Source organism: Brassica napus, chromosome C4, assembly GCF_020379485.1.
Source record: "Brassica napus cultivar Da-Ae chromosome C4, Da-Ae, whole genome shotgun sequence".
Lineage (NCBI taxonomy): Eukaryota > Viridiplantae > Streptophyta > Magnoliopsida > Brassicales > Brassicaceae > Brassica > Brassica napus.
Window position 1 is genome coordinate 16,155,115 of NC_063447.1, and position 71,224 is coordinate 16,226,338.

A 71,224-nucleotide genomic window follows, 5' to 3' on the forward strand; every position below is an offset into this window, starting at 1 on the left:
GTTTATGAACGATCCTCGAAGAGCGTCGTGGCTGTGGTTGATCGTCTCTGGACATTCCACCATCATTCTCTTTTTCTTCTTCGTTTTCATTCTCGATCTGTGTCTGAGTAATGTCTTCGGACGTTCCACCATCATTCTCTACTGTTTCTTGACTATCATCTTCTTCTCCGAGTTCTCTCAACGCACCAATAATGGAGAAAGGACTTTCTCCTGATCCTATTGCTCTGCTCTAAGCCCATTCTCTGTTTTCTTCAAAGACGACATCGCGACTAACAATAATTCTTTTGGTTGAAGGATCGTATAAACGATAAGCTTTGGAACCTGGTTCGGTTCCTAAATGCACTAGAATTCTAGACCGATCGTCAAGCTTTCTTCTTCCAGCTGTGTTTGTCTTGGCATGACATACACACCCGAATACTCGGAGATGATCGAGGGTCGGCTTCTTATCGAGGGTCGGCTTCTTATCTCGTAGTGCCTCATATGGTGTCATGTCTTGAAGTGTTCTTGTCACCATCCAGTTTATCAAGTAGGTGGCATGTCTTACTGCTTCTCCCCAAAAGACATTAGGTACATTCATATGTTTAAGAATGCTTCTTGTCATCTCGAGAAGAGTTCGACTTCATCTTTCCACAACCCCATTCTGTTGAGGAGAGTAAGGTGTTGTCAAGTGCCTTTGGATACCATTCTTGTTGCAATAGTCTTGAAACTCTTGGCTCATAAATTCACCAACACGATCCGTTCGAAACGTCTTTAGTACTTCTCTTGTTTCCTGCTCAGTTACCACTTTAAAGTGCTTGAATTTATCAAAAGTCTCGCTCTTTTCTTGTATCAATATGGTCCACATGTACCGTGAGTGATCATCGATAAGGACGAACACATATCTCTTCTGCGAAGGCGTTGACGGTGTGATAGGCCCGCACAGCTCCCCGTGAACTAACTCGAGAGGGCAAGAGGCTCGGAATGTTGTTGCTTGTGGAAAACTCTTTCGAGTTTGTTTGCCAAGCAAGCAGCTCCTACACGTCTCTTTCTCTATGTCAATGCTAGGTAAACCTGTGACAAGTTTATTCTTGATCATTGTCTTCATTGTCTCCGTAAACATGCCCTAATCGTGCATGCCACTTAGACGATTCACTTGACTCGATCTGTAGACACTTGGGGTTCTCATGGACTTGTAAGCATACTTTTTATAATCTGTTCTTTGATCTGGTTGTCTTCACCATTAGTCCACCGAGACGATCGAAAAGCATCAGCATATCTCCTTTCATTCGTACTTCACATCCAGCTTTAGTAGCTTGCCCTAAGCTAATGATGTTACTCTTTAATCCTGGTATATAGTAAACAATGTGCATAATCTTCTTCTCGCCTCCTCCGAAGATAAACTGAATGGATCCTTTTCCTCTTATGTTGATACGGGAATAATCTCCAAACCTTACTTTTCGCAAGATTGTTTCATAAATTTTTATGAAGAACATACGGTTTCCACTCATATGGTTGCTTGCTCCATTATCGAGATACGAAATGTTTTTCATATCAAGGTCTGAATCAAAGAAGGTTGGATTCACTTTCTTTTCATTCAAATACACAACTTCATGCATCATTAGTTCATCTACTTCCTGTGTATCGTCAGCCTTCTTCTCAGCGGTTTCTTGTAGTTTAAGTAACTTATCGGGACAATCTGTCGCATAGTGTCCGAGTTTGTCACAGCTAAAACACGTGATATGAGATATATCTCTTTCTTGCCCGTTGTTCTGCTTCCAAGCTTCTCGATGTTGTTGAAAGTTTCCACGACCGCGACCTCTTCCTCGCCAACCACCACGTCCTCCACGTCTTCTGTTTGATCTGTTACCGTTGTAGCGACTTTGAGTTGTTTCAGAGTTAGCGTACATTAGTTTCCCCTGATCTTCTTGTCGATCCTCTTCGTCTTCACAGATTCTTTCTTCATATGCCTTTAAACGTCCAACAATATCCTCGAAGCTTGTTGTATTTAAGTCAAGAATTTTCTCAAGAGAAGCGACTATGTGAATGTACTTCCTTCTTGGTAAGCTCTTTAGAAACGTCTTTACAATCTTTGCTTCTTCTATGATCTCTCCTAGAGATGCAAATTTAGAGAAAATTTCATATAGTTTCCCAACAAAAGCATCAACCGTGTCTTCGTCCTTCATCTTCAATCGATCAAACTCAGCCATTAGTGTTTGAAGTTTCGCTTCTCTCACCCTTTCGGCTCCTATATGTCTTGCCTTAATTGCATCCCACACTGCCTTAGCTGTGCCCAGGTCTCCAACTTGTAGCGTTAAAGCTTCAGGAATGGATTGAAACAACAAGGCGATAGCCATGTTGTTTTTCTCTTAGGCTTTGCTCCCTGGATCGATAGCTTCCCATACCTTATGTACCTTGAGGGTAACTTTCATCCCCATGGCCCAGACAACATAGTTTGTAGAGTTTAACATCGGAAACTGAATACAGGATGGTCCGAGCTCCTTCATGTTCAACGCGGGTTCATCTTGTTTGAGGATTGATATCGTTTCTATGCTAATCTCGAATATGTGTGGCTCTGATACCAACTATAGAATCACACCAGCTTTAATAATAAGTTCTTCTCTTATTAATCACTCAAAAGATCACAAATCACAACTCGCAATTTTCTCTCACAATTCACAAGTGATGCAACACAATATGCATCTCAATATATAGGAATATATATCTCCTAAACCTAATAGTAATAATACGTTCCATATTTCCTAATCGTTTAGATAAACACAAAACGTATTAGGATTAGGATAGTTTATTTCTCAAGCTATTGGCAAGCTTAATCCAACATATTTAACATATTAGTTTTTCATACAATTTTGTGTTTTTTTTGTTTGTTCGACTGTATACTTAATCCAGCTACTAGAAAAATGGTTTTATATATTAAATTCGGGAGTGCCATAAATAACAAAAAAAAAAAGAAATATACATTCATACGAGAAATTACCAACGTACACTAGTTCACTTTTATTCTTCTATAGGGTATGAATCCAAAACGAGCAATTAGCGATACATCACTTGTTTAGTTATTTGTTGCAATCATTATTACACATGCATAGAAATGGTATCTCGTAAAACGAAGAAGCAAAATTGAAAATGAATTTATTTTTGTCAAAAAAGAAATAGAATATGAACATAGACCTAAAACGCAATATACCAAATTACATGGAGAACTAATTAACCCAACTCTTTTCATCAGGCTGTTATTTTCACGCTCCTAGTTGTTTTTTTGTGCAATCTAATTACATACGCTACGCGACTGACGGGAAAAAGAAAATGCACGTAGGTTTTTCCGGCATCGTTAATCAGTTTGAAATACAAGAGTCTCAGAAAATGACGAAAAACAAAAAAAAAAACAATAGGCTGGGAGAAGAAAATCAATTTATCTTATACCGTCAGATGAAAAAATTCTCACGACGACTCTCCGGTTTATCATGTGAGTCGGTTACTAGGACCGGCTTACTTGTTTGTCAGGTTCTTGACGTCGCTGTTTAACCGGCTTTTACCCGACGATATTTGTATGATTTTTTTCCAATTTATTTATTTGTTTTTCGATATTTTTGATACATATCATCGCGTCTGCCTATATAAAGGTCATCGTCTCCTTTCTCTCTCTCCGCGTTCCACTTCATAAAAGTGAAGCGTCTTCCTCGTGCTCCTCCTCCGCTTCACCTTTTTCCCGAGAAAATTTGGAATGGGGGTGAGAGTAGCACCATACGCTTCTCCCTTCCTTCAATGGGCGTCTCATCCTTCTTCTTCTTCTTCTTCCCCTTCTCAATCCCTAGCTTCCGGTGCCATATCATCACGCCGACACGACGGACGTTTCGTCCCTCAGAGACTGAACCGTTCGTCTCTCTTCGGAACGCCACTCCATCGCTCCAAGTCCTGCGAGCTACGTGAATCACCATCATCTAAACCGACCAAAACGCAGTCGTTTCGAAGAGTTTATAGCGCAAGCTTCTCCGACGAGGAGTTTTCTAAAAAGTTCCAAGAGCTAACTCTCAGATTCAACGACGAGAGAGATGCGAACGAGATGGTCCACTTGTCCAGCATCCAAATGAAAGCAAACAGCGTCCATCTCCCTCTCTCCCTTCGTATCATAAAGAAGAAGCGACAATGGGACGAAGGAGTCAAACAAGCCGCGTGCGACTCAATGAGCAAAGCCTTCTCGTCGATGGTGTTCATGATTCAAGAGCTCCAAAGCTTCGCTTTACAGATGAGAGAGACTCTTTTCTACGAAGACTTGCAAGGGATCTTGGTGCGGGTTAGAGAAGAGATGCACGCATCGTTCGTCTGGTTGTTCCGACAAGTTTTCTCCGCGACGCCTACGTTGATGGTTTACGTCATGTTACTCCTCGCCAACTTCACGGTTTATTCACTCGGTGCCAACTCTGCTTTAGCGGCCGCCGCTCCAACGACCACCACCTTGACAGAGGTAGCAACCGTCAGTGAAACAAACGAGAAGTTCGATTCCTCGGTGGTTAAATCGTTTTTTATACCATCTCCCACGGTCGACGGTAGCAACAACGGCGGCGGTGGAAACATCAGGCCGGTGTTAAGCGGGACAGATGGTGATGGATTCGATGTACCAGAAGGACCTTCGCGGTTGTCATCTTCGACATTTGGGTCAACGATTAGTGCAGACACATCAGTGTCGGGACAAGATGAAGTTAGGCTGTGGAACTCGATTGTGGAGGAAGCAGAGGAAATGCAGTATTCGAAGATAGACAATGTGTTGGATCACGAGACGAGGAAGCGGTTCGTGTCTCCTTTGGATGCTCGAGTGGAATCGGAGAAGGACATTGATTACTTCAGAACAGAGCTTCTCTACCAAACAGGACTGTCTCAAGAGCCTGATAATCCTCTGCTTCTTGCTAACTACGCTCAGTTCCTCTACATCGTCTCCTATGATTATGACAGGTAAATAAACATTTTTTACTTTCACATTTTGTTCATCTTAGATTTTTTTTTTAGCTTCAGTAAACTCGAGCTAGGGTCGAATCTTCCTTTAAGATTCTTTTGTGAGCCTGCAAGTTGATGCTAACAGTCAAAAGCAGGAGCAGTACTCGATGATATTTCTTTTCACTAGTGGGGGCATTTTTGTGGAAATTGAATTTATTATTTTAAAGCTTTAAATTGTCATAATAATTGATATATAACCGACCAATAGAGCTGAACCATTTATTTTCCTCTTCGAGTAAAGAAGTCAGAACATAAAAATATCTATTGGAATAAATAAAGGAATAAGTTTAGTTCTAGGCTTCGTTGAGTCTTTGAGGATCGATGACAGTGGAGTTTACGGTGGAGTTTTGAAGACTCTCAACCAAATTCCAATAAGAAAAAGGTTGATCTGTCCAAAAGTCTCTACCTCAGAATCTGTCCTCTAGATCTATTTCCCACCCACTCGAATTAACCCATGTGTTTTTTGTCATTTTTGGCTTTAATTCATACCTAAATTATTACTTTTTTCCGTTTCACAAAAAAATTTTTTTACACAAATTTAAAAATAATTAAAATAGATTTATTTTTTTTGTTAATTATCCATAATTAACTAACAGTATTTAAAACAAATATATTTATTTACAAATTAATGTATTTTCGAATAAATATTAAAATTAAATTAAGTATAATTTATATTAAAATTTAAAAATGACATTTTGTATAACAACAAAGTGTCAAAATTACACCTTTTGTAAAACAGAGATATTTGTAATTTAGGTGATTGGTGTGGTATTTTATTAGACTATCTCCCAATATTCTTTTATTTGAAGAAAATATCAAAATATGAGAAAAAAATCTTCTATTTGTATCATTTTGAAGTAAAAATAGATCTATGTATAATAAAGGGCATTTTTCAAATAGACATTTTTAAGTTTTTGTCACAAAAATAGACCTCAAAAACTAAAATGACCAAACTATCCCCAAAACTCAACTCCTCAATTCTAAAACTTAAACCCTAAACCTTAAACCCTAAACCCTAAATCCTAAACTTTAAACCTTAAACCCTCCTCCCTTAACTCTAAACCCTAATGTCTAGATTAATTAATCTTAGAGGTGTAAGTGTATATTTACTTCTTTTGACAAAAACTTTTTTAGTTCTATCCTAGGGAATTTCTCTATAAGAAATCTTCAAATCTATCTATATATATAAAGTTGGTTTTTTCCATTCTTATGACATGTGGAATGGGGGTTTGTAAACATGTGTTCTCATATTTTTTTTTGTATTTTAAATCATTTTTCTTTTAGATTATTGCAATTTGTTCCATCAATTTATAATTATGTACTATCTAATCATTCTCACACTTATTAGTCCCTAAAATTCAAGAAATAAATAAAATAATAAAAAAAATATTTTAAATATTTAATTTATTTACAATTAAAAATAACATAAATTTTCACCATTTTATTATTTTTACTAATTTTTATTATTTTATTTACAAATTATATATTTATTTCACTATTAATATCATAAAATAATCAAACTAAGAATAAGAAACTAGAGCACCAACACAAATAACCAAGAAAGCGGGTCAGAAGGAGAATAATAATCGAAAGGCCAAAGCCACCAAGAAGCAGAACATATATGCCTAAAGCACCGGAATCACAATCAGTAGCTAAAAGATAAAAAACACCTCACAAACTAAACAAGAATATACAACACGGCCATGCAAGTGAAAAACCACAAAGCTCTGGATAGAATGAACCAAAGCTCTAAGAGACTAACTCCGCACACGTATACAAAAGAAACATGGAAAGAAAAGAAACAACTTGAGGGAGAGAGAATGGAAGACAACCACCGAGAAATCAGAGACTAAACTTGAAACCCGAAATAACTCCAAGCCCATATAACATGCACGAACGAAAACATTATCCAAACCTCGAGTGGCAAACATGGTGAAAGGGAGAGCCACCAAATATGCGATGAAAGCTGCAAAGAGATGCGAGAATAGAGAGGGAAAGGGAGACGAAACGAAATCAGCAAACTATGAAGCCGTCCTCGAGCTATGAAAGAGAGCATAGAAGTAAGAACACCAAAAATTAGATTTTGAAAACAAAGACGAGCAGAGACTATTGACGGTAAACCAACGTTGAGGAATACAACATCAAAAACGACTAAACTCTGATCTAACCAAGAAGATGCAGTTCCTAACATCAGCTGAAATTTAAGGAAGAATAGGAGCAGTCAATATTTGACTGGAACAACCTACAATGCCGTGAGAATCAACCGAAAAACTGAAAACTCATAAACCCGATCTACAACAAATACCATATAATCTCACAGGTGAAGAAGACAAAGAAGAACAAGAGAAAGATGTAAGTCTTTTTCCGGCAGAAAGGTAACGAAATACATAGACGGGGATGACTCAAGGTCAAAATATAGGGAGATGGAAAAAAACATCTTAAAAGTTATAATTTTCAAAAATATGAAAAAAATATAATACAATTTTGACGATGAACCCGTTAATCTTAGAATCAACAAAGTTATTGAAATTCAATATTCTTTTACATTAGATGCTCATTTCACTACTAACAAGTATTATACATACAACAACACATTATTCGAAAAACAAACACAAAATATATTAACATATCATCTATTACTACGTAACATACTAAAAACACCATATAATGATCTTAACAAATAAAAACGACAACATAATTACATTATCCAAAAAATCATGTTCTTAGCAATAATAAAAACAATATTCTGCGCAGACACCCCCCTAGTTTGATATATAACACCATTCACAACATCATTTTACTTTCAGAATTTTTATTTACAAATTAATTCTTAAATTTTTATATAGTTTAGGTTTATATGTAAAATATTAATATTTGTGTTTATGTTTTAGTGAAATTATCAAGACATTCATCAAACATTTATAACTTCATATAAATCATTGTATATTTAATTAAAACTAAATTTATTTATATAATAAAAATCAATTGGGTAATTTAAAAAATAAAATAGAATAAAAAGATTACTAAAATTAAAGTAAGTATCAATAATATTTGATATATTATTTTTGAAAAAATGAAAAAAAAATTTGGAGAAAAATTTAAACTTATTTTGAGGGAAATCATTGGAAATTTTATTAATTTAGTTTTAAGTATTTTGGTATAGAGATGTATGAACAGTATATGTATTTATGAATTTGTTTTTGGGTTTTAGTTTTTTTTTTAGATTCTCTGTTGGGATAATACTATTGGAAATTTTCTAATATCTGACACATTTGGATTCATTTTGAATAAAGTTCAGGTTTTCGGATAATTTTAGCTAATTTAAATACAAATTTCAAAATTAATGTGATTTGGGTAAATAATAATGATAAAAAGTAATTTTGTATATCTCAAATAAAAAATATTTGGTTACTTTGAATAGTTTAGTTTTTGGGTAATTTTTAATAAAATATTAGTTTACTAAGAAAAAAAAAAGATATTTAGTCATTTAGTTTATTGACATTATTCAGAAATTTTACTCGATTGGTTGGTTCATGTAATATTCCCAAGCCTTGACAATAAATATTGCCAAAATGTAGCATTTCTCTTCCAATTGGGTTAACCACTCTTCTAACCAATCATTTTTGTTATCATGACTAATATTGGCTAGATAATTATGTCACATTCTATCACCATTACGCTATTAACAATCATCATATGATTCTTTGGGCTTGTATTCATCTCATCTTTATACGTTCCACATGTCGTACTTATCTCTTGTGAATTAGTGTCTCACGTGATTCCATATGATAACAGAGCAGAGGAATACTTCAAGAGAGCAGTAGGAGTGGAACCCAAAGACGCGGAGGCGCTGAGTAAATACGCCACGTTCTTATGGAGAGCACGGGACGATCTTTGGGCGGCCGAGGAGAATTTCTTGGAAGCAATCGATGCCGATCCCACCAACTCTTTCTACGCCGCTAATTACGCTAATTTCTTATGGAACACCGGCGGTGATGAGACGTGTTTCCCTCTCGACGAGTCTCACGAAGACAACATCTAGTCAGAACTGTCCAACATCAAGTCTAAACGTTCCATACCAACTAATGAATATATATACATAAATATGTGCATATAAGTGATGTATCTGCGTGTTTGCCATGGGCTATGTCCCAAACTAACCGTGATGAAAAGAGTTTTAATCATTTTTGGTTGTGCTTTAGCCTTCCACCGCTTCGGCTTTATGGGGATTCTCTTGCGCCTATGTCGTGGTACTATGAGGGTACATTCAATACATTTCGTTTATTTGGTTGGCAAATAGGATTTTGTCACATTACCAAAATGGTAACGCAGATTCAGCACGTTCGGTTCTACCTCATTTCTTTGCTATGTATTTGGTATGGCTATATCCTCTAAACCATTTGAACATTCCTAGTGTTATTAATTCTACCTTTTCGAGGTTTATGTGCAACATGTAAAAGCTTGTATTCGACCTATCGATAAAATTAACAGTCAAAACAACTCGTTAAATTCATGTGTTGGGCGTAACAGGAAAATATATGATAGCAGTTAGTCTTGGGTACTAGTCTGGTTGCGATATGGTAAACTCCAATGCCGTAGACAGCGTAATATATAGAATTAGGGAGGAGACCAGGATACATCATACTTGCTTGCCTTGAGACAGAATGTCTCACTTTTACCAAAGAAAATGCAGAGATCCCCAAGCAATCTTGCCTAAATACCATGAATCTTTTGGTCCTGTCGATGGAGATCAGGAAAAGAGTGACGGCTTTAGGAGTGATGGAGATTGGGACGAGAGTTTTTGAACACAAACCTGAGTAAAGGCCGTGACTGGACCACTCGAGCTTGGTTTACTAGCTCCTCCCTTCCTGCTTCCTAGGAGCCGTTGCAACTTGCAACTTCATTCGACTTTCCAAATCTATCAGAAAATGAAATCGTATGATTTACACTCTTTCAATTCTCTAAAGCGACAGTAATTCCAAGAGATATTTCTTTCAACGTCAACTTTCTAACTAAAGCACTAAATATAATCTTAAAGTGTGGCTATATCATTACAATATTAACTTTTTCACATTCGCAGTTGTCTACCATATTCTTTCTTTAAACACAGGAAAATAAAAGAAGGATCAACTAGTGGTTAACTTGACCCCTCCCTCTATATGATTTGGTCTCGTGCTTATGTTTTTCAGTCAACAGCTATTAGATTCGGATTGTGACAGAGATACAATCTACTACTATACATCAGAAACTACTAAACTTCAAATGTTGCATTTGGACGAAAAAATTTAAATATCCATGATTCATTTGTCACATAACCTCTCAAAAGATGCTTGGATCATATTGAAATCCACCACAAACATTGTTTTCATCTAAACCGTTCACACTTCACAATTACTTCTGAACCAAACCTCACGCACAAGTTTGTAACACAATATAAACATACACACGATCATACGCTTACACAGTATAGACTATCACAAAACAAGGAAGCACAGCCCTTGGATTAAACACCAGAAGCTCCTCATCGTCGATCCTCAACAGGGCCCCACTCTTGCTCCCACTCCCTTGCCCAACCAGAGAATCATACCCACCACCACTCTTGTCCACGTCATCATCCGCAATCAAATCACACCCGACCCGACCCGCTACAACCCGACAAACCAGCATCGCCCGTTTCACGTTCATAAACCCAAACTCCTCCTCCACCTCCTCAGGAACCGCCACGTGTCCTCTCCACCCCGTCGCGAACGTCGCGATCCCGTCGAGCTTCGGCGAGAATCCGGATCCGATGATCCCGCAGATGCTGCAGTACTGATGACCGCAGAGACCGGAGCTACCGTTCTGCCCTAGGCTACACATGAACGTCGAGCAGTAGAATCTGAGGAGCTCGTTCCCGTCGACGACGCACCGCTCGTCGTCCCACCGTCCGTTCCCGCTGCCGCGAGCGGCTTTCGCCTTGACGAACTCGCGATACTCCTCGAACCTCGCGAGAATCTTCGGGCTGTTGTGGATTTTCAGGATCCGATGGATCTCCGGGATTTTCTTGTTGTCGCCTTGCTCCGGCCAGCCTGATTTGAATATGATCTTCACGATATTGGTGCTCGACTCGCCGTCGACGAGCTCCGAGACGGCGTGTTTGATCGCGATGTGGTGCTCGAGGAGGGTTGTTTTGGGGAATATCTCTCCGCACGTCGTGCAAGGGAATATCTCGTTGCGGAGAGGGAGAAACGGGGGAGAATCCGACGAGGAGATATCCGAGAAACCGTTTTCTGTACGGGTTTCCGGGTCGGGTTGTACGAGAGTGACGAGGGAGTTCTGAGACGATCTAGCGGAGGTCAGAGTCGTTAATGGGCCGTTAGGGTGTGTTTGGTTGCGGGATTTGGATATCCTCGTCGTGGATAAGAAAACCCGTTTTAAGTACGTCCAAGAAGAGGATAAACCGGAACCGGAAGTGACCGTTCTAAGCTTCTTCTTCCTCCTCTTCTGTCTCAAGTCACATCCTTTGGAGAAGAAGAAACAGCCGACGAAGAGAAAGAAGAGAGAGAAGAAATGCTGTCGTAACAACGACCCTAGTTTTCGCGCCGCCATTCACGAGGGTTGTTACTGAGCTTTTAAGACTTTGGAACTGGTCTGAAGAGAGAGAGAGAGAAGAAGAGGACGTTTTAGTGTTTTGCAGTTTTACGCCATTGGAGAGAAGTCAGAGTTGTAAAGAAGAAGAAATGATGGAGAAAAGAGTGTAAAGGTGTATGAAGACAGGAGAGATACTAAAGGTGTTGAAGAAGAGTAGGTGCGACGCTATTTTTATGTCTTTTTTTACTTTTTTATTTTTTTCTATTAGTATTTGCCAGAATATTTGTCTCCCCACTTAGATTTAATCTTTTTTGTATGTTTATACGAATCTTACGATGCATTGATTACTGTGTGTGTGTGCATATGAGTGAGTGCGCATTGTTTTTTTCCTTCACTGGATTTATAGAATATGCCATGATCTCTCATGATCATCTTAGTTTTGTATTAACATAACATGGCTGTGTCCATCGAATACTCTCGCAATTTTAGATGAAAGTTTTCATTTGTTTCCTTTTTAAATAGTTAAACCTAGATACACAGATCAAACATCCGGGTGGTAGGTGAGTCCACAGATGGATATTTTTCGGGTATTTAAATGGGCTCGTAAACAATGGATTCATATCCGCCTGGACATATATGGAATTAATATTTTCATACTAGAGCGAAATCGGTCTCTGGCATGAACCAGCATGACAACTTCTTCTTTAATGGAAACCACTAGACCACCACGATGTGGTTAAGTTTTTGTTTGTTCAATAAAACGTTAGCTAATTTTGTTTTCATATATTATGTACCACCAATTTAGTTAACCTTTTTTCTTAATCTAAGATCATCATTATACACATAAAAAAGATTAATGAACTTTGGTTAATGTTCCATTAAGAAATAACAATTTCAAATGAGGTCTGGGGTATTCATTATGGATATTTTACTTGACTTCACATATATTTACACAGAGAACTGATAAGTAAATGTTTTATTTTTTTTTGTTTTTTGATAAACTATGTCTCAGTCGGTTTCGGGATAAACGCATTTAGTACGATAGAGTGGATTGATTACCACACTGCCTGACCCGAGTTTAGAATACCTTCCGACTAATGTCATGGGGTGAACCGATCATCTGTTACGATCCACCATTTATACCACTTTGACCGAAGCTCAAGCCCAAACTGGGCAAGTGATAATAATTTATTTTAATTTTTAATTACTTTATACTTTATTTTTTTTGTAGTTTAATTACTATATACTTTATAATCATTTTATTCTTTCTATTGATCATAATCTATTTTCCATTTGTTCTCAATTTTATAGTACGATGTTATCTACTACTCCCTCCGTTTTATATTGTAAGTAGTTTTAGGGAAATGTTTTTATTTCAAAATGAAAGTAGTTTTCGTATTTCTAGGTAATTTTTATATTTATTTAATACAGTGTGACCAATCAAATTAAATAGACTTATTTTTTATTGGTTAAATTATATCTAACATATTTATTATAAAATACTTTTTAAAAACATAATAATTTTCTTAATCTTCGTGATTTTAGCCAAAACTACTTATATTATGAAACAGATGGAATATTAATTATTGTATTTGTATAGAGTTGATGTATTTACAGAAGTTAAACTCGAAATTTTGGATGAGGAATCCAAGGCTACCGAATTATTTTATGAATATTAATATCTGGTTTCACAAATTTTTTTGCTTAGGATATAGACGTAGACAGAGGAACACGTGCACATGTCTCAGTTATAATCTAAGCTCATCAATGCATGCATATGTTTTCTTAGATCCATGCACATATCTACTAATCCATATGGTCGATCATAACTAATTAGTAAAGAAAATACAGGCTACTATATTACTGATAAATGTTTAAATTCAGGTTAGTATAGGCTTTTGTGATTATACAGAACATGACAAAAATATAGGTTAAGGTTTCGCTTTCAGGGGAAAAAACGAAATAACCAAGTGGCGCCACTTAAGGGTGCTACGTAATATCAAATGGTTTTATTCTTTTAGTAGTATATAATAGCCGAAACATGTAGAATGTAAATGTCATCACCTTCTTGTTTTATCTTAATCAATCGTGATTAGATGATGGTCGTTCCAAGCGAATACCACATTTGTACAAACGAAGAACGTATGTCTTTGCTTTCAATACAACTAATTAAAAGTTTTTGGTTATATATATGTCTTCTAGCTAATAAATATGGAAATAAAGAAAAACGGTAAGAAAGTTCGTGACGAATGATTGAAATGGTGAATGATAATTGAAGAAGTGGGCCACGTGAGGAAGTATGTACTTTTAAAGCGGGGCATTACGAAGCCCTTCCTGTCTCCATCCACATGGAAACGTTTGTTTCTTACGGTCTTGCCTTCTACTTTGGTGGTACGGTCCTGATAAGTAACATGCGACTGTAATTATTGTATTGTCTTGTGGGTTTGATTGGTAAACTTGTATCGTAGCATGGCTGCGCGCGGTTTATTGTGACTAATCGATCAAATTAATGGTAACCCAAAGTCGGAGGAGAACAAAGTGGTACGAAACCCTTACCGTTTTAATGTTTTATACCATCTATGGAATTAGATTTGAACGTTTTTTACTGAAATACTAAAACTTAGCAAGGTTTTCGCTTACTTATTTATTACTCCCGTTGATCTACGTCTAGAATTGTCCGCGGACCATATTGCTCCGTTCCGCATGCAACACTTTCGTCATAAGTAGGTTATTTTAGTTTCATGATATAAAATACATTGGTGAAAACATAGATAGTTTATGTTTTTACTATGAAGAGTTATGTATTATACTGATATCAGAAATTTTACTTCGAGTTTAGATTTGAGAAGACCTCGTTACAACAAAAAATTTTATGTTACCTATGGAATTTGTATCAAAGGCAGTCAGTATTATTAACTTCGTTTAAATGGATAACGCATGCAGAAAGGAATTATTGGACGATAGACAATAATAATGATTACTTACATAAACATAAAATAAGCAAAAGTGATAGTCATAAAGCCTAAGCTACGGAGCACTTGAGGTTAGACAAGAAGGGACACCTTTGATGAGTAAATCTCTGCCCACAATCTTGCATCATTCTCATCCCTTGCTCTTGGACAATACAATTAATACAATAAAACCTAAAACGTTTTTTTTTTCCTAATTTTGGTCTTGCTACATCTTTAGTTCTTTTTTTTTTCCCATATATAAATCATTCAATTATTGTTTTTGTACATTCACTAAATTACAAAACTTTAGGTAAGTGGTCATAGATGTTGGAGACGGCTTTATTAGAAGTATATGGTTTTGGGTTTGCGCATAGTACAACAGAATGTAGTTTATCATCTGACAGTTGGTTAATATGGGAAGAGATGGGCTAAACACAATATTTAAGATGGGCAGTAGATTATGGAGATATAATCATGTTCATGTAGTACAATTGGCTTTCACAAGCTTATATATTTACGACCATGCTATACCCATTAATTATTGCGACGAAGTACATTGTCAACTTCGGCTTAAAATACATGTGTGTGTTTTTTCCAATGTTTTAAAAACCGGACCGGACACTGACTCGGCGTATTCATTGGTTGATTGGTCGAACCGGTTTAACCGGGTTTTTATTTATTATATATTTTAATATAAATAAATATTATATAATTAATCATATATAAAAACGTCTGATGAATAATATCTAAAATAGCATCATAAAATAGATAAATAATATCCGTCGGAGAATGATAGAATATCTTAATTAAACTTATTCAGCTGTATCATCTTGAGAGAATGTCACTTCATCTTCGGTACCTTCTAAAACAAGAAAAAAAAATATGAAAAATGCATGTGTTAAATAATAGACATCATAGCCAAAAAAAACATGTCGTTTAAAAGAAGATGCATCTACCGTTCAAGTTCAAGGTTTCAGAACTTGCATCTTCTCCATCTTTTGGGTTTTCTTCGGTAAGTGCATTCTCAAGTTCATCATAATCTAGTTCAGCTTCTCCACTTTCTTCTACTACCCAGAACTCAGTTTTATTAATGGACTCATAATCAATCGGATCATAACCTCTTTCTTTTTGAGAACCTGAACATATGAACATTTAATAGTTATATTCTATAATTTCATAGCTCTGTATTTGAACTTAAACTCACCTATCTTGCAGGCGCAAATTGTAATGAACGTAGACAAGATCATTGAGTCTTTGATGTTCCAATCTATTCCTCCTTTTTGTGTGAATTCTTTCAAACACAGACCAATTACGCTCACAACCCGATGATGATGCAGTTTGGCTAAGAATTCGAATTGCTAGCTTCTGCAAAACAGGAACATCATATCCAAAGAACTTCCACCACTCATCTGCAATTGAAAATTCTGCTTGAGAAATAATATTTCAAAGTACTAAGTAAATAACAAAGAGAAAAGTATATGCAAAGACATACCAGGACGAGTGGTTTTCGAACAACTTAAAGCTGATGAATGTGAGAAGCTTTTCTCACGTTCTCTATACATTGTCATCCCCTCAAAGATCTTTGTTATGTCAGACCCTTTTTGTTTTTCCATCAAATTTAACATCGCTTTCAATATCTCAGGCTTTTTTGAAAAGTTCTTTTGATCATACATGAAAGCTGGATTGAAGAAGTATGCTGCAGCATGAAGATCATGGCGCAACATTCTATCCCACCTGTTCTTTATGATCCTTGTATAAGGCTAATACAATTCCTTCTTTTTTCCAAATATCTTCTTGATGCCTAAACGTGCTCGATACATTCCTTCATAGACATATGGTAATGATGGCTTCTCATCAGTATCACAAACACGCAACAAGCGTATCATTGGAGCCATAATCCTTACGATCAACAAACAATGCTCCCACATGTTTTCATCCAAAACAACAGCCTTGACATATCTTGCTTTCTCTGTTTTCAGAAACTGCCTGAACTCTTGATCTACTACCAAAGCTTGTAAGTCGTCTTTATGTGCATATGCACTCTGAAGGGCTATAAAAGTGGTAGCAAAGCGGGTTTCTCCTGGACGAATGATTTCCCTCCAACCTTGCCTCTTCCACAAAAAAATTAAAGTTGACTTATGATTGTAGACAAAGATAGTTACCTTTGAGACAGCAGAAACTAACTCTTTAACATTACGCATGTTTCCCACATCCTCCAATATTAAGTTCATGCAATGAGCTGCACATGGAGACCAAGAAATATTTGGGTATCTCTCCGCAAGTAATCTACCTGAACCCTTGTAGTTAGGTGCATTATCAGTCACTAAATGAACCACATTTTCAGAGCCAACCATTTCCATCATCTCAGCAAATAAATTACACAAATTCTCTGCATTTGTGTATACATCAGATGCATCAACCGACTTGATGAACGTAACTCCTTTTGGACAGTACACTAAAAAATTGATCAGTGGTCTTTTTCTAGTGTCTTTCCATCCATCTCCCATCAAGGTACAACCGGTGCTAGCCCAAGTGCTTCTAAATGATTCAACGATCAAAGATACATGTTTTTTTGCATCTCTTAATAACCCAACCCTCAAAGCATGATACGAAGGACCAGTATATCCATGTCCTAAATTAGCAGCTTTGCTTAACATAACTGGAAAGAATGGAGAGTTCACAGCGTTCATGGGAATGCAGACATCATAAAACCATAAAGCAACAGCCATATCAGCATCATGCACCTTTTCCTTGCTTTGTATAGATGCCTTTATACTTGGTTGAGTAGGATCACTCAGGCCTGTTTTAAAAAACCCATGTAAATCTTCACCTCTGTTTCTCTTTTTGGTTTGAGTAACAGATGGCTGAGAATGAATGCCTTGTCCACCAGCATTCAGGATCAGCAACAATGTTTATATCATCAAGTTATTATGTAGGATTAGCCTGATATAAAACCCTAATTACAATTTAAAATGTGTTAAAATAACAAACCGGGTTTTAACGTCAACCTGGGTCACCGGTTCCACCGGTTTTGAACCGAGTTGCCCGAGTTTAATGAAATCCGGGTTTTGAATCGAACCGGACTCGCCTTACTAAACGAGTCGCGGTCGAACCGGTTCGACCGGTCGGTCCGGTACGGTTTTCAAAACCTTGGTTTTTTCACAAACATGTACTAATATCCTGAGTGGCATGTTCTATTTATATGAATGACATTATATACTTTTAAAAGCATCTCTAACAAACCATAAAACCCTCAAATTTATGGTTGTTGACTCTCTAAAAACCTTTAAATCCTTAAATTTTGAGGATCTAAATAGTGAAACCTCAAAATACTACTTCCTCTGTTTTTTAAAGATGGATGTTCTAGAGAAATATTTTGTTTCCAAAAGATGTATTTTTCATGTTTTCAAAGCATATTTTGTCAACTAATAATGAAAAATTGTGTGTTTCAAAAATATTAATTACATTTCTTTTAATCCTATTGGTTTAAAAATATAAGAAATATAAAGTTATAAAAAATTATGCATTAATAACTAAGTTTTAATATGGTTTCTTAATAAGTGTGAAAATCCTAGAACATTCATCTTTAAAAAACAGAGGGAGTATTTACTATTACAATAAGTAAGAACTAACAAGTAGAATTATTTACCAAAAAGGCATTTCTCACTCATACAAAGTTAACCAAATATAAGTAGTATAGTGATAGTAAATAGTATCACTATTAATGTTTTGTCAACTACTCTGATATTTGTTTTGTCAACAAACCGACAACCAAATATGGCTATTAATGTTTTGGACGGTTAGTTTTTACGTAAAAATATATACCCGCAATAGATTTTAATTAAATTAATTTCCGGATTAAATATTCTTTGGCATCTTTGTTAACGCAATTAGTGGTGTATAGTTTTACCTTTGGATCCTGCCTTTATCCCCACATAAAAGTCGGTCATTGTTCATATCTTTAAATATTATATGACGTACGGATAATAAATATTTGTAGGCACTACTGAATTATTTGCATTTCTATTGTTTTGATAGGCCTACTTCAAAGTTCATAAGGTTTGCCTTTCCTTTGACTTTTTTTTTTTCACTGATGTTTATAAACAAGGTGACAAAATTTAAGAGGGATGGTTACAACATAAACCCAAAAAAGCCTCAAACAGGTGAGGAAACGGAAAGGATAAAACAACGATTAAGACAAACTTATCAAACCGGTAGAAGATCATTAACTAAAGTGTTCTTAAGCCAAAAAAGGTAACCCCTAGCCACATAAGAATGTAACCGGGCTCCATAAGAAGCACTTTCACCAATGTGCGATGCACCAAGATTGGTTTTACGAAGTTCAGATTGAAGCTTCCAACATGGAATGGATGATAGCGCCAGATTTATCTCTAAAACTTGAAATGCAAAAGATGGGCATGCTTTAGGTCCTGTAACAGCTCCAATCAAATCTTTTGCTTCAGTACCAAAGATAACATTAGAGAACTTTAAACTAGACATACTATCAATAGCCCAAAGTAAGCATTGAAGCTTTGCATCATCAAGACTATCAATCTGAGCAAAAGCATGGCGGCTATGAAGTAGAACCTTTCTTTCATAGTTTCTTAGTATCCAAGAAACTCCAACAATCTTAGCTTTCTTGTCCCAAGAATATGCTAGATTGCATTTAACCCAAGAAAATGGAGGAGGAATCCAGATTTGATGAGAAAGCTCATTAGTTGAAGGATGGCAATTTTCTATTTCAGCTTCAACTCTTTGAGCTATAAACCAGAGGTCGGCCTCTTCTTTAATTTTTTTAACAGTCTCCAGGGGATTAAAACATTTACCCTCAAACAACATAGAATTTCTTCTTTTCCAAATATGCCATAGTGTCCAAGGAAACCATCTAGCAATATCTGGAGGCAAGGAAGAAGACTTACTTGTTTTAAGTAGATGATGAAAGTTGGAAAACAGAGACCCCGAGGAGAAGTCAGAACAGGACCTTGGGAAGATTGAAAGTGCCCAAATTTGACGAGCCACATCACAAGTAAAGAGGAGGTGATTAATAGACTCGCCTTCTAGTCCGCAAGCTTGGCATCTTGAATCAACTTTCATACCTCTTGATAAGATCCTATCAGCAACTGGAAGAGCTTCTGAAAGGACTTTCCAAAGAAAAGTTTTGATTTTTGGAGAAGTTTTTAAAGACCAAACCTGAGCTTTAAGGATATTAATCGAGGGCAAGGCTTTGGCTTCATTATGTAACTGGCCATTTGTGATCTGATTCTGCAGCCAGTAGCCTGATTTAACTGAGTACTATCCACTTTTATTATATCTCCAAACCCAAAAATCTTCTTTAAACACCACTGGTCTTGTCTTTAGAATAGAAGCTACATCTTGAGGATAGAAAAGAGCTTCCAGCTTCTCTTTGTTCCAATCTCTGCTGGAGTAGTCAATAAGATCACAAACACGAAGATCAATATCGATAATTGGATATTTTATCAGAGGTCTTCGTGTATTTCCATCCTTGATCCATGAATCAGTCCAGACATTAAGAGAAGAACCATTCCCAACCATTTTAGTAATTCCTTTAGTCAAGAGATCACGACCATGAAGCACACTTCTCCAAGCAAAGGAAGGCCTTGAGGTAAGAGAAGCAGATAGAAAGTCTTCATTCTCAAAATATTTGCTTTTCATAACCTGAGAATACAGGGAGCTTGGGTTTTGCAGAATAAGCCAAGCTTGTTTAGCTAATAAAGCCTGATTAAAAACTTCAATATCTTTAAAACCCATCCCCCCTTCTTCCTTTGAGAGACACATATGATCCCAATCAACCCAATGAATCTTTCTTTTATCTTCAAAGGAATTCCACCAAAAATTTGAGATTGCAGATGCTAGAGATTCACAAGTGGTTTTAGGAAGTTTAAAACATGACATAGCATGAATAGGCATGGCTAAAGCTATTGTCTTGATCAGAATATCTTTTCCACCTTGTGATAGAAGTCTAGCAAACCATCCAGAGAGTCTAGTTTTTAAAGAATCGTGGATATACCTGAGCATGTCAACTTTAGAGCCTTTAAAGCATTCAGGAAGTCCAAGATAAGATCCCATTCCACCTTCTTTTTCAATCCCTAGACTCAGTTTAATCTGTTCTTTCATTTCAACATCTACCTTACTTCCAAAGGCGATAGATGATGACTTACTTGGATTTACCATTTGCCCTGCAGCTTCCCCATACACTCTCAGAATTCTTTTTAATTCATCAGCCTGAAAAGAGTCAGCTTTGCAGATAAACAAACTGTCATATGCAAATAACAGATGATGGAGAGAAGGACGTGACTCAGAAAACTGAATGCCTGAGATGCGGTTCAGGGCAGAAGATCTCTTTAGTAAGTGAATCAATGCTTCAGTACATAGAACAAAAAGAGAGGGAGATAAGGGGTCTCCCTGTCTTAAACCTCTCTGAGGAACAATGTATCCATGAGGTTTTATCATTGATCAAGACTGAATAAGTAACAGTAGTTACACAAACCATGATCCATTGTATCCATTGCTGATGAAACCCAAGAGCTTGAAGCAAGGCTTTTAAAAACTTCCATTGGACCCGATCAAAAGCTTTCGACATATCGGACTTAATAGCCTTTCCTTTGACTTCAACAATGTTGCCAATTCATGATATTTTCTTAATTCTGGAAAAGTTGAACAACTAACAAAAGTGCAATCTCGCAATTTCCGGCCTGTAAGCTTATTTATCTGGGCCACACATGGGCTTTATGTTAAGCTCAGATTCTGAGTCTGGTTTATTACCTCCTCCAATAATTCAGTTAACCGTTACTTCCCGTTAGATTATGACATCTTCACCCAACCAATACTGGAACCACACGTGTCGTAAACTCAGCCACGAACTTGAAAAAAAAATCTATTCACTTCTCTTAAGAAGAAAAAAAAAGAAGCGAGAGACTGAGAAGAAGAAGAGGTGGAGACAAGAAAAAAAAAACTCTAACTCGCCATGAACGCGAGAGCTCTTCTCTACTCTCCGAACCTCCACCCTCTCTACACTTCAAATCGTCCACCTGAGACCTCTCCTCGCAACCGCCGGACTCTAAAACCTGATCCGAAGTCGCTACGTGTATGGATTCACCAGCGGAACAGGTCCAGCGTTTTCCGGGTGTTAGTTCGGAGCTCCGACAAGAGAGAGAGCAGTAACTCGTATGCGGAGACTATAAAAGAAGGCCGAGAGATAGTGAACGGAAACGGCGTCGTATCGGATTCGCTAAGCTCGGTTCCATGGTGGGAAGAGTTTCCGAAGCGGTGGGTGATTGTGCTTCTCTGTTTCTCAGCTTTTCTTCTCTGCAACATGGACAGAGTAAGTTTTGCTTCAGTAGAATTTAAAAAGGATTTGCTAAAATTAGGATTTCTTGGAGTTGCTAATTTCGGACAGATGATGTTTTTGACAGGTGAACATGAGCATAGCAATACTTCCCATGTCGGCTGAGTACGGTTGGAATCCAGCTACAGTTGGTCTGATTCAGTCTTCCTTCTTCTGGGGTTACCTTCTCACTCAAGTAAGCTTCCTCCTAGACCTGCCCTGAAATTTTGAGGGCTGTAACCAATTTAGTAAAAATATTTAATAATAAACTTTTTTTTTAACAAATTTAGGACCTTATGTCTATGTAATTTTCTTCAAAAAATTTGGGGACTAGAAGCAAATGTTTCATTCGGCTTTGCCCATGACCGGTCCTGGTCTTCACTATTGCATAGATTCTTTTCTTGGTACGAAACTAATATCATATATTGTGGTTTTGGTTCCAAAGATTACTAGAGTTTCGGCTCAGAAACTGCTAGCAATTCAAATAAAATAGATTTTGAGCATTTGAATCAATAAGTGGGTACTTGTTGATATGACAGATAGCTGGAGGGATATGGGCAGACACAGTAGGTGGCAAAATGGTTCTTGGATTCGGCGTAATCTGGTGGTCCATCGCTACAATACTTACTCCTATCGCAGCCAAACTCGGTCTCCCGTTCTTGCTCGTTGTTCGTGCTTTCATGGGAGTTGGCGAGGTTTGTGCTCAGTCTCTTACATGCTATATCAGTCTTGGATTGTGTGTGGCTGATAAAGGAGAGGAGTTAAGATCTATCTTATCTTTGGTGTCTTCAGGGTGTTGCGATGCCTGCTATGAACAATATACTATCCAAGTGGGTGCCTGTGCAAGAGAGAAGCAGATCCCTCGCGCTTGTTTACAGCGGAATGTACCTTGGATCCGTCACCGGTTTGGCATTTTCGCCTTTCTTGATTCATCAGTTTGGTTGGCCTTCCGTGTTTTACTCTTTTGGGTCGCTTGGAACTTTGTGGTTGACTCTCTGGCTAACTAAGGTTAGACTTCTCTACTGCTCTTTAACTATTTTCTGGATCCGACCATTAATGTGTGTTGTTACTAACTATAGGCGGAGAGTTCACCTATTGAAGATCTAACGTTGCTCCCTGAAGAAAGGAAGTTGATTGCAGACAACTGTGCCAGCAAAGAGCCGGTGAAGTCGATCCCGTGGAGGTTGATATTGTCGAAACCGCCGGTTTGGGCTCTTATTGGTTGCCATTTTTGTCACAACTGGGGAACGTTCATTCTCTTGACCTGGATGCCAACTTATTACCATCAAGTCAGTTATATCACTGTCTTTTATTAATGTTTTGTCTTTTCTGATTATAAAGTCCCATGGACATTGTGAGAGGCAGGTGTTGAAGTTCAACCTAATGGAATCAGGACTTCTCTCAGTTTTTCCGTGGCTGACAATGGCGATTTCTGCAAATGCTGGAGGATGGATCGCTGATACACTCGTTAGCCGAGGTTTCTCCGTTACGAATGTCCGCAAGGTACCTGTGTGTGTATCCGCTTCTTCGGTCCTTTTCAAATGCAAATCTTGTTAAAGGAACTCTTTTATTCTATGATGGATTCACAGATAATGCAAACAATTGGGTTTCTTGGACCAGCGTTCTTTCTAACACAGCTGAAACACATTGATTCTCCTGCAATGGCCGTTTTGTGCATGGCTTGTAGCCAAGGGACTGATGCCTTCTCCCAGTCTGGTTTGTACTCTAACCATCAAGACATTGCTCCAAGATACTCTGTAAGTGCAATCAATCACTCTTTTTAAGTCTTAACCAAACCGTGTCAGGGATGTTGATGTTGCTGTTGTTGTGGTCAGGGAGTGTTACTTGGTTTGTCTAACACAGCTGGAGTACTTGCCGGAGTTCTTGGCACAGCCGCCACTGGTCACATCTTACAACACGGTTGGGAACACTTCTTGATTTCTTACAAAGCTTTGTTAAATATTTTTAAAAATTCTTATCAATGAACGAAACTAAGAATGACATTGAATACATCAGGTTCTTGGGATGACGTTTTCACGATTTCTGTCGGTCTTTACCTTGTCGGGACTGTCGTTTGGAACCTATTTTCAACCGGAGAGAAGATCATTGATTGATCCATTCCGAGAATAGTGACAAACTAGCGAATAGTTCAGCTCCAAGACCTTTAGGTGGCCAGGCTCTAAATATACACACATATTACAAGTCTGAGAGCTTGCGGGAATATCCTTTTTGCCGGAAAATTCTTAAGGAATTTCTACTTGTCAATTTAGGCCAAACGCACATGAATAATACTTGTGTAGATTAAAGATATACAGATGATTATTTTTTGTACATAAACAAAGTTCATACTTTCCAAGCTTCTCAAGATCACTTACATAGTCCTCTCTTATACTCTCTGCATAGATTTTAGTATATATAGGATATTACATGCAGTTTTAGCCAACGAGCGACTGAGAAATAGAGTCTTCGAAATTATATGGGCGTAACTAAAAGCTTAAGATGTACGGCCACTGGCAGAACTTGATCTTGTGAACGAGGTCGAGGAGTTTATGAACTGTATGCAGTCTTCTATAGCCTCTGATCTACATGTATCATTAGCCACTGAGATGACGGAAGGCTGAGATCTACCGGTGGAAGAAGACTTCAACGGTGGAGGTCTCTTCTTCTTATTCTTCCTCATCACAACTAGACGTAACCCTTTGACGAATTTACAGCTGAGATGCTTGATCAGTCTTGCTGCGGTGACTTCTGTTTTCCTCGGCAGCGTCAAGCCACAGCTCGTTGTGCGTCCCGGATTCTTACCATAAGGTCTCTTGGCTGTGGATTGCTTACCAGAGGTTACTGGTTTAGTGTTTGCACTGCACTGTTTTGTTTCTGTAGCTGACATGTTGCAAGAGAGTGAGAGCAGTTTACAAGGACAGAGTTGAGAAGACTGAGGGACTATTATATATATAAAGGGAATGATGCTGAAAACAGTTGCCTAATGGAGTTCAGAAAGAGACCAATAAAGTATTCATAACGACATGATTACACTTAAGCTATGATTACTCTAGACGCTTAAAGCATATACAGATAAATTAAACAAATAGATGCGTTCAATTTAATAATTATATAAGATACTTTATGTGAAATGAATTGTAATAACTATCAAATGCAAAGATTTAAAACCTCTGGAACGCCGAAATTTGGATAACAAAGCTAGCCAAAGAGCTACATTTCCACTATGGAAAGTAGGAGGTTGGTCCACAAAGGGAATAAAACCGTTTGTTTAAGCGAAAGAAAGGTTCTTTCGGTATGGTTCCTCCCGGATGATCACTTAGACCATGATTAACCCGGGGTTCTTAGAGTGAGGTTTTTAGCGGAAGTTAAGAAACTGTTTCTTAACTTTTAACTAAAAAGGTTAAGAACCGATTCTTAAAGTCCTTATTTAAGAACCGGTTCTTAGTTTTTTTAGTTAAAAGTTAAGAAACAGTTTCTTAACTTCCGCTAAGAACCCCATCCTAAGAACCCCGGGTTAATCATGTTCTTAGGTCCGTGTGTGTGTGCATTAAAAGAAATGTATACAAGTTCTTTTGACTCTTACAAACTTACCTTTATAGATCGCAGATGCCTTCCTTTAGCCTGAGGCTACTAAGAAAGAGAAGAAAGAAGAAAAACCAGGTCAATGGTGAGTACACCAATGTCAAAAAGTAAACAGTAGCCAAAGCAGCGTTATGGCTAAAAATCATACTCTGGATTAGTGTTTACATGTGAGAACATACCATTGGGAGCAAAACAATAATCTATTCATGACTGGTCAATCTTAGATTCGAGTGGCAGATAATCGATATTTATGCCATGTTTCAAAATGCAAACATGTACAAAAGGTATACAAGATTAAGTTGTAGAGCAGAGTAGAGACACTATGTTGGAACATGATGAGCTTTTTTGGTCATCATACATGACATTCCCCAACGAGATCTTACTTGGGAACATGATAACTCACAAGCCACAAATGGAGAAAACTCAAGAAAGTATTCAACTTTATTGGAACTTAAACTACAAAGAGCTGTATATACATTTTCACACTTAATGGGGGTATATGATGATTGATTACACAGGGAGAAGCAAAGAAACGAAATTCACGTTCTTGATCGTCAAGCATTGTTGACTAACAAAACCTCTGAACCTGAACTCAGACATTGATCCAAGAAACCCCTAACTTCATCTTCGTCTTTAAACCTCAGTGGCACCACAAGATCACTATCCAAGTTATACCAGACTCCATTGATTTTCCTCATCACAACCCAATGCCTGCTTCTCCAAAGCCCACCGTATCGTTTCACCGGAGCATTCAGCACAACACCCATTAGGTTATCTGCACCAAGATCAACAGAATGACGCTTATCATGCCAAACAACACTCTTGCCTTTCCCTTCCAAAGCTGCGATCATCACGTTTACGTCGTAGTTCCCTGTGAGCGTGTTGTGGTGAGGCTTGAGGAGTAAAGAGAGAGGCGTCGTCCACGTTTCTTTGTTCGGATCATCGGCCACGAGTTTCTCCGCGATTGAGTTCAAGCTTTCCCGTGTGAATGCGTCCTTGTCCTACACTCAAAATCAAAATCAAATATCAAATATCATCATCTGTGATTCGATACTGAGAAGGAGAGATCGGATCACCTGAAATAGATTGTTGAGCGAGTGCAAGAGGCAAAATTGAAGTCTTTGTCGCTCGTGATAGATCTGAGATTCGCTTCCCTCCATCTTTCCGCCTGAGAAATTAAGGCTTTATCTTGAGAAACTAAGACGTCACACCGGTAAGAGTGAAGACGATAGAATTGAACTGTGTGCCGTTTGTGGTTAACTTAAGTATATAACGTACAAGACGTTTTTCTTCGCTGGTCACTAGTAACTAAAGAACAGCAGAGCGTCCCCGGTTTGCTTAAGTAAACACTCTGCCGTCTCCTCCTTTTATTGGCTTTATCTATATTTGTCTGCGGCTCTTGATTTTCTAGTTTCTATGCCTCATATTCTGTGATCTGACTAGTTGCAAATCACGCTATAATGTAAATACTACAGTTGGATCCAAACTATAACATTCTTGGGTCCCATTCTATATTGTAAATACTTTTTTATTTACCAACAATAATAGTCAGAAACCTAACACAACCTGTTGGTATATAGTCTACATACGAATATATAAGATTCCGTACACAAGTAGTGCATCCTGTCCCTTCTGCACATTATGTAGAAAATGTTCAAATGACATATCCCAATGGTTTTATTTACTTCTTTAGCAGAAACATTAACCACATGTTAAAGGAAAGGCTGTCATATATATATATATAAGCTGGTAGCTGAGGCTCTGAATAATTTGGTGATCTCCGAGAAAGGCGTAATGAATAGTAATAGACCTACTCCTGACGCCAAATGGTTCCTTTGGCATTTTGTAGGTACTACAGTCTTTTTTTTTTGTTTTCTGATCAGCTAAATGAAAATCAGATTGGTACATTTGACATATTCAGATTTGCCCAGAAGATGACAGGAACTCTTTTATTTCATCCGAAAGTAATGTTTCCCCCTCTTTTATAGCTGCAACAAAGCACAATCAATACTGATATATTTGTTGTAAAGCTTGTCTTGAGATTAAAAAAAAAAGAGTAGAACAGCCAAAATAACATTTTAAAGAAGAAGAGCATGATGAAAACTGTATCCATGAAGATAAAAAGAGAAAAGAAGTATTCTTTAATCAAGTTTCTGAATGACTAACAATATATAGCAGCAACTAAAACAAGAAAAAATATTGAAAAAGAGGTGATGCAATTAAACAAATAACATATTATTGTAGAAAGGGTAATTCCAATTCCCGATTTTCTTTTTCACATGATCGAGCTTCTTGGCCTGCTTCCTCTTCTTGTCTCTCCATGCAATTTTGTTTGATTTGCACTAAACTTGGAACATACGAGTTGGGGCACACAGCTGGAACATAATCGTTAAGAGGGTTAGTTGCTCCAAGATCCACTGATTTAAAGAAGTCGTTCTTTCCAATGATGTAAGCTGCGTTGTAGTATTCCTCCTCGGTCTTAAGACTGTCATGCCAGTCAACACTAAAAAGCACAGCGCGTTTAGTGTCTTCATCAATGAAGAAACTATGAGCTGTAAAACAAGGGATAGCTTCCAAATCAATTTTTAAAAAGTTGCTCCACAACACCTCATTGGGCTCAATCTTAGTTGTAACCCAAATTCCAATCCCAGATATATGACCGCCCATATATAAAGCCGATAGTTTCTCTTCTCCAAAAGAAGAGATAGGAGTTGACTTATAATAACTATTGTCACGAGACCAAGGCAGTTGAAGATACTGTCCAAATCTCTCTCTTGTGAAATCAAAACAGATAAAGTAATTATTGGTTGTCTCATCAAATCTATCGTAGTCCACAAAGTAAGTATTTCCTTTCAGCGATGTGCTGTAAGGTACGTACTCAAAGCCCCAGTCTGGAGTGACATCAAGATCAAGAGTCCTCCATGAATCAGATTTAAAATCGTAGATTTCAAATTCTTCCTCACCATAATCGATAATATACCGCAAGATTTTGTGGTTACAACTGTTGTTGTCGTATCCGAGAGCATATGTGTCTAACCTGTTGTAAGGTGTTGTTCTTGCTGGTGTATCCACCTTGTTTGTCCCAAATACGGGTTCCACACCATGAGGCTTTGGATATCGTTACTTTTGACATTGACGCATAACAACAAGCCGTTGCAGACAAGAACTTTAGATATCTCAACTTGATTATCTATCTCCTTCACAGCAAATTCTTCTTCATGGAGATCGAATCTCAATGAACACAGCTTTGAATTCTTTCTCATGAACCCTACAAACTGCTGATTTGCTTTTGCTTTGCATAAAAGCCGAGATTTGGATAAAGTGTTCCATCTTTTGCAAGTTGATCTTACCGCTCCTAGAGATGTTATAGGAACCCTTATGAGTATCTCTTCTACCAAATCTGTAACGGTCCGGTTCCTAACCCAAAAATTTCTTAAGAAAAGTCTGTTAAGACTGCAGACCATTAGGGTAAATGACCTAGGGTTCCCTCCTTTTTCTATAAATGAAGATGTCTCCTCTCATTTTTCTCTCATTCTGAAACTGGAGCGAAGCTCTGCAGAGATTTAGAGAGACTAGGAAACCCTAGCCGTCAAGCTTCTCTTTTCCTTTTCTCTCTTCTTCTCTCACGCCTCTCTCTCTCTCTCCCTCTCCTTTCTCTTTCCGTTGGATCTCTTCCTCTCTTCTCACTGCGAGTCCCCCGAGATCAAGCCGAGCCGCCGGTGGTGGTGGTCATCCAAGTGGTGGGTGATCGTCCGAGTGTGGTGATGGTGGTGGCTGTGTGGTGTTGTCACTACAAGAAAACAGGGGGATTCTGATGGCCGAAATCGTCGGTAATTCGTCGGAATCGGTCTATTCCGACGAATTTCCGACGAACCCGTCCGTCGGTATCGTTTCGTCGGAAAAAAAAAATTCGTCGGAATTTCGTCAGAAATTCCGACGACTTTCTGACGAATACCAAGAAACGTCATTCTGACGAACTTCCGACGATATTACGATGCGGCTACACGAGACCAGAGTTCATCGGAAAACTACAATTCCGACGAACGTGGTTCCTCGGTTTATTCCGACGAACTGTATCCGTCGGAATATACCGACGGACATATATCCGTCGGAATTTACCGACGAACCATTTCGTCGGTATATTCCGACGAAATGGTTTGTCGGTAAATTCCGACGGATATATGTCCGTCGGTATATTCCGACGACCGTTGTCCGTCGGTATATACCCTTTTTTTTTTACAAATTAATTTTGCATTTTTATATATTTTTTGATATTAATAAATTTTAAAAATTGGAAATTTAAAACTAATAATATTATAAAATTTAAATTCATAAAAACCGAAATAGGAAAAAAACATTCATACAAACCGAAATAGAAAAAAAAAACATTCCGAAAGTTTTATAAAGCCGAAATAAACTAAGAAGAACTCGAAGACATCAAACGATCTAGCTTCTGCATAATCTCGGTGTTGAACTTCTTCTGGGATGCCAACTCAGCAAGGATAGTGGCATTCTCCGAACGGATAGTGGCATTCTCCGAAAGGATAGTGGTGTTCTGCTCCTCCAATGCCCCAATCCGTTCATCTTTGTCATGTAGCTCCTCGAGAATCATGGGATCGGCATACGGAGCTTGCGAAGAAGATGCCGGATACGAAGAAGCACGACGGGCCAACCCAACTAAACGGCCTCCTTTCCTTTTAGGAACCGCCTACAAAAATATTTAAAGTAAGTAAATATGGACAAGTAAGTAATCGACATTATAAAAAAAATATATTAATAAAAAAAATTACCTTTTCAACCATCTCATTTATTTGCAATAGAGACAGGTTGGTTGAAGCTCCCGTGGAGTCGCCGTCATCAGAGAGAGGCTGAGATTGAGAAACTATCTCAGCTTCCACCAAATCAACTACACCTCTGATCACGGGGTCCTGAATTTGACCCGTCGTCTTGTTAGTGTGAGCCACCTTAATGAGTTGGAGACGATCAACGGGATTACCGTCATTTGCTTCGATCTAAAAAAACCGCCATTATTAGCCAAAAAATATATAAAATATTTATTTAAAAAATATAAAGATAAATAATAATAAAAAACTTACAAGTTCATCCTCCTTAGTAGACATGGAGCAAGCGCCGAGGTTGTGCACATACATACCTTTCCCGCCACGATCGCTCTTCCGGTTCCTGGAGTTCCTAGAAGACGTCTCTGCAGTGTCTTCCCTCTCCCAATGAGCTATCAACTGCTCCCACACCCCCCCGTTGATGAACCGTGGCTTCTTGTTCTTCTGCCAAACTGTCTTCCACGCGTTTATCTGCTTTGTGTAAGAGTCCATGGCCTTTTCGTTGAATTTCTTACGGACTGTTTCCGTAAGATCGGAGTGCCAGTTGAACTCTTGCTACAAAACAAACACAATTTAATAAGTAAATATATGTAAAAAAATGTAAAAACTTAAAAAAATGAAGGGTTACTATACCGCAAACTGACGAAACCACAACTCTCGTTCGTCGGAAGGGATCACACTCCACTTTGGATATCCAAAACGGAGCATGGAGTACATCATCTGGTTGATGCTCCGGCTAATGCCATTTTTCGACTTGGTGAACCTTTAAAAAAAAATACAAGTTAGCAAGTTAATTAAAGCAAAAAATATAACGGTACAAATAAAAAAAATACTAACCAAGTGCTATGGCCTCGTCGTGGGTTGAGTTGGAGAAACGGGAGATGCTCTCGACCTGGTTGTTGAACCAATAGATGAACCGGCATGACCCCCGGATCCTGTTGAGCAGCAGCGTGAGGGGCAGCGTGAGGGGCAGAGGGAGCTGGAGCGGGAATATATGCGGGAACCGAGTCATGAGACGATACCGATGCACGGGAACCGCTCACCGAACTACGTCGAAGACGGGCTGCGGGGCGGGCTTCATCCTCGGCCCTAAAAAAAAAAAATTAACCCATCAAACATATTTTCATTTATATATTTACAAAAGGTTTTATAAACGTTTTAAAAAAAACTATTAAACCTTTATATATATATATATATATATATATATGTATACAAAATTATAAAAAATTTATAAATATAGAAAAATGTTGTTAAAAATTTATAAATGAAGAAAAATGTTGTTAAATATTTATATTTTAAAAAAAAAATGTTGTTAAATATTTATTAGTGGAAACTTAAAAAAAAATATAAAAAATTTTAAAATTTTAAAATTTTTACTATACATGATTTACATATATATATATGTATACAAAATTATAAAAAATTTATAAATATAGAAAAATGTTGTTAAAATTTATAAATGAAGAAAAATGGTGTTAAATATTTATATTTTTTTCAAAAAAACGTTTTTAAAAATCAAAAAACGTTTTTAAAAATCAAAAAACGTTTTTAAAAATCAAAAAACGTTTTTAAAAATCAAAAAACGTTTTTAAAAATCAAAAAACGTTTTTAAAAATCAAAAAAGTTTTAAAAATCAAAAAACGTTTTTAAAAATAAAAAAAAACGTTTTAAAAAATCAAAAAACGTTTTTAAAAATCAAAAATGTTCCAAAAAAAACTAAAACAACAATCCTAACTTATATATCCTAAACTATCCATTCAATCCTAAAATGTTCAATCAAACAACCTAAAATCCGAGATCAACTTCCAAAACCCTAAACAATTGAAAAAAAAAAGGTTTGGGATGATTCTTACATGATTTGGGGTTTGGGGAAGAGATAGGAGGGTGAGGAGAGGATTCGCCGGTGAAGAGAGGCCGGAATCGCCGGAGAGTCGCCGAAATCGCCGAAATCGCCGGAGAGTTTTGAGAGAGAGAGAGGCCGCGGAGATAACGAAGAAGAAAGGAGAAGGATTTTTATTTCCGCGGATTCCGACGGACACGGGTTCGTCGGTATTCCGTCGGTATATTTAAAATATACCAAATGCCGATTCGCGAAAATTTTCAAGCGGTTTGGTTCTCCCGGGCTAATTGAAATTCCGACGGAACGTGTCCGTCAGTATTTTCCGACGGACACATTCCGTCGGTATTTTCCGACGGAATTCCGACGACTTAGTGTTTAGGGTGTTCTTTTCAAGTTTCTAAATGCAAAATCCAAACCTTTGATAATATATATAGTATTTGCATAAAGATTTAACAATAAAAATGTTTTATAACACGATTTTACACAACAATATTTTTTGTAGTGTAAGCTTATATAAATATGATTGTATAAGTACATAATGTTAAGATGAGATGTTATGAAAACAATGATATGCATACATAAATATTTTAATGAGTTGTTATATTTGAACGGTTGCGATCTAATACTATACTAAACACTTATTATGTGTTATTTTCATAGTTTTGGCATCTAAATTTATAGATTTTTATGATTGAAACTTTATAGAAAAACATGTCGTCGGTATTTTCCGACGAAATACCGACGACCTTTCCAATTTTCAATGAAACCCGTTGTCGTCGCTATGTCGTCGGTATATTGCGAGGGATTTCCGACGGACCATTAAAAAAAAAAAAAAAAAAAAAAACTAATCAGAATCTTCTGAATCTTCATCAAACTCCCCAACCTCGGCTTCCGGCTCTGAATGTACGACAGCATCATGTCCAAACACAGTCAAATTCTCAACGAGTTGAACATTTTCCAAATCTTCAACTGCCTGGGCGTTGCTGGTAGACTCTGGTTGCAATGGTTCATCATCATCAGAAGTTCCATCCACTCGTCCTCTTGGGTTGATTTGCGTTACAGTAACCCATGGATCGTCTCTGTACGTCACCCGAGGGTAACTGATGTAGCACACCTATACATATCAATTATACAAAGTATTAGTTCAATATATAACATTAATTAATTATATTGGTAAAAAATTATGAATATATTGACATACCTGATCAGCTTGCGAACCAAGAATGAAGGGATCATAATATTGAAGTTTCCGCCGCGAATGAACTGATGTAACACCAAACGCATCAATCTTCACTCCTCTATCTGGGGTGGTGTCATACCAATCACAATAGAATACTACACAACGCAATCCAACCATTCCAGGAAATTGGATTTCCAATATTTCTTTTATGTTGCCGTAGTAGACATCGTCACCAGAAGAAGATGAAACACCAGCATCATATGTTGTCTTAGAATGACCTTTCCTTGTGAATGCATATCCTCGCGTACAAAATTTAGGATATGATTTGACCACATAGTTTGGTCCCTGCACAAATTCGCGTACCCAATCATCGAACACAAGACCTCTGGCCAAACCATCATTCACCTATAAAAAAAAACATATATGATTGCAAAATTAATTAGTTTATATATATTAAATTTAAACTAATCATTTGCATAGGGTAATAGGATATATGACTCACATAACTACGAAGCCACGCAGCAAATCCGTTATCTCTAAGTTGTCGAAGCTCATCTTCTGTTGCATGCCTGTGAGTCATACGCAACTCCGCCATATATACACTATATACAAAAATATTATCAATATGAAATAAATTTATTGAATATTAATCTAACAATAAATGAATAAATATTTTTACCTCTCATATTGTAGAACATCTTCACAGTTGGTGAGCAAATATGTTTGCAAATGAGCGTTCTCAGTGTCCGTAAGTCTCCGCTTCGTGAATTTTCCACTAAGTCGTCCTATTTCCTTGAACATGCTTGGGACAGTAACATGATATGTTGCTCTCTCCCCTCTATCATCATGCCGAGCAGGTCTTCGGTGTTTTGTTTGCACTTCTGGTGGAAAATAATTTTCAGCAAAGATTGCAGTTTCTTCATTGATCACCTGTGCCACTATAGATCCTTCCACCCTGCTTTGATTTTTGACCATCTTCTTCAGATGATGCATATAACGCTCAAAAATATACATCCATCTGTACTGCACAGGACCACCAAGTTCCAATTCTCTTGCGAGATGAATAGCAAGATGTTCCATTACATCAAAGAATGATGGAGGAAATATCTTCTCAAGGTTGCACATGCTGACTGGTGCGTTTGTCTTCAAATTATTAATACCCTCTTCAGTCAATACTCTGCTGCATAAGTCACGGAAAAAAACACTAATCCCTGCAATTGCTTCATGAACATTACGTGGCAATAATGCTGAAAAGGCAAACGGAAGGAGGCGCTGCATAATTACATGACAATCATGACTCTTCAAGCCAGTAAACTTTCCTTCGCTTCTATCAACGCAGTTCCCCAAATTTGATGCATATCCGTCAGGAAATTTCACTTTCTCTGTAATCCAATCAAAGAACTCTTCTTTTCTAGCACCATCTAGCCGATAAATGGGAAAAGGGGCCGTACCGTTCTCATCAACGTGAAGTTCAGAACGATCACAAATATCGACTAAATCCAACCTTGACTTCAAATTATCCTTCGTTTTACCTTGGATGTTAAGGACTGTGTTCATCAGATTATCGAAGAAGTTCTTCTCAATATGCATGACATCTAAATTATGCCGCAATAGATGACTCTCCCAATATGGTAGATCCCAGAAAATACTCTTTTTGTGCCAGTTATGTAGCTCTCCAACCGCATTGACTCGAATGTTTTCATGTCCACCTACATCTGGCGTCCTTTCTGCATCAAAATACCTAAACTGCTTCAACAAATCTTTCCCACTAACTTCCTCAGGTGGACCATCAAACACCTGCTTGTTCTTCGTAAACGAAGTCTTACTCCTGCGGTATGGATGATCAGGTGGTAGAAATCGTCTGTGACAGTCAAACCAACACGTTTTCCTTCCGTTCTTTAGTTGGAAAGCATCTGTGTCATCTTGACAATATGGACATGATAGCTTCCCATGTGTTGTCCATCCAGATAACATACCATATGCTGGAAAGTCACTTATTGTCCACATAAGTACTGCCCGCATCTGAAAGTTTTCTTTGCGCGAAACATCGTATGTCTCAAAACCATGCGCCCATAGTTGTTGCAACTCATATATTAGTGGTTGAAGAAACACATCTAGTGATCTTTTAGGATGATCTGGCCCGGGGACTAGAATTGAGAGAAACAAAAACTCTCGTCGCATGCACAAGCTCGGCCGTAAGTTGTACGGTGTCACAATAACTGGCCATAGAGAATACTGCCTTCCATGCTTTCCAAATGGGCTGAAACCATCAGTAGATAATCCAAGATAAACATTTCTTCTCTCTTCCGCAAATTCTGGATATGTTGACTGGAAATGTTTCCAAGCCTTTGCATCTGAAGGATGTCTAATCTCACCATTTGTGGAATGCTCTGCATGCCATCTCATTGCTTTTGCTGTGCGCTCACACTGATACAACCTCTTCAATCTTTCCGTCAAAGGCAAATACCACATTCTTTTGAATGGGATCGGAACTCTTCCCCTCGTCTCCTGATAACGAGGTTTCCCACAAAATTTGCATACATTCCGTGTCTCATCCGCTCTCCAGTAGATCATGCAGTTGTCAATACATACATCTATCACTTCATACGGTAGTTGAAGACCTGCAACAAGTTTCTGAACCTCGTAGTATGAACCCGGTGCAAGGTTATCCTCAGGTAGAATACCTTTGACAAAATCAGTAATCGCATCCATACATTCTTCAGCCAAATTATAGTCTGTCTTAATACCCATTAATCTAGTTGCAGATGATAAGACTGAATGACCATCTCTACAATTTTGATACAAAGGTTGTTTTCCTGCATCCAACATGTCAAAAAATCTCCTAGACTCGGGGTTTGGTTCTTCCCCTCTATAATGATCATGTACCATCTGCTCAGTACCTACACCATAATCTATATCCGTTCTAGATTCTTCTAACCTAATATCAGGCTGAGGTTCACTAACAGGCTGAGGTTCGCTAGTACTACCATATTCATAACCAGTTTCCCCATGAAGGTACCAAACTTTATAATTACGTGAAAACCCTTTCATATACAAATGAGTCCAAACATCAAATTCTTTTATAACCTTATTATTATTGCAAGAAGAGCAGGGACATCTTAACATACCACTTTTTGCATCCGGTTGCTGTTGAACAAGCCTCATGAATTCTCCAATCCCTTGAACGTATTCTTCCGTAAGCAAATTGGTGTTCGGATCCAAATGAGGTTTATCCATCCACGAACGATAATAAACTTCTGAAGACATGATTTTCACGGAATTGTTATGACTAAAGAGAATGAAGAGAGAATGAAGTGTGAATGAGTTGAATGAGGAGGGGTTGTATTTATAGGAAATTGCTTACGGACCTCCGACGACTTTCCGACGAAATTCCGACGGATGTAAAGAAGTCCGTCGGAATTCCGTCGGAATTGTCCAATCCCAAACGGCTATACAACGGTCATATGTATTTGTCGGCAACGGTCACATGGTTCGTCGGAATTCCGTCGGAAAATACCGACGGAATTCCGACGACTTTGCTGTTAATCGGAATGTCGTCGGAATTTCGTCGGAATATACCGACGAACTTCCGACGACTACAACGGTTACATTTTTTATCGGAATGTCGTCGAAAAGTCGTCGGAAAATTCCGACGAACCGTATGTCGTCGGAATTCCGTCGGAAATGGCCGACGGAATTCCGACGACTTCATTTTTTTGGATTTGGTCGGAAATTTGTCAGTATTCCGTCGCAAATGTCCGACGACCTTGGTGTCCGTCGGAAGATCCGTCGGAATTCGGTGTGTTTTCTTGTAGTGTGTGGTGGTGACCAGATCTCGTCTCTCTCTTTTTTACTTGTTCCAGATCTGTTCAGATCTCATCCCCTTTGTCTCTTGTTCCAGATCCAGATCTAGGCTAAGGTGGAGTGTCTTGAACCCATCTTGTTCCCATGTACTGTATACTCCTTTATGTTGGAGTTAAGTTTGATTAGACCCTGTTTGAGAGTTAGGATGATAGAACATGGTTATTACTAGGTTGATAGATGAATGGACCATGATGCATAAGAACCCTCGTACTGTTAAATGGGACTTAATGAATTGTCTTGTGTTGTTGTGGTGATGATTGATTGATAATCGATACTTGTATGTTTGGATGTGTAGCCCCATGAGTGGTTTGTGATTAAAGCTAGGATGCTAGAAAGAAGTGAATGCTAAGATGATAGATGACTACTGATTGTTATTGATACTGTAAGTGAAACCTGAGTGTTATGTGTATTGTGTGTGACACCGATAACGGTTGGCGTCTAGTGAATGAGTTCAAGTACGAGTCTAAGTATAAAGGAAAGTGAATGAGAATGAGAATGGATAAGTGAAAGTGAATAAGGATGTGAAAGGATAAGTGAATGTATAAGTGAATAACGTTAAGGTTAAGCATGGGTTGGGAAATCATATAGAGTCTAGAGGGAGTACGTGGGGTAGTAGTTCTACGCTAGGCATCCATAGGAGCTGTGGTGGAATCCACAAGAATATGGGGTAGAAGTCTAGCGAGAGCTACCCACGGAAAAAAGAGAAAAGATGAGCCAGCCGCGAGAGGCGGGATATAAAAACGTGCATTGTAGAGTCCTTAGTTCATGGTCGGGTATCTGGGTGTTAAAGGTGTCATAAGATTGAGTCGGTCTTGTATGTCGAGTCGGTTAAGTCTATGGTTGACGTGTGTGAATATGAGTGAGATCATTGTACTGATTGATCGCTAGGTTGTTAGAAATGTATAGAATTGAATGTGTGGAAATAAATGAGGATGATATGAAATGTTAAGATGCATCAACTGATTGTAGTGGCTAGTCAGCCCTAGTTCCCGCATAGAGTAGTATAGAGTGTCATGCGGGCAGGCTGGTCTAGAGTCACTTCACTGAGTAACTTGTTGTTCATCCCTCCTTTTCCATTTCCCTGTGCGCAGGACTGTAAGTAGAAGTATATGGATGTGGGTGTGACGGTATTTCAAAGAAGGTTATGCGTCCGTCGACTCTTGGGACCAGTAACGGGACACGTATAGTTGTCTAAATGAGTAGACACGTATCCATAACGCCCTTTCACTACAAGAAAACACACCGAATTTCGACGGAGGTTCCGACGGACACCAAGGTCGTCGGAAATTTGTGACGGAATACTGACAAATTTCCGACCAAATACAAAAAAATTAAGTCGTCGGAATTCCGTCGGCCATTTCCGACGGAATTCCGACCAAATTTGGTTCGTCGGAATTTTCCGACGAGTTTTCGACGACATTCCGATAAAAAATGTAACCGTTGTAGTCGTCGGAAGTTCGTCGGTATATTCCGACGAATTTCCGACGACATTCCGATTAAGAGCAAAGTCGTCGGAATTCCGTCGGAAAATACCGACGGAATTCCGACGAACTATGTGACCGTTGCCGACAAATATATATGACCGTTGTATAGCCGTTTGAGATTGGACAATTCCGACGGAATTCCGACGGACTGCTTTACATCCGTCGGAATTCCGTCGGAAAGTCGTCGGAGGTCCGTAAGCAATTTCCTATAAATATAACCCCTCTTCATTCAACTCATTCACACTTCATTCTCTCTTCATTCTCTTTAGTCATAACAATTCCGTGAAAATCATGTCTTCAGAAGTTTATTATCGTTCGTGGATGGATAAACCTCATTTGGATCCGAACACCAATTTGCTTACGGAAGAATACGTTCAAGGGATTGGAGAATTCATGAGGCTTGTTCAACAGCAACCGGATGCAAAAAGTGGTATGTTAAGATGTCCCTGCTCTTCTTGCAATAATAATAAGGTTATAAAAGAATTTGATGTTTGGACTCATTTGTATATGAAAGGGTTTTCACGTAATTATAAAGTTTGGTACCTTCATGGGGAAACTGGTTATGAATATGGTAGTACTAGCGAACCTCAGCCTGTTAGTGAATCTCAGCCTGATATTAGGTTAGAAGAATCTAGAACGGATATAGATTATGGTGTAGGTACTGAGCAGATGGTACATGATCATTATAGAGGGGAAGAACCAAACCCCGAGTCTAGGAGTTTTTTTGACATGTTGGATGCAGGAAAACAACCTTTGTATCAAAATTGTAGAGATGGTCATTCAGTCTTATCATCTGCAACTAGATTAATGGGTATTAAGACAGACTATAATTTGGCTGAAGAATGTATGGATGCGATTACTGATTTTGTCAAAGGTATTCTACCTGAGGATAACCTTGCACCGGGTTCATACTACGAGGTTCAGAAACTTGTTGCAGGTCTTCAACTACCGTATGAAGTGATAGATGTATGTATTGACAACTGCATGATCTACTGGAGAGCGGATGAGACACGGAATGTATGCAAATTTTGTGGGAAACCTCGTTATCAGGAGACGAGGGGAAGAGTTCCGATCCCATTCAAAAGAATGTGGTATTTGCCTTTGACGGAAAGATTGAAGAGGTTGTATCAGTGTGAGCGCACAGCAAAAGCAATGAGATGGCATGCAGAGCATTCCACAAATGGTGAGATTAGACATCCTTCAGATGCAAAGGCTTGGAAACATTTCCAGTCAACATATCCAGAATTTGCGGAAGAGAGAAGAAATGTTTATCTTGGATTATCTACTGATGGTTTCAGCCCATTTGGAAAGCATGGAAGGCAGTATTCTCTATGGCCAGTTATTGTGACACCGTACAACTTACGGCCGAGCTTGTGCATGCGACGAGAGTTTTTGTTTCTCTCAATTCTAGTCCCCGGGCCAGATCATCCTAAAAGATCACTAGATGTGTTTCTTCAACCACTAATATATGAGTTGCAACAACTATGGGCGCATGGTTTTGAGACATACGATGTTTCGCGCAAAGAAAACTTTCAGATGCGGGCAGTACTTATGTGGACAATAAGTGACTTTCCAGCATATGGTATGTTATCTGGATGGACAACACATGGGAAGCTATCATGTCCATATTGTCAAGATGACACAGATGCTTTCCAACTAAAGAACGGAAGGAAAACGTGTTGGTTTGACTGTCATAGACGATTTCTACCACCTGATCATCCATACCGCAGGAGTAAGACTTCGTTTACGAAGAACAAGCAGGTGTTTGATGGTCCACCTGAGGAAGTTAGTGGGAAAGATTTGTTGAAGCAGTTTAGGTATTTTGATGCAGAAAGGACGCCAGATGTAGGTGGACATGAAAACATTCGAGTCAATGCGGTTGGAGAGCTACATAACTGGCACAAAAAGAGTATTTTCTGGGATCTACCATATTGGGAGAGTCATCTATTGCGGCATAATTTAGATGTCATGCATATTGAGAAGAACTTCTTCGATAATCTGATGAACACAGTCCTTAACATCCAAGGTAAAACGAAGGATAATTTGAAGTCAAGGTTGGATTTAGTCGATATTTGTGATCGTTCTGAACTTCACGTTGATGAGAACGGTACGGCCCCTTTTCCCATTTATCGGCTAGATGGTGCTAGAAAAGAAGAATTCTTTGATTGGATTACAGAGAAAGTGAAATTTCCTGACGGATATGCATCAAATTTGGGGAACTGCGTTGATAGAAGCGAAGGAAAGTTTACTGGCTTGAAGAGTCATGATTGTCATGTAATTATGCAGCGCCTCCTTCCGTTTGCCTTTTCAGCATTATTGCCACGTAATGTTCATGAAGCAATTGCAGGGATTAGTGTTTTTTTCCGTGACTTATGCAGCAGAGTATTGACTGAAGAGGAGTGAAGATTGATGCGTTTGGTGTTACATCAGTTCATTCGCGGCGGAAACTTCAATATTATGATCCCTTCATTCTTGGTTCGCAAGCTGATCAGGTATGTCAATATATTCATAATTTTTTACGAATATAATTAATTAATGTTATATATTGAACTAATACTTTGTATAATTGATATGTATAGGTGTGCTACATCAGTTACCCTCGGGTGACGTACAGAGACGATCCATGGGTTACTGTAACGCAAATCAACCCAAGAGGACGAGTGGATGGAACTTCTGATGATGATGAACCATTGCAACCAGAGTCTACCAGCAACGCCCAGGCAGTTGAAGATTTGGAAAATGTTCAACTCGTTGAGAATTTGACTGTGTTTGGACATGATGCTGTCGTACATTCAGAGCCGGAAGCCGAGGTTGGGGAGTTTGATGAAGATTCAGAAGATTCTGATTAGTTTTTTTTTTTTTTTTTTTTTAATGGTCCGTCGGAAATCCCTCGCAATATACCGACGACATAGCGACGACAACGGGTTTCATTGAAAATTGGAAAGGTCGTCGGTATTTCGTCGGAAAATACCGACGACATGTTTTTCTATAAAGTTTTAATCATAAAAATCTATAAATTTAGATGCCAAAACTATGAAAATAACACATAATAAGTGTTTAGTATAGTATTAAATCGCAACCGTTCAAATATAACAACTCATTAAAATATTTATGTATGCATATCATTGTTTTCATAACATCTCATCTTAACATTATGTACTTATACAATCATATTTATATAAGCTTACACTACAAAAAATATTGTTGTGTAAAATCGTGTTATAAAACATTTTTATTGTTAAATCTTTATGCAAATACTATATATATTATCAAAGGTTTGGATTTTGCATTTAGAAACTTGAAAAGAACACCCTAAACACTAAGTCGTCGGAATTCCGTCGGAAAATACCGACGGAATGTGTCCGTCGGAAAATACTGACGGACACGTTCCGTCGGAATTTCAATTAGCCCGGGAGAACCAAACCGCTTGAAAATTTTCGCGAATCGGCATTTGGTATATTTTAAATATACCGACGGAATACCGACGAACCCGTGTCCGTCGGAATCCACGGAAATAAAAATCCTTCTCCTTTCTTCTTCGTTATCTCCGCGGCCTCTCTCTCTCTCAAAACTCTCCGGCGATTTCGGCGATTTCGGCGACTCTCCGGCGATTCCGGCCTCTCTTCACCGGCGAATCCTCTCCTCACCCTCCTATCTCTTCCCCAAACCCCAAATCATGTAAGAATCATCCCAAACCTTTTTTTTTTCAATTGTTTAGGGTTTTGGAAGTTGATCTCGGATTTTAGGTTGTTTGATTGAACATTTTAGGATTGAATGGATAGTTTAGGATATATAAGTTAGGATTGTTGTTTTAGTTTTTTTTGGAACATTTTTTGATTTTTAAAAACGTTTTTTGATTTTTTAAAACGTTTTTTTTTATTTTTAAAAACGTTTTTTGATTTTTAAAAACGTTTTTTGATTTTTAAAAACGTTTTTTGATTTTTAAAAACGTTTTTTGATTTTTAAAAACGTTTTTTGATTTTTAAAAACGTTTTTTGTTTTTTAAAAACGTTTTTTTGAAAAAAATATAAATATTTAACACCATTTTTCTTCATTTATAAATTTTAACAACATTTTTCTATATTTATAATTTTTTTATAATTTTGTATACATATATATATATGTAAATCATGTATAGTAAAAATTTTAAAATTTTAAAATTTTTTATATTTTTTTTAAGTTTCCACTAATAAATATTTAACAACATTTTTTTTTTAAAATATAAATATTTAACAACATTTTTCTTCATTTATAAATTTTTAACAACATTTTTCTATATTTATAAATTTTTTATAATTTTGTATACATATATATATATATATATATATAAAGGTTTAATAGTTTTTTTTAAAACGTTTATAAAACCTTTTGTAAATATATAAATGAAAATATGTTTGATGGGTTAATTTTTTTTTTTTAGGGCCGAGGATGAAGCCCGCCCCGCAGCCCGTCTTCGACGTAGTTCGGTGAGCGGTTCCCGTGCATCGGTATCGTCTCATGACTCGGTTCCCGCATATATTCCCGCTCCAGCTCCCTCTGCCCCTCACGCTGCCCCTCACGCTGCTGCTCAACAGGATCCGGGGGTCATGCCGGTTCATCTATTGGTTCAACAACCAGGTCGAGAGCATCTCCCGTTTCTCCAACTCAACCCACGACGAGGCCATAGCACTTGGTTACTATTTTTTTTATTTGTACCGTTATATTTTTTGCTTTAATTAACTTGCTAACTTGTATTTTTTTTTAAAGGTTCACCAAGTCGAAAAATGGCATTAGCCGGAGCATCAACCAGATGATGTACTCCATGCTCCGTTTTGGATATCCAAAGTGGAGTGTGATCCCTTCCGACGAACGAGAGTTGTGGTTTCGTCAGTTTGCGGTATAGTAACCCTTCATTTTTTTTAAGTTTTTACATTTTTTTACATATATTTACTTATTAAATTGTGTTTGTTTTGTAGCAAGAGTTCAACTGGCACTCCGATCTTACGGAAACAGTCCGTAAGAAATTCAACGAAAAGGCCATGGACTCTTACACAAAGCAGATAAACGCGTGGAAGACAGTTTGGCAGAAGAACAAGAAGCCACGGTTCATCAACGGGGGGGGGGTGTGGGAGCAGTTGATAGCTCATTGGGAGAGGGAAGACACTGCAGAGACGTCTTCTAGGAACTCCAGGAACCGAAAGAGCGATCGTGGCGGGAAAGGTATGTATGTGCACAACCTCGGCGCTTGCTCCATGTCTACTAAGGAGGATGAACTTGTAAGTTTTTTATTATTATTTATCTTTATATTTTTTAAATAAATATTTTATATATTTTTTGGCTAATAATGGCGGTTTTTTTAGATCGAAGCAAATGACGGTAATCCCGTTGATCGTCTCCAACTCATTAAGGTGGCTCACACTAACAAGACGACGGGTCAAATTCAGGACCCCGTGATCAGAGGTGTAGTTGATTTGGTGGAAGCTGAGATAGTTTCTCAATCTCAGCCTCTCTCTGATGACGGCGACTCCACGGGAGCTTCAACCAACCTGTCTCTATTGCAAATAAATGAGATGGTTGAAAAGGTAATTTTTTTTATTAATATATTTTTTTTATAATGTCGATTATTTACTTGTCCATATTACTTACTTTAAATATTTTTGTAGGCGGTTCCTAAAAGGAAAGGAGGCCGTTTAGTTGGGTTGGCCCGTCGTGCTTCTTCGTATCCGGCATCTTCTTCGCAAGCTCCGTATGTCGATCCCATGATTCTCGAGGAGCTACATGACAAAGATGAACGGATTGGGGCATTGGAGGAGCAGAACACCACTATCCTTTCGGAGAATGCCACTATCCGTTCGGAGAATGCCACTATCCTTGCTGAGTTGGCATCCCAGAAGAAGTTCAACACCGAGATTATGCAGAAGCTAGATCGTTTGATGTCTTCGAGTTCTTCTTAGTTTATTTCGGCTTTATAAAACTTTCGGAATGTTTTTTTTTTCTATTTCGGTTTGTATGAATTTTAAACTTTATGAATGTTTTTTTCCTATTTCGGTTTTTATGAATTTAAATTTTATAATATTATTAGTTTTAAATTTCCAATTTTTTAAATTTATTAATATCAAAAAATATATAAAAATGCAAAATTAATTTGTAAAAAAAAAAGGGTATATACCGACGGACAACGGTCGTCGGAATATACCGACGGACATATATCCGTCGGAATTTACCGACAAACTCATTTCCGTCGGAATATACCGACGAACGTGGTTCGTCGGTATATTCCGACGACCGATGTCCGTCGGTAAATTCCGACGCCTACAGTTCGTCGGAATAAACCGAGGAACCACGTTCGTCGGAATTGTAGTTTTCCGATGAACTCTGGTCGTATGTAGCCGCATCGTAATATCGTCGGAAGTTCGTCAGAATGACGTTTCTTGGTATTCGTCAGAAAGTCGTCAGAATTTCTGACGAAATTCCGACGAATTTTTTTTTTCCGACGAAACGATACCGACGGACGGGTTCGTCGGAAATTCGTCGGAATAGACCGATTCCGACGAATTACCGACGATTTCGGCCATCAGAATCCCCCTGTTTTCTTGTAGTGTTTCAATAACCCCGGTCGGACGCCGGGGGATCGGGCCGTTACAATTGGTATCAGAACGGGTTAAGATCCCTTACTTCTGTTCTAAGGGATCAGCATTTCCGACGTTTAAAAAAAAAAAAAAAAGACTTGTTTTCATTAAAAGAAAAAAGTTTGTGAAAATTTTGATTGTTCTAAAAGTTCCGTAAACGATTTCAAAACCACCCACTACATCTATAGGTCTATTAATGTTTTGATCAGATCCATTTTAGTTCCAAATTTTCTTTCTCAGCTTAATTCATTCATTGGTTTTTAGAAAAACTCCTGAGCAAAGTTGTTCTAGCCTTATATGCCTCCCTTGTATGATATGTGATTGTGTGAGTTCATTTCGAAATCGGATGTTAAGTTCGGAAGTCTAGGGCTTTGGAATTCGGGGACGAATTCTGATTAACAGGAGGAATTGTAACGGCCCGGTTCCTGGCCCAAAAATTTTCATAAAAGAATGGGCTTCTCTACGGCCCATTTGACAAAAACCTAGGGTTCGCTTCACCCTTTCCTATAAAAAGAGATGCAGCCCCTTCTTTTCTCTCATTCTAAAACTTGAGCGAAGCTCTGCAGAGATTTAGAGAGACTTGGAAACCCTAGCCGTCAAGCTTCTCTTTTCCTTTTCTCTCTTCTTCTCTCACGCCTCTCTCTCTCTCTCTCTCTCTCTCTCTCTCTGTCTCTCTCTCTCTCTCTCTCTCTCTCTCCCTCCCTATACTTTCTCTCCCCATGGATCTCTTCCTCTCTTCTCACTGCGAGTCCCCCGAGATCAAGCCGAGCCGCCGGTGGTGGCGGTCGTCCAAGTGGTGGTGGGGTGATCGTCCGAGTGTGGTGATGGTGGTGGCTGTGTGGTGTTGTGGTGGTGACCAGATCTCGTCTCTCTCTTTTTTTACTTGTTCCAGATCTGTTCAGATCTCATCCCCTTTGTCTCTTGTTCCAAATCCAGATCTAGGCTAAGGTGGAGTGTCTTGAACCCATCTTGTTCCCATGTACTGTGTACTCCTTTATGTTGGAGTTAGGTTTGATTAGACCCTGTTTGAGAGTTAGGATGATAGAACATGGTTATTACTAGGTTGATAGATGAATGAATCATGATGCATAAGAACCCTCATACTGTTAAATGAGACTTAATGAACTGTTTTGTGTTGTTATGGTGATGATTGATTAGTAATTGATACTTGTATGTTTGGATGTGTAGTCCCTTGAGTGGTTTGTGATTAAAGCTAGGATGCTAGAAAGAAGTGAATGCTAAGATGATAGATGACTACTGATTGTTATTGATACTGTAAGTGAAACCTGAGTGTGATGTGTATTGTGTGTGACACCGATAACGGGTGGCGTCTAGTGAATGAGTTCAAGTACGAGTCTAAGTATAAAGGAAAGTGAATGAGAATGAGAATGGATAAGTGAAAGTGAATAAGGATGTGAAAGGATAAGTGAATGTATAAGTGAATAATGTTAAGGTTAAGCATGAGTTGGGAAATCATATAGAGTCTAGAGGGAGTACATGGGGTAGTAGTTCTACGCTAGGCATCCATAGGAGCTGTGGTGGAATCCACAATAATATGGAGGCACCCATAGGAGCTGTGGTGGAATCCACAAGAATATGGGGTAGAAGTCTAGCGAGAGCTACCCACGGAGAAAAGATGAGCCAGCCGCGAGAGGCGGGATATAAAAACGTGCATTGTAGAGCCCTTAGTTCATGGTCGGGTATCTGGGTGTTAAAGGTGTCATAAGATTGAGTCGGTCTTGTATGTCGAGTCGGTTAAGTCTATGGTTGACGTGTGTGACAATGAGTGAGATCATTGTACTGATTGATCGCTAGGTTGTTAGAAATGTATAGAATTGAATGTGTGGAAATAAATGAGGATGATATGAAATGTTAAGATGCATCAACTGATTGTAGTGGCTAGTCAGCCCTAGTTCCCGCATAGAGTAGTATAGAGTGTCATGCGGGCAAGCTGGTCTAGAGTCACTTCACTGAGTAACTTGTTGTTCATCCCTCTCTTTCCATTTCCATGTGCGCAGGACTGTAAGTAGAAGTATATGGATGTGGGTGTGACGGTATTTCAAAGAAGGTTATGCGTCCGTCGACCCTTGGGACCAGTAACGGGACACGTATAGTTGTCTAAATGAGTAGACACGTATCCATAACGCTCTTTCGATAACCCCGGTCGGACGCCGGGGGATCGGGCCGTTACAAAATCACACGAAAGATCAGAGATTGTAGTCATTGTTTCAAGAAAGATATTAGGGTTTTAAGTTTTACCCCTTGCCCACCACGCTTTTATAGACAATATATAGAACTTATGTTTCTTGAGTTTCAAAAAAGAAACCTTTTTCTTTTCTGGTGTAAAATCTCATGAAATTTAATTTTCACGAAGATACTATAATATATATAACTTATGTTTGGAGTTTCTTCGTAGTTTTTAATTGATGTTGTCAAAAAAAAAAAAAAAAGGAAATAAAATATATATAACTTCTTACCTTTTATATACCTTTCTTATTACTATCTACCTTTTATATACTTTCTTATTAAAAGGCTTGAGGAGTAAAGATAGAGGCGTCCACGTTTCTTTGTTCGGACGATCATCGGCCACGAGGTTCTCCACGATTGAGTTCACACTACAAGAAAACAGCGGTATTCTGACGGACATTCCGACGGAAAATGAAATCCTCGGAATATCCCGAGGAATTTCTGAGGAAATTCCGAGGAAACACAAAATTTGGTTTCCTCGGAATATACCGACGGAATTCCGAGGAAATATCAATCCGTCAGAATATTCCGAGGAAATTCCGAGGAAAAATGTGTTCTTCGGAAAAAACCGATGAATTCCGAGGAAATATTATAGCCGTTGGAGAGCCGTTGGAGGATTTTACAAAATTCCGAGGATATTCCGACGAACTAGCCGTTGGCATCGGAATTCCGTCGGAATTTTCTCGGTCTTTCGGCAGGATTTAAACTATAAATACAAGCAGTCCTCTTCCTCTTCATTCACTCCATATCTTCATCTTCCTTCTTACTCTATTTACACACGAATTTGATTCATAAAAAATATGTCTTCTTCAAATTATTTTCGTTCTTGGATCGATTGACCTCATTTGGATCCGAACACGAGATTGCTTACGGACAAATACGGATCGATCGATGCGTTTAAAAAAAGGCTCCCGAGATTTTGTTTGATCCATCGATGGGATAATCTAATCGATCGATCACATTGTTACGCTTTGGTCCATCTTAGTGATCGATCGATGCGTTTTCGGACATATATCCATCGATCGATCCGTTTATAAAAAAACTTACAAGATTTTCCGAGGACATTCCGAGGAACGCTTGAGATTCTCGATCAATCGATGGGATAATCTAATCGATCGATCACATTGTTACGCTTTGGTCCATCTTAGTGATCGATCGATGCATTTTCGGACATATATCCATCGATCGATCCGTTTATAAAAAAACTTACAAGATTTTCCGAGGACATTCCGAGGAATGCTTGAGATTCCCGATCGATCGATGGGATAATCTAATCGATCGATCACATTGTTCTGCTTTGGTCCATCTTAGTGATCGATCGATGCGTTTTCGGACATATATCCATCGATCGATCCGTTTATAAAAAACCTTACAAGATTTTCCGAGGACATTCCAAGGAACGCTTGAGATTCTCGATCGATCGATGGGATAATCTAATCGATCGATCACATTGTTACGCTTTGGTCCATCTTAGTGATCGATCGATGCGTTTTTGGATATATATACATCAATCGATCCGTTTATAAAAAAACGTACGAGATTTTGTTCTCGATCGATCACATTGTTACCCCAAACCCTGTTTCCTCGGAAAAGCCTCGGAATATTCCGAGGAAATTCCGAGGAACACCTGATATACTCTATCGATCGATGTGTTTTTGTACATATATCCATCGATCGATCCGTTTATAAAAAAAATTGACGTATTGAAACCCCAAACACTAGAGCCTCGGAATTTCCACGGAATATTCCGACGGAATTCCGAGGAAGAAAAGGGTTTCCTCGGAATTCCCTCGGAATAATCCGAGGAAATTCCGAGGAAATTCCGAGGAAATAGGGTTTTTAAACCGAAAACAACGTTTTGCGGTTTGAATAACACATATATAACCCTTATTAAGTGTCTTACGTTCATTATGAAGTCAAAAATTTGTTCCTTACCGAATAATTAACACTTTTCCGATTGTATGAACGAAATCCCACAACTTAAGAGAAACACTTATACCTTTTAATGAACGGTAAAGGGAATACTTTCAATTAGTTTTGAAATTTGTTATTTCATGGTTTATGCTCATCTATACAAAGAATCCTCAATGGTATGCATTACAATTGTATAAGAAATGAAATACGGCAAAAAAAATTGATGTTTTGAAACCCCAAACACTAGTTCCTCGGTATTTCTTCGGAATATTCCGAGGAAAGTCCGACGGATATTTTACTATCCGTCAGAATTTCCTCGGAATATTTTCATTTTACCGGGCAAATATTTCGCGAAAATTGAAATTAGAATTCCGACGGATAATGTCCGTCGGACCCTAGGTTTTATAATCACGAGCCCCTTCTTCTTCCCCATTTCTCTCTTCTTCCTCTGCGCGACTCCTCTCTTCTCTCCGGCGATTTCCCCCTGAAATCCGACGATATCTCCGGCGATCTCCCCCTTCTCTTACACAAATCATGTAAGGACCCTATCCCACTCTCTTAGGTTCTATTTGTTAGGTTTTTGTTTATTTTTGATAGATTTTTGTTAAGGTGATTGGTTAGGATTGTGATTTGGTTGTATAATAGGTTTTGAATTGTGATTTGGTTGAATAATTTGTTTTGTTGAATTGATTTAGATTTTTTTTTATAATTTTTTTATTTTTTTTGTATTTATAAAATCGATTTTTGTATTTTACAAAACGATTTTTCTATATAAATTCGATTTTTTGGATTTTACAAAATCTTTTTTGTATATAAATTCGATTTTTTGGATTTTACAAAACATTTTTAATATTTATAAAACTTTTTTGTGATTAAAAACTATTATTTGGGATTTAAAAATATTTTTAATATATATATATATATATATATTATTAAAACTATTTTTTGTAATTATTAAACTATTTTTAATTTATTAAAACTATTTTTTTGTTTATTAGAACTATTTTTATATATTTATTAAATATTTTTAATATCTCTAAATCTTTTTTTGTGATTAAATTATTTGGGATTTAAAAAAAAAAAATTAATTTATATATTTCTGTATTTATTAAATATATTTTTTTAATTTAGAGGTCTCATGATGATCAGACTCGGCCTCGACAGCATCCTTGAAGGACAAGGATGATCGCATATCTTTGTTGGAGACCCAGATGGCGGCTCAACAGGCGGGCTATGAGGCACAGAGGAGGCTGAACCAGCAAATGATGGAGATGATGCAGAGGATGTACCCGAACGAGGTGTTCCCGGACGTTCCAGACCCGTAGTTTTTTTTTTTCAAAAACTCGGAATGTTTTATTTTTATTTGTGAAACTTTGAATATTAATTAATATGATTTCAATTTTAATTTTAATTTTATATTTTCGAATTTAAATTTCAAAAATTTTATTTTTTTAAAAAAATTAATATTTTTTACATTCCGAGAAAATTAATTATGTTTTTTACTCGATCGATCGATGCGTTTTTGGACATATATCCATCGATCGATCTGTTTATAAAAAACGTTCGGAATATACCGAGGGACATCTTCCTCGGAAAATACCGAGGGACACCTTTCCTCGGAATATACCGAGGGACATGTTCCTCGGTATTTTCCGAACGTTTTTTTATAAATGGATCGATCGATGGATATATGTCCAAAAACGCATCGATCGACGAACTTCCGAAGAAATATCCCGACGAAGTTCTCCCTCGGTATATTCCGAGGAGATTTCCGACAAACTAGTGATCCTCGGAATTTCCTCGGAAATTTGTTTCCTCGGAATTCCGTCGGAAAATTCCGAGGGATTTCCGAGGAAAGAAGAAATTCCGAGGAATTATTTCCGAGGACTTGTTTCGTCGGTATGTCGTCGGAATAACGTTATTCCGACGGTTTTTTCCCTCAGTATCCTTGCTGTTTTCTTGTAGTGTCAAGCCTTCCCGTGTGAATGCATTCTTGTCCTACACTCAAAACCAGAGCAAATAGCAACTCTCAAATCTCACATCATCATCATCGGTGATTTGATACTGAGAAGGAGAGAAATTGGATAACCTGAAATAGATTGTTGAGCGAGTGCAAGAGGCAAAATTGCAAACGAGACTGACGATAGGCTTGGATGAGTATCGAACTGTGTGATGTTTTGGTAAGTTAAATATATCGTACATGCCGTTTTCTTCACTGGTCACCAGTAAATAAGGAACAGCAGAGCTTCCCTTACACTGTACCCTCTCGTCCTTTTATTGGCTTTATCAAGTGCATCAGTCCAATATCTTTTTTTCTCTGCGGCTCTGACTTTCTATTACTCGTATGTAGTAGCATAGGCTCACAATCTGTGATCTGACTAGTTAAATCACACTATAATGTTGCGAGAAAAGGCTCACAAGACAAGTCCCAAACTATAACATTCTTGGGTCCTGTTCTATATTGTAAATAATTTTTTTATTTACCAGCAATAATAGTTAGAAAACTAACACAACCTGGTATATAGTGTACATAACGAATATATAAGATTCCGTACACAAGTATTGCATGCTAGTTTGTCTGTTCTGCACATTATATTTTCAAATGACATATCCAATGGTTTTATAAGCTGGTAGCTAGGGCTCTGAATAGTATATATATATATATATATATATATAAGCTGGTAGCTAAGGCTCTGAACAGTTTGGTGATCTCCCAGAAAGGCAAAATGAAATAGTAATAGACCTACTCATCCTGACTCCAAAAGGTTCTTTTGGCAATTTGTAGGTACTGCATTCCTATTTTTTTTTTTTGTTTTCTGATCAGCTAAATGCAAAAGCAGAATGGTGCATTTGACATATTCAGATTTTCCCAGAAGATGACAAGGAACGCTCATGTCATCCGGAAGTGATGTTTCCCCTTTCTATCTAGTTGCAACAAAGCACAGTAGTGAATACAAGTGTTGTAAAGCTTGATTTTGGATAAGAAAGAGTGGACAAGCAACAATACATTTTAAAGAAGAAGAGCATGATGAAAATTTTTATCAGTGAAGAAAAAAAAGAAAAAAGAAATATTCTTTAATGGAGTTTTTTAATGACTTAGAGCATCTGCATCGCGCGTCTCTGCGCGTCTCTAAATGGGGGGGGGCCACGATTTTGAAATAAACCGTATACAAAGTGTGCACAATAAGAAACGTAACGTATGCTGTGTGTTTTTTGCACTGTTCGCGGGCACGTGGCGGTCCGAGATCGGTGCGCTTTTTATTTTTTATTTTTTAAATCAGAAAAAAAAAAAAAAAAAAAATAAGAGACTTTAGCGATGCAGATGCTCTTAGCGTTGATAAAAGTACATTGCAGCAACTAAAACAAGAAATTTTTTTGAAAAAGAGGTGATGCAAGGAACAAATAACATATTCTTGTAAAAATGGCAATTCCATCTCCTGTTTATCTTTCGCGCTAGAGCTTCTTGGCTTTGTTTGATTTGCACTGAGCTTGGAGCATATGAAGAACACACAAGTGGGCGATGGGCCGAAGCATTTCCAATAAGAACAGATTTGGAGTAACCACTTGTTTCAATGGTGTGAGCTGTTTGGGACCTCGTTATCATGTCTCGGCCAAAAACGACAGCAAGTTTCGTCTCCTCATCAATGAAAAAACTCCCATCACCAAGGTGAAGCAGAATACCAGTGATCCCTACAATAAACTTGATCCAAGAAACAACACTAGGACTAATCTTATTCGTAACAAAAATATCGATCTTTTCATGCGTCATCCTGAATTGATATAAGACCGCGAGCTGCTCTTCTCTAACACAAGACAAAGACACAAAAGCATAATTGCCAGAGTCAAACGGAAGAGGCAGACGCGGTCCGAAGCTCTCAGTTGTAAAATCAAAACAGACTAAAAAATTTGGTTCAACGTTGATGATTCTCCCTGCTGCTGAGACTTCTCTTCTTCTTGCACAAAAGTAAGTATTTCCCTTCAAAGACACGCAAGAATTAGGTGTTATTTCCCAGTCGGGAGGAGGAGTGACATCAAGAACGTTCCATGAATCAGAGCTAAAATCGTAGATTTCAAACCCTGTGATGGGGCTGCTTATGGCTTGATGATACAGAAAGCAAAACCTCAGAATTTTGTGATTAAGGTTCTTGTCATATCCGAGGAAACACTTTTCGAACCCGACGAATTTTGTTCTAGGTTGGATCCACCTCGTCTGCCCTAAATAGGGATTCCACACCAAGAGCTCATATTTGGTGATGCATAGTAATAAGCCATCACTGTAAATGACTTCAGATACGTTGATTTGATCAAGTATACTTACTTGTTTAATGCATGGATGATTGCAATAGTAGATGAAAGCATTTTGGAGATGGAATTCGATAAAACAAACTTTGTGATTCATCATCATGAATCCTGTAAACTGCTTCTTTGCTTCTGCTTTACCAATAATCCTAGACCTTAATAAAGTGTTCCACTTTTTGCAAGTAGATCGCACTGATTTGATATAATTCAATGGAACCCTAGAGAATATCTCCTCTACCAACATATCCTCTGGAAGATCCCAAATGGTTGTCATCTTCTTCGACAAACAAACGGCTGCAATAGAAACTAGATTAACCTTTTTTCTCTATCCAAGTCCTCTTTGTTGCTCCACTCTTTTACGAGCTTGTGTTGTGGTGTTTTGGTTTAAGCCACACCTATTATTTATGGCCTTTTTTTTATTCTTTAGATTTTATGCTATATAGATATATATATATATATATATATATATATATTTTTTTTTAATTAAAATAGGAAGGAAATAAAATATATATGATGAGACGGCATTAAGATTTGACCGATCAATTTTGCTTATTTCTTTCCTTATTTTAATCTGGTTTACAATGAGGACTAGTCAGTTTCCAGATGATGAAGACGATATGCTTGGATGAGTAAGTACCAAACTGTAACCCGTTTATGACAGTTTAAATGTAACGCACATGTCCGTTTACTTCATTGGTCACCACTCACCAGCAAAAAAAGAAAAAAACATCAGAGCGTACATGATTTTCTTTAAGAAAACACTGTGCCGTCTCCTCGCTCTTTATGACTTATAGTTTATCTCTCAAACAAATGCATCATATATATATATATATATGTCTATCTCTCTGCATTCTGTAATCCGATTAGTTACAAATCACACTAAGAAAAGGCTCACAAGCCTCCAATTATATCATGTTCTATATTGAGACTCATTACATCAACATTGCAGATACAGAATATTGAAAATGTTCACCTGCCATATCCCAATGGTTTTATTTACTTCAAACATCATTAACCACACCTTTATATATCCTTTATGTTGTATTGTCTTATTGTATTGCTTCTAGAGTTAGGATTGTCTCTTCTTCAAAGTGTAATCCGAAAGTTTAAATATTAATGAAAGTGTGGTGTTACAAAAAAAAGAAGTTACTACTAGTTGATTCCCGCAAGGAATTAATATTCACAAATTAAATAAATTAAAATTAATATTTGATTAATATTTTGCTTACCAACAGTAATATTCACAGCAAATTCTTCTTCATGAAGATGGAATCTCAATGAACACATCTTTGAATTATTTCTCATGAACCCTGAAAACTGCTGATTTGCTTGTGCAGCTTTACATAAAAGTCGAGATCAACTTGCAAAAGATGGAACACTTTATTGATAGTATTAGAGAATAACTTAAGGACATATATTGATCTTTTGCAAGTTGATCTCACCGCTCGTAAATAAGTTATTGGAACCGTTGAGAGTATCTCTTTTCTACCAGATCACACGAAATAAGAGATCGTAGTTATTGTTTCTAAGAGCATCTTTATCGGCGTCTTTAGGCCGTCTCTTAAGCTAATTGAGCATTAAAAATAAATCAAAAAGGTTAATAAACATAAGAGGCGTCTTTAATTTGGGGACAGGAAGAGACCGTATTTGAAGCCACGTGTTGGTAAAATGAGAGGAGAGAGGAGGAGCGTGTGTTTCTATCGGTTCGCTTTGGTTCGCAATTCTCTCTCTCTCAAAGACAAGGAAATCAACGGTGGCTTCTGAGCGAGCCTGGAGCTCCGGAGCAAATCGTCTCCCACCACCACAAAGATCCAGAAACGCGATCCCCTTTCTCCTCCAAACCTCGCCGTCGTTCGCGATTCTCCTGGATTCAGAAACAAACACGGAGAGCATACACAGGTCCGGTGATCGGTTCGATCCTGATAGACAATGTTGAAGATTATGTGTTTGTGATGGCGTCGCATCAGATTAGAATCCATCGTGCCAAGAAAAGTGATTTCTATTGAGAGTGAGGAGTCGTCCGATCATTGAAGATAGTAATCTGAGCGAGCCTGAAGACGAGGTACGTTTTTGAGTATCTGTGTATTTTTTGCATTGATTGAATCATAGTTTTGGTAGATTAATCTAATAATTTTGATTCATTCAACTGAAGTAGTGTGTAGTTGTTTGATTGAACCTTGGTTAAGTTCAATTGGTTTAGGTCGATAACTGAGATGCAATTAGATCTTGAGAATGATAATTATGTGAAAGTCTTAGCAATGCTGGTGAAGAGTTCGCATCCTCGTTGAAGCATATGTATAAAGCAATGTTTGTTATGGTTGGTTGGTTGACAGAGGAGAGTTCAGTAATTCATGTTTGTTTTTAGAGATCCATATTATAAGAGCTCTCTGCCTCGTTTTGTGCTTGAGTTCAGGTGCTTAACTGATTCTGAGCATAGGCTTGTTTTTCCTGTAAAACGAAATACATGTGGGATGAGTTTTTTGCTTCTATCCTTTTGTTCCTTGGCCATAGAAAAACAGAAACTTTATACTTCAGTTGTGGAAAGGCTTATGCTGTCATTCCAGGGAAGATGAAGTTAGTTTTGCAAGAGGTCTTCGAGTTATAGGGTGCTTATTAGAGTATTCAGCTTCATTATTTTTGCAGTGACAGTGCTCTCTTCTTTGATGCTTGGTTTGATTATGTTTGATAGTAATCAGTGTAAGGTAAGTAAGCATAGATATGCAGAGTAATGCATCCTTTTGTTTATTGATTTCTCTTAACTTATACGTGGCATGTTTTTGTCTATTAAAGAATACAAAAGACACAGTTTTTGTATCATAAGCTGCTATTTGGGTTTGATGCAGGGTGGATGTTGTAGCTTGCCGCAATGAGAGGAATTAGCTACACTCCGTCACCACCAAGGGGTTATGGGAGGAGGGGTCGAACAAGCCCAAGCCCTAGAGGAGGCCGTTATGGAGGTCGTAGTGCGGACCTTCCGACCAGTTTTTTGGTTCGCAATCTACGCCATGACTGCAGGTATATGTGGATTAGTTTTTTGAATTTATCACCTGTTTAGACTTATACTTTTTAGTCGCTTAAAGAGAAGGATCAAGGATGCAATGTTGCTTGATATGTTTCATGTGTGTGTTAATTGAAGTTGTTGAGGTTTAGCAGTGAATCTAAAGAATTGAAGACATGAATTAGAGTTTTTATGAAGATGTTGTGTATGGTAGTGAAAGAGTTTTGAAGTGAAGTTGTGTTTAATAAAAAAATGTTTAATAATTTTTTTTTAAGAACTCTAAATTAAGAGACTTGCATTGGAGCATATAAATGTTAGAGTCTCTTAATGTTGTTTCTTAACTCACATTTACTACTTAAAAGTATTAAAAAAAAAATAAGAGCCTCTAAATGGATCTTTGGGATAATGATGCTCTAAGAAAGAAATTCGGGTTTTAAGTTTTACACCTTGTCCACCACTCTTTTATAGACAACAAATAACTTACGTTTCGTTGAGCTTCAAAAACTAGGCCCTTTTCTTTTATGGTGTAAATCTCATGAAATTTTAATTTTCACGATATTCATATATATATTTTCAAAGTAGGAAGGAAATAAAATATATATAATGAGATGGCATTAAAATTTGACCAATCAATTTTGCTTATTTCTTTTCCTTATTTTAATTTGTTGACAATTTAGGATAAGTCGGTTTCTAGGTGATGAAGACGATAGCCGATGAGTACCAAACTGTGACACGTTTTAATAGCTTAAAATTGTAATGTAACGTACATGCCGTTTACTTCATCGGTCAACCAGAGTGTCAATGACTTATAGTTTATAGTTTATCTCTCAGACAAAAGCATCAATCATATATATATGTCTATCAATCTGCATTCCCGATTAGTTACAAACCACACTAATGTTGTAAGAAAATATTGGTTTAGATAGAATACGGTTCTAGACCGGTTTAAGGGCTCTGGAATTGTCCGGTTTATTCATCTAATTATGATGTCAATCTGGTTTAGTTTTTATGGTTGAATAGTTTGTTGGTATATATAGTTGTAACAAACTTTAAGCTCATTAATGAAAATCAGAGTTTCATCGAGTTCTTGAGCTTTGCTAATATGGTATCAGAGAATTTCTTGCTTGATTCTCATTGATTTCTTCAGTTTTTCATCAGATTCTCGATCTTCTTCATCTCCTATCAACCATCGTTCGTTGCGATTCGGAATTTCTGAAGTTTTGAGCTTCGATTTGCTCATTTTCATGATTTGAGCTTCGATCGGCAACTATGGTGAGGCAAGGGAAGAAGGCAAGAGATCGACAAACTTCTCCGGCATCGGATCATACTCCGACTGCGGATCCAGCTGAAGTCACGCATACTCCGACTTCACTTCCTCCGATCCAGACTCGAGGTCGATTCAATCCAATTTTATCAGATGCGACGTCTGATATCTTGCATATTTGCATTGTTTTATTCATTCATTCATAAACATTTTCATCATAGAGATTAGGATTTAGACATGTTTAGGTTGCATTTTGCATACATGAGTCTCTATTAGGTACTGGAGTGCCACATGGAGTTCTTGGGGACATTTGGAGCTCAAAGGAGGTGAAATAGGTGATCATTAAACGAACAGAGCATGGGAGCGACCTCCTGGAGCGACATCACGAAGTCGCTGTGTCCCACCTCTCAGAGGGACCTTCCTAAAGCGACGCCATGAAGTCGCTCGCGTTCTCGTTACTCCGAACAGTCTTAGATGACCCTGGAGCGACCTCTCAGAGCGACCTACCAAGGTCGCTCCCGATCCAGAGCGACCCGTTGGAGCGACGCACCAAAGTCGTTCGCAACTATCGGCCCTGGAGCGATTTGCCCAGAGCGACGCACCGAGGTCGCTCGCATCTCACACCCCTCTCGGAGCGACCTCCCAAAGCGACACCCCGAGGTCGCTCGCGTCTCTATGGCGAGACGACACGAAGCGAAGCCCGGAGCGACCTCTCAGAGCGATCCACTGAGGTCGCTCCCGAAGGCCAGAGCGACCTCTCGGAGCGACATGCCGAGGTCGCTCCGCGTCTATTGTTGGGTCGATTTCTATTTTACTTAAGGGCCTTTTGGTCATTTCATTATGCACGTTTTTATTTTCTAAACCTATGTTTTTATACTCTGTAAGCCACCAGGAGGAGATTATCTTTTGGATCTATTGAGAAAGACACAAAAACTCTCTTGAAAAGTTCATCTCTTGGATTTTTGATTGTTATGTTCTTGTGTTCTTGTTGATTTCTTATCTATTTCTCTACATGATTAATCTGAAAACCAATATGGGTTTAAGAGGAATCATGGAGATTAGTGAGTAATCACCTTTTGAATTCATGGGTTAGGGAGATTAAGGGTGATTAGGTTAGTTCTAGGATGTTTTAGTGTAGATCATTCTTGTTCCTTGCTAGTAGAGTATTCTTAATGCATCTTCTGAGTTGACCACTCAAAAGTTGATCAATAGGCATTTCCCACCCGAAAGGTGTTTGATGAAATGCCTGAGACAACTCTCCTAGGCTTTTAGTATACTTTGCCAAAGACATTTGTTGTTAAAGATGCTAAGATAGCTAATAGACTTGTTAGTAATGATTGCTTTCATATTATTCAACCAAAGATATTTGATGTTTGAGATATGTTAGCAAATGAGCATTCATCTAGACATAGAGCTTGCTTAGAATTGTGTCTAGGCTTAAGGTTGATAGTTTGATTGATCGTTTGCCATCCTTAGTTCGATACTTGATCACCCAAGGTCTAATCCCTATGCCCATGAGTTCTCTTTTCCATTAGTCAAGAAAGTATCATTCTGTTATTGCTTTCTAGTTTTAGTCATAGTTTAAAATCCATTTAAATCATTGGTTGCACTTAGATTAAGTGAGTACTTGCATTCTCAGTGCTTTGATATCCCTCAAAACTGGTTCGACAATCACTATACTACAACATTTGTCTTAGGAGCCTTGAAAACTCCTAACATCAAATTGGCACCGTTGCCAAATTCTGAGTAGATTTAAACATTGAGATTTAGTCACTTGCTTGAGACTAAGTCATTTTAAATTTTGTTTTGTTACTGACTCTTCTTCTTCACCTACCTTTAACTTTCAGGTGTAGGAACTTGAGGAGCAGGGGTCCATCAAACCTAGTTCCAATAGTAGCAGACATCAGAGCTTTAGAGAGAGTGTGTGCTAGAGCTAGAAGAGAAGAAGAGCAACAATTGGATGTTGATATGGCAGATACACAACATGAGGCAGAACACCAACCGCAGGTAGCTCGACCCATTGGTACTTATGACCGCCCCAACATTCATGGTTATAGACTGGGAATCCGAGCACCGGCTGTGGCAGCCAACAACTTTGAGGTCAAGTCAGGACTCCTCAACGTGATCGAGAACAACAAGTATCATGGCTTGGCTCTAGAGGACCCATTTGATCACTTGGATAGGTTCGACAGCTACTGTGGGTTGTCAAAAACCAATGGTGTGTCCGAAGATGCTTTAAAGCTCAAGCTATTCCCTTTCTCTTTGGGGGATAAGGCACGTCAGTGGGAGAAGTCTTTACCCAGCGACTCTATCACTACTTGGGATGAGTGCAAGAGAGCATTCTTGGAGAAATTCTTCTCATCCTCAAGAACTGCTAAGTTGAGAAATGAGATCTCCAGCTTTCAACAGAAGGGCTTGGAAGGATTCAGTGAAGCCTGGGAGAGATTCAAGGGCTACCAAGCTCAATGCCCTCACCATGGTTTCTCTAAAGAAAGCGTGCTGAGCACATTCTACCGTGCTCTTCCTAAGTACAGAGCCAGACTGGATACAACTAGCAATGAGTTCTTCTTGGGAAGAACTGAAGATGATGCAGAAGAGCTGGTTGACAACATGGTAAAGAGTGATGCATTATACAGTGGAGACCACGACAGGGGCAGTAGGGGTGATGATAAGCAGACGAGGAAAGAGATCAAAGCTCTCCAGGATAAGATAGACATCCTCCTTGCTGATAAAGCCACACAAGAGCAGCTGCACTTTGTTGGTAACCCAAGCCAAGAGACACCACCTGTTGTCCATGAGGTTGAGGGTTTGGAAGGGCAAGAAGAGTTGTGTTTCATCAACAACAATGGTAGCTGGTACAAGAAAGAGCCCAACTTTCAGTACAACAACTACCAACAAAAATCATATCCTAACAACCAACATAGTGGTTATCCGCCAAGGAACAACCAGCAAGGCAACTATCAGCCTCAGCAAAACCCTCCTCCTGGTTTCTCCAACAAAGGGAACCAGTCTTCTCAACAACAAGCTAATCCTTCTACCTCTACTCCTCAGGAAAGCAGCACTGATGTTCTACTGAAACAGATCTTGGAGTCTCAGACTAGAAGTGAAAAGCAGGTTGGATATGAGTTGAAGAACCTTCACTCCAAGATTGATGGAAGTTACAATGAGCTCAACAACAAGTTCATGGCTTTGGAAAACCAGTTTGCTTCCATGACCACTCACCAGAATTGCCAGCAAGGGTCTCTACCTGGAAAATCTGAGCAAAAACCCAAGGAGTATTGCAATGTTGTCCTCTCTACCACTTCTTCAGGGATTGAATTGAGTAACCACAAGAAAGAGGTAGATGAAATTTTAAGATTGGTGTTTGGAACTGAGATTGAACAGGTTCAGCATCTGATTGTAGCAACAGCTGAAGCAAAGATTGTGAAGGAAGCTGACAAAATGGTTGAAGTAAAGATTTTGAAGGGAGATGCACCCATGGCTGAGAAACCAGTTGCGAAGAGAGCTAACCGGAAGCTGAAAGAAGTCAAGCTGGAGGACACCACTGAGGTTGAGCAGTCACCATATGACAAGCTCCCATTTCCACAAAGGGTCCTCACCAAAGCTCAAAAGAAGGTAATTTCCAAGTTCAGAAAAGACTTAAGTGATATTGGAGTTAAGCTTCCAGAGATCTCGGGTATGCGTGAGGCTCATGTCCAAATGATGCTCATCAAGGACATTGTAGACCACCAAGCAGAAGTAGCAGAGCTCCTCAACATTTCAACTTTGAAACTTGATCCAGCCATCACACCAAAGTCTCTCCCTAAACTAGAATCCCAAGGGAAGTTCACCTTGTCCTGCTCCCTTGGTAACCTCACCTTTGATGATGCTCTTGTTGATTCCGGTGCAAGTGTGAATGTGATCTCAATGGAGATGGTGAAGAGTCTTGAGATTGAACACATGGAGTCAGATACTTCCTCTCTCACGTTTGGGGATTCTTCTTCTACTACCCCTATTGGTCTCATCAAGGATTTTCCTTTGAAGATTGGATCTTGCACCATCCCTATAGACCTCACTGTCTTGAAGATGGCAACTGAGAAGAGAGTGCCATTGATCCTGGGCACACCATTCCTTACTACTGTGGGTGCTTGCATCGATTTCGCCAACAAGAAGGTCACACTCCTCAATGTCAACAAAGCTGTCTCTTACCCAATTCAGTCTCCACTGGATGTTGAGTATTATGGAACCATCACTTGTGGAGACCCCTACATTGAGAAGGATCCTCCTTCTCAACTTTCCACTTGAGGTACTTCTCTACTTTCCCTTGTATATACCATTTCATTTTTGCATATTAGCTTTCTCTTTTGGGTATCTCTCTCTACTTGACAACACAGAGACTGTGTCATTTAAGTTTGGGGGAGGTACCAAGTATTTGATCATGTTTGCTTTGATGTTGTTCATTGAGTCATGCATTGCATACCTATTTGCATATTTAAAAAAAAAAAAAAAAAAAATCATATAGATTGCATCACTTGCATTTTTAGGAGAGTCTAGAGCATATAGGTTGCATTCACTTGCATTGGGAGAAATGATTTTAAACGCCTTGTAAAGAACACTACGTTGCACCTGAGTAGCTTTTGCACCTCTCAAAAATACTTGTATGTTTTGAGCCTTGAAAACTCTTCCTGAAACTTGTTGATTGCTGAAACTCAGTCTTTGAAGCCAACTACAAACCCTATTTGAACTGAATGAACTTAATGCTTCTTGCTCATGGTCCCTTGTGTACTGAGTCATGGCTATACACACCTGAGTTGTCACATCCTTTATGCCAATCTTATTTTGACAAACTCTAGTGGTAGACCACTCCCAAAACCTTTCCCTCCTTTTAAGCTTTCATTGTTTGATGAGTGAGGCCTTCTTCGGAAAGTCTTACATGTGCATAATGTTGAGAGTATCGGGAACGACAATGCTTGATCTTCATTCTTGCTAGATTGGGCACTCTATTGTCTAGCTATAGGTGGGGAGTGAGAGTTGTGATTATGATTAGGGAGCAATGAAATAGGAAAAGAAATGACTCTTTGTGTTTAAGTGAATTGTCTTATTGGAATAAGTAAAAAAAAAAAACCTCTAGCTCAAGTTATGAAAAGTCTTGGCCCCCATCTAAGAAAAAAAAAAAAGAAGAGAAATAAAATATAAAAAGAAAAGAAAAAGAAAGAAAAAGGGGGCTAGCAAAGTTGTTAGGAGCTAAGTAATGTTTTGAGGTTGTGGAAAATCCCTTGTAGATTTCAAAGAGAAGGAGTTAAAGTTCTTAGGATCTTTTGGTGAGAGATGTGAGTTGGGTTTGACATTTGGGAATGATTGTGTAATTATATGTTTGGGAAAAGGGTAGAACAATGGAGATTGAGCATTGTATGCATGAGTTGGTCCCTTTCTTAAATAATATTATGTGCAATGTCAAGGCTACTTGTTTTGAGAGTAAACCACCCTAAAGATCATATATTTTGAACCTCTTGACTCACTTGACTAAAAGCCTTCCCTTACCCAACCAAATGACTTGGACCAACTGACCATTTGCAAGAATTCACTTGATATCTTATGCTTAATGAATGTGAGAGTTGGTTGATTTGAATGTGTGGATGCTTGATGATGAGTATAAGGGCAAAAAGGAGTTGAGATAGGCCTAGAGAAGCTAGAGTGTAATAAGAGAGTGTGCTCATGTTGGATTAGATGTTGAATTGAGTGCTAGTTGTGTTTCTTTTGGCTAAGAGCTCCCATCTTCAAACCTCTCTCTCTATGAGTTCTAGAAAGTTCACTTGTGGACAAGTAAAAGAACAAGTTTGAGGGAGTTGATATCTTGCATATTTGCATTGTTTTATCCATTCATTCATAAACATTTTCATCATAGAGATTAGGATTTAGACATGTTTAGGTTGCATTTTGCATACATGAGTCTCTATTAGGTACTGGAGTGCCACATGGAGTTCTTGGGGACATTTGGAGCTCAAAGGAGGTGAAATAGGTGATCATTAAACGAGCAGAGCATGGGAGCGACCTCCTGGAGCGACATCACGAAGTCGCTGTGTCCCACCTCTCAGAGGGACCTTCCTTAAGCGACGCCATGAAGTCGCTCGCATTCTCGTTACTCCGAACAGTCTTTGATGACCCTGGAGCGACCTCTCAGAGCGACCTACCAAGGTCGCTCCCGATCCAGAGCGACCCGTTGGAGCGACGCACCAAAGTCGCTCGCAACCATCGGCCCTGGAGCGACTTGCCCAGAGCGACGCACCGAGGTCGCTCGCATCTCACACCCCTCTAGGAGCGACCTCCCAAAGCGACACCCCGAGGTCGCTCACGTCTCTTTGGCGAGACGACACGAAGCAAAGCCCGGAGCGACCTCTCAGAGCGATCCACTGAGGTCGCTCCCGAAGGCCAGAGCGACCTCTCGGAGCGACATGCCGAGGTCGCTCCGCGTCTATTGTTGGGTCGATTTCTATTTTACTTAAGGGCCTTTTGGTCATTTCATTATGCACATTTTTATTTTCTAAACCTATGTTTTTATACTCTGTAAGCCACCAGGAGGAGATTATCTTTTGGATCTATTGAGAAAGACACAAAAACTCTCTTGAAAAGTTCATCTCTTGGATTTTTGATTGTTATGTTCTTGTGTTCTTGTTGATTTCTTATCTATTTCTCTACATGATTAATCTGAAATCCAATATGGGTTTAAGAGGAATCATGGAGATTAGTGAGTAATCACCTTTTGAATTCATGGGTTAGGGAGATTAAGGGTGATTAGGTTAGTTCTAGGATGTTTTAGTGTAGATCATTCTTGTTCCTTGCTAGTAGAGTATTCTTAATGCATCTTCTGAGTTGGCCACTCAAAAGTTGATCAATAGACATTTCCCACCCGAAAGGTGTTTGATGAAATGCCTGAGACAACTCTCCTAGGCTTTTAGTATACTTTGCCAAAGACATTTGTTGTTAAAGATGCTAAGATAGCTAATAGACTTGTTAGTAAATGATTGCTTTCATATTATTCAACCAAAGATATTTGATGTTTGAGATATGTTAGCAAATGAGCATTCATCTAGACATAGAGCTTGCTTAGAATTGTGTCTAGGCTTAAGGTTGATAGTTTGATTGATCGTTTGCCATCCTTAGTTCGATACTTGATCACCCAAGGTCTAATCCCTATGCCCATGAGTTCTCTTTTCCATTAGTCAAGAAAGTATCATTCTGTTATTGCTTTCTAGTTTTAGTCATAGCTTAAAACCCATTTAAATCATTGGTTGCACTTAGATTAAGTGAGTACTTGCATTCTCAGTGCTTTGATATCCCTCAGAACTGGTTCGACAATCACTATACTACAACATTTGTCTTAGGAGCCTTGAAAACTCCTAACATCAACGTCCGTTCACAGCCCGTTCTTCCTTCACTCCGCCGATCATCCAGGTCTTTCAATCGTAACTCATCTTTTAGATGGAACGAACTACAATACTTGGTCGATTGCTATGCGGATGAGCTTAGATGCGAAGAATAAATTGAGCTTTGTTGATGGAACTTTGCCTAGACCTGATATAGATGATACCTCGTTCAAGATCTGGAGTAGGTGTAACAGCATGGTCAAAGCTTGGCTATTGAATGTAGTGACTCGAGAGATATACGATAGTATACTATACTATGAGGATGCAGTAGAAATGTGGAATGATCTCTTTCTGCGTTTCAGAGTTAGTAATCTTCCGAGAAAGTATCAACTTGAACAGGCTATCATCACGCTGAAGCAAGGCAACCTTGACTTGTCTACTTACTATACAAAGAAGAAGACACTTTGGGAACAACTTGCCAATACAAAGACTTCAACTGTGAAGAGATGCAATTGTGATCATGTTCAAGAATTACTAGAAGATGCTGAGACGAGCAGAATCATACATTTCCTCATGGGGTTAAATGATAGCTTTGCTAACATAAGAGGTCAGATTCTGAACATGAAACCGAGACCAGGATTAACGGCTATATACAATATTCTTGACCAGGATGAGAGTCAGAGAACTGTTGGTGGTCCCTCGTCGGTTCAGATCAGCAACCCTGCAGCATTTCAGATTCAAAGTACTCCTATAGGGGCATCTATTGGATCAGATCAGAATCAAGTCTTGCTGACAAATGGAGGATATCAAAAACCAAAATGTTCTCATTGTCACAAACTTGGTCATACTGCGGATAAATGCTACAAATTACATGGCTTTCCACCTGGCTATGGTCCGAAATGGAAGAAGCCACAGACTCTTGGATCCACTAATCTTGCTGTCACACCATATCAAACACCTACAGAGCAGAAGAATGACACCGTGTCAATGCATCAAGATGAGATGTCTAATGCTCAAATCCAAACGATGATTTCCTATCTCAGCTCTAAACTTCATGTTTCCGCTGTAACACCTACATCTGAGACGACTTGTGCCTCGACTTCAAACTCCGTACCTGTTATATCACAAGTTACAGGTACACTTCTGACTCTATATTCAAACACATATTATGACATACTGATTTCTTCTATCTCTAAGGAAATGGCAGTGTCTCTTAGAGCTTGGGTAATAGATTCAGGTGCCACACATCATGTTACTCATAATAGGAGCTTGTTTACAGAGTATAAGCCTTTAGATAACACCTTTGTCACACTACCTAATGGTTACACTGTTAAGATAGAGGGCATAGGATTCATTCAGTTGTCTGATGCTATTTCTCTACAAAACGTGTTATACATTCCTGAATTCAAATTTAACTTGATAAGTGTGAGTGTTTTAACTAAGTCTTTGCAATCTCGAGTTAGCTTCACACCTGATGAATGTTTTATTCAGGCACTTACAAAGGAGATGATGATTGGTCAAGGTAGACAAGTTGGAAATTTATATGTCTTGGATTTCGATAAGCATGATAATTCTGTTTCTGTACAAGGTACACGTTTACTTCATTCGAATAATGTGATCTGTTCTAGTTTCAAAGTTGATTCAGCTACATGGCATAGACGTTTAGGACATCCTTCACAGTCTAAGATTGATATTCTTTCTGATGTATTGAATCTTTGTAACAAAAATATTTATAAAACTGAATCCAACGTTTGTCATATATGTCATTTGTCTAAACAGAAACATCTTCCTTTTAAATCAAGACAAAGCATATGCACTCAACCTTTTGAATTAGTTCACATTGATACATGGGGTCCCTTTTCTGTGCCAACCACTGATGGATTTAGATATTTTCTCACAATAGTGGATGATTACAGTAGGGCAACTTGGATCTATTTGATGAAATCTAAATCAGATGTGTTACATATTTTCCCTAGTTTTATTGAGATGGTTGAAACTCAATATAAGGTGAAAGTCATGTCTGTCCATTCTGATAATGCGCATGAACTGAAGTTTACTGATTTGTTTGCTAAGAAAGGAATTGTTGCATATCATTTTTGTCCTGAAACACCTGAACAAAATTCAGTTGTAGAGAGAAAGCATCAGCATATAGTGAATGTAGCTAGAGCTCTCTTGTTTCAGTCTAATGTTCCTTTAGAGTTTTGGGGAGATTGTGTCATGACTGCGGTTTTTTTAATAAATAGATTACCTACTCCAGTCCTAAAGAATATATCCCCTTACGAGAAACTTACAAATAAGATACCTGAATACACATCTCTAAAGAGCTTTGGTTGTCTTTGTTATAGTTTTGGTTGTCTTTGTTATAGTTCTACTTCTCCTAAGAATAGAAATAAGTTTGAACCTAGAGCTAGAGCATGTGTTTTCTTGGGATATCCTACAGGTTATAAAGGGTACAAGCTGCTAGATATAGAGACACACGCCATTTCTATTTCTCGGCATGTCCTTTTCCATGAGGATATTTACCCTTTTGTATCTTCAAAACTCTGAGAAGATACATCAGTTTTCTTTCCTCATATTCCTTCATCTGCTAAACCCGATGAACATGTGCCTTTCGCGCAATCATCTTCTGATATGCCTCATCCTTGTGATGCATCATCTTCCGAGGTTTTGATTCCTTCTGCGTCAAGATCTCAAAGACAAAAACAACCCCCAAAACACTTGCAGGATTTTCATTGCTATACTACCTCAAATGACATTCCTTATCCTATGATCAACTATATTTCTTATTCATATCTATCTGAGCCTTTTCGTGCTTTCATTAACATCATCACCAATGATATTGTCCCACAAAAGTATTCAGAGGCCAAGAAGTTAAAGGTGTTTTGTGATGCAATGAAAATGGAGATAGATGCTATAAATAGGACTGAAACATGGAGTGTCTGTCCTTTGCCATCAAACAAGACTGCTATTGGTTCAAAATGGGTCAATACTATCAAGTATAATGCAGATAGTACTATTGAGAGACATAAGTCACGGTTGGTAGCAAAAGGATATACTCAAGTTGAAGGGATGGATTATGAAGAGACGTTCTCACCTGTGGCTAAACACACTACTGTTTGATTGGTGCTACTCCTTGCAGCTAAGATGGTATGGTCGATTAATCAGCTTGATATATCGAATGCATTTCTCAATGGAGACTTACATGAGGAGATATATATGAAGTTGCCTCCGGGTTATGCAGAACTCACAGGAGAGACATTACCTCCAAATGCTGTTTGTCGATTACACAAGTCCATTTATGGACTTAAACAAGCATCAAGGCAATGGTTTTTGAAGCTTTCATCTACCTTATGTGCTATGGGGTTTGAGAAGGCACATGGTGATCATACCTTATTCACGAGGAGTAAGAATGGTACTTTTCTTGCGATTCTGATATACGTCGATGATATATTGATTGTCAGTAATCAAGACTCGCTGGTAGTTGAGTTCAAGTGTGCTTTACAAGCTCATTTTAAGCTGCGTGATCTTGGTGAGGCCAAGTATTATCTTGGATTGGAGATAGCAAGATCAGCTGAGGGAATTTCTCTGTGTCAGAGAAAATATACTCTGGAGCTATTGTCTACTACTGGTTTTCTTGCAAGCAAACCATCTACTATCCCTTTGGATCCTATCGTCAAGTTATCCAAAGAAGAGGGGACTTTGTTGCCAGATGGTATGGCTTACAGAAAACTAGTGGGGAAGTTGATGTATCTACAGATAACGAGACCAGATATTTGCTATGCCGTCAACACATTATGCCAGTTCTCCAGTGCCCCAAGAGAACCTCATCTCAATGCGGTCCATAAACTCTTGCGTTATTTGAAAGGAACAGTGGGTCAAGGTTTATTCTTCTCAACAGATAACAACTTTGATGTACGAGCTTTCTCTGATTCGGATTGGGGTACATGTAAGGATTCAAGAAGATCTGTCACTGGATACTGCATTTTTGTGGGTGATTCATTGGTATCTTGGAGATCTAAGAAGCAGGATACTGTCTCATGTAGCACAGCGGAAGCAGAGTTCAGAGCGATGTGGTCTGTAACGAAGGAGTTGATCTGGTTGACTCGATTGATAGTCATTTTGAAGGCACCATTCCAGATGCCTACTCATCTATACTGTGACAATGTCTCTGCCTTATACATTGCTAATAACTCAGTTTATCATGAGAGGACTAAGCATGTGGAGATGGATTGCTACAAGATAAGAGAGCATATTGACAGTGGGTTTCTCAAGACTATGTTTGTACGAACAGGAAACCAACTTGCAGATACACTAACCAAGGCTTTACACCCAGCTCCTTTCCGAGAGCTCATAAGCAAGATGGGATTGCTCAATATCTTTGCACCTCCATCTTGAGGGGGGCTACTGGTTTAGATAGAATACGGTTCTAGACCGGTTTAACGGCTCTGGAATTGTCCGGTTTATTCATCTAATTATGATGTCAATCTGGTTTAGTTTTTACGGTTGATTAGTTTGTTGGTATATTTAGTTGTAACAAACTTTAAGCTCATTAATGAAAATCAGAGTTTCATCGAGTTCTTGAGCTTTGCTAATAGAAAAGGCTCACAAGCTCCAAATTATATCTTCCGGTCTTGATCTTGTTCTATATCGAAAATTCTCTTTTTCTATCATCAATAATAGTAGAAATCTAACACAACGTGGTAGTATAAAGTCTACATAGAGAAAATAAGACAGCCGTACACGAGTACTGCAAGCTAGTTTGTTTGTTCTTCACAGTGAATCCATGAGATAGTGAAAGTATTGAAAAGACTCCTAGTTACATCAGTATTGTAGATACATAATAGTATAAAAAATATCCACGTTAACATATCCAATGGTTTCATTTACCTCTTTAGCAGAAACATTAATCATATATAAAAACCAAAGACAGAGTCTCATATACAGCAGCTGTTAGCTAAGACTCTGAAAATTTGGTGATCTCCTAGAAAAGCATAATGAATAATAATAGACCAACAACGTTGAGTTGGCCTAGTGGTAAAGGAGTTGTGGCGTTCAATTCACGTTGGGAGAGACTATTTACAATGTTTGAGTTCTCGGCAAAGAGGTGAAACCACTTTTTTTTATTTTAAAAAAGGATTATTATGAAATTTACATTTTGACAAAAAAATAATAGACCTAATCCTCCTGACTCCAAAACGTTCTTTTCGCTTTTGGTAGGTACTGCAGTCCTTTTTGCTTTCTGATCAGCTAAATGAGAAGCAGAATATGGTGCATTTTGACATATTCAGCTTTGCCCAGAAGATGACAGTAACGCTCGTGTCATCAGGAAGTGATGTTTCCCCTCTCTATATAGTTGCAACAAGGCACAATACTGAATACATTTGTTGAAAAGCACAAAATATATTTTAAATAAGAAGATCATGGCGAAGATAAAAGAGAAAAGAAGTATTATATCTTTAATCAAGTGTCTGAATGACTAGCCTTGATAAAAGTACAATGCAGCAACTAAAACAAGAAAAAAGACTGAAAAAGAGGCGATCCAAGAAATAAATGACATGTGATTGTAAAAAGGGCAATTCCATTTCCTGATTTTCTTTTGGACAGAAGTTTCTTGGCTTGCTTCCTCTTCTTGTCTCTCCGTGCAATTTTGTTTGATTTGCACTAAACTTGGAACATAAGAGTTGGGGCACACAATTGGAGGAAAAATGCCCTATTTCAACATGGACTTTACGCATCGTGTCTTTTCCTTCACGAACTTTGCAGTAGTGCGTAATTCATCATGAACTTTCAAAAAATTCAAAAATTTTATATGAACTCTTAAAATCGTGCCTATATATATGTTGACTGTCAAAGGTGTTAGTCAACCGTTAATTTATCAAAACGACATGTTTTGGATAAATAAGAAAAA

At 38.2% G+C, this 71,224-nt stretch overlaps 8 protein-coding genes and 1 non-coding gene across 10 annotated transcripts; 4 read left to right on the forward strand and 5 right to left on the reverse strand.

Annotated features, from left to right (window-relative positions):
- Positions 1-3,599: 3,599 nt before the first annotated feature.
- On the forward strand, positions 3,600-9,173 carry LOC106396271. The gene is made up of 2 exons (XM_013836614.3): positions 3,600-4,947; positions 8,785-9,173. Exons 1-2 carry the CDS (start codon positions 3,722-3,724, stop codon positions 9,029-9,031), a joined length of 1,473 nt encoding a protein of 490 aa, XP_013692068.2. The 5' UTR covers positions 3,600-3,721; the 3' UTR covers positions 9,032-9,173.
- Positions 9,174-10,273: 1,100 nt separating this feature from the next.
- BNAC04G15010D lies at positions 10,274-11,948 on the reverse strand. Its single transcript, XM_013874933.3, has one exon. The coding sequence runs from the start codon at positions 11,575-11,577 to the stop codon at positions 10,447-10,449; it is 1,131 nt and encodes a 376-aa protein (XP_013730387.1). The 5' UTR covers positions 11,578-11,948; the 3' UTR covers positions 10,274-10,446.
- A 4,322-nt stretch (positions 11,949-16,270) lies between these two features.
- Positions 16,271-17,239, reverse strand: LOC106434086. The gene is made up of 2 exons (XM_013874920.2): positions 16,673-17,239; positions 16,271-16,621 (listed from the first exon to the last, which is right to left on the reverse strand). Exons 1-2 carry the CDS (start codon positions 17,237-17,239, stop codon positions 16,271-16,273), a joined length of 918 nt encoding a protein of 305 aa, XP_013730374.2.
- Positions 17,240-21,402: 4,163 nt separating this feature from the next.
- On the forward strand, positions 21,403-24,225 carry LOC106434099 (sodium-dependent phosphate transport protein 1, chloroplastic). The gene is made up of 9 exons (XM_013874930.3): positions 21,403-21,852; positions 21,944-22,051; positions 22,395-22,550; positions 22,648-22,863; positions 22,935-23,144; positions 23,221-23,358; positions 23,445-23,612; positions 23,691-23,775; positions 23,872-24,225. The coding sequence occupies exons 1-9, from the start codon at positions 21,496-21,498 to the stop codon at positions 23,967-23,969; spliced, it is 1,536 nt and encodes a 511-aa protein (XP_013730384.2). The 5' UTR covers positions 21,403-21,495; the 3' UTR covers positions 23,970-24,225.
- Positions 24,088-25,255, reverse strand: LOC106434101 (josephin-like protein). Its single transcript, XM_013874932.3, has one exon. The coding sequence runs from the start codon at positions 24,740-24,742 to the stop codon at positions 24,350-24,352; it is 393 nt and encodes a 130-aa protein (XP_013730386.1). The 5' UTR covers positions 24,743-25,255; the 3' UTR covers positions 24,088-24,349.
- Positions 25,256-25,857: 602 nt separating this feature from the next.
- Positions 25,858-26,747, reverse strand: LOC106434100 (josephin-like protein). The gene is made up of 2 exons (XM_013874931.3): positions 26,514-26,747; positions 25,858-26,438 (listed from the first exon to the last, which is right to left on the reverse strand). The coding sequence occupies exons 1-2, from the start codon at positions 26,595-26,597 to the stop codon at positions 25,992-25,994; spliced, it is 531 nt and encodes a 176-aa protein (XP_013730385.1). The 5' UTR covers positions 26,598-26,747; the 3' UTR covers positions 25,858-25,991.
- A 28,431-nt stretch (positions 26,748-55,178) lies between these two features.
- LOC125585387 lies at positions 55,179-62,498 on the forward strand. Of its 2 annotated transcripts, XM_048754337.1 has the most exons (4): positions 55,229-55,773; positions 56,555-56,726; positions 57,868-58,102; positions 59,821-62,498. In XM_048754337.1, exon 4 carries the CDS (start codon positions 59,942-59,944, stop codon positions 62,255-62,257), a length of 2,316 nt encoding a protein of 771 aa, XP_048610294.1. In that variant the 5' UTR covers positions 55,229-55,773; positions 56,555-56,726; positions 57,868-58,102; positions 59,821-59,941; the 3' UTR covers positions 62,258-62,498. The 2 variants fall into 2 exon arrangements, with proteins under 2 accessions (XP_048610293.1, XP_048610294.1); XM_048754336.1 differs by having other exon boundaries at positions 55,179-55,773; positions 57,857-62,461.
- On the reverse strand, positions 60,350-60,456 carry LOC125586658. Its single transcript, XR_007323194.1, has one exon. It is a non-coding gene; the product is annotated as a small nucleolar RNA R71 (small nucleolar RNA).
- Positions 62,499-66,213: 3,715 nt separating the features above from the next.
- Positions 66,214-70,780, forward strand: LOC111212509 (uncharacterized mitochondrial protein AtMg00810). The gene is made up of 3 exons (XM_022714067.2): positions 66,214-66,451; positions 66,808-70,420; positions 70,534-70,780. Exon 2 carries the CDS (start codon positions 68,461-68,463, stop codon positions 69,709-69,711), a length of 1,251 nt encoding a protein of 416 aa, XP_022569788.1. The 5' UTR covers positions 66,214-66,451; positions 66,808-68,460; the 3' UTR covers positions 69,712-70,420; positions 70,534-70,780.
- Positions 70,781-71,224: the final 444 nt, after the last annotated feature.

Excerpts from the sequence above, each read along its gene's own strand:
- LOC106396271 (XM_013836614.3), top strand. The coding sequence starts at position 3,722 with ATGGGGGTGAGAGTAGCACCATACGCTTCTCCCTTCCTTCAATGGGCG. Across the intron at positions 4,948-8,784 it reads GTCTCCTATGATTATGACAG|AGCAGAGGAATACTTCAAGA; the intron begins GTAAATAAACAT and ends ATATGATAACAG.
- BNAC04G15010D (XM_013874933.3), bottom strand. The coding sequence starts at position 11,577 with ATGGCGGCGCGAAAACTAGGGTCGTTGTTACGACAGCATTTCTTCTCT.
- LOC106434086 (XM_013874920.2), bottom strand. The coding sequence starts at position 17,239 with ATGGCTGTTGCTTTATGGTTTTATGATGTCTGCATTCCCATGAACGCT. Across the intron at positions 16,622-16,672 it reads TAGTTTCTGCTGTCTCAAAG|AGGCAAGGTTGGAGGGAAAT; the intron begins GTAACTATCTTT and ends TTTTTGTGGAAG.
- LOC106434099 (XM_013874930.3), top strand. The coding sequence starts at position 21,496 with ATGAACGCGAGAGCTCTTCTCTACTCTCCGAACCTCCACCCTCTCTAC. Across the intron at positions 23,145-23,220 it reads TGCCAACTTATTACCATCAA|GTGTTGAAGTTCAACCTAAT; the intron begins GTCAGTTATATC and ends TGTGAGAGGCAG. Across the intron at positions 23,776-23,871 it reads TGGTCACATCTTACAACACG|GTTCTTGGGATGACGTTTTC; the intron begins GTTGGGAACACT and ends TGAATACATCAG.
- LOC106434101 (XM_013874932.3), bottom strand. The coding sequence starts at position 24,742 with ATGTCAGCTACAGAAACAAAACAGTGCAGTGCAAACACTAAACCAGTA.
- LOC106434100 (XM_013874931.3), bottom strand. The coding sequence starts at position 26,597 with ATGGAGGGAAGCGAATCTCAGATCTATCACGAGCGACAAAGACTTCAA. Across the intron at positions 26,439-26,513 it reads CGCTCAACAATCTATTTCAG|GACAAGGACGCATTCACACG; the intron begins GTGATCCGATCT and ends TTTTGAGTGTAG.
- LOC125585387 (XM_048754336.1), top strand. The coding sequence starts at position 59,942 with ATGGCAGATACACAACATGAGGCAGAACACCAACCGCAGGTAGCTCGA.
- LOC111212509 (XM_022714067.2), top strand. The coding sequence starts at position 68,461 with ATGGTATGGTCGATTAATCAGCTTGATATATCGAATGCATTTCTCAAT.